This window comes from Manacus vitellinus, unplaced genomic scaffold (assembly GCF_001715985.3).
Source record: "Manacus vitellinus isolate BGI_N305 unplaced genomic scaffold, ASM171598v3 scaffold_13_pilon, whole genome shotgun sequence".
Lineage (NCBI taxonomy): Eukaryota > Metazoa > Chordata > Aves > Passeriformes > Pipridae > Manacus > Manacus vitellinus.
Genome location: NW_021938999.1, coordinates 9,018,718 through 9,075,381, shown reverse-complemented (window position 1 = coordinate 9,075,381; position 56,664 = coordinate 9,018,718). Strand labels below are relative to the sequence as shown.

At 41.4% G+C, this 56,664-nt stretch overlaps 1 protein-coding gene across 1 annotated transcript; it reads left to right on the top strand.

The window, feature by feature from the left end:
* The first annotated feature begins 13,383 nt into the window (after positions 1-13,383).
* LOC103755637 (maltase-glucoamylase, intestinal-like) lies at positions 13,384-50,233 on the top strand. The gene is given in 16 exon segments (XM_018068178.1): positions 13,384-13,388; positions 13,828-13,996; positions 14,591-14,687; positions 15,487-15,599; positions 24,296-24,421; positions 25,387-25,518; positions 31,240-31,353; positions 31,464-31,580; positions 31,663-31,747; positions 34,971-35,092; positions 38,290-38,457; positions 38,993-39,109; positions 41,683-41,831; positions 45,731-45,815; positions 48,335-48,391; positions 50,075-50,233. Coding segments are annotated over 16 exon segments (1,815 nt in total).
* The last annotated feature ends 6,431 nt before the right edge of the window (positions 50,234-56,664 follow it).

Sequence of the window (56,664 nt, the reverse complement as noted above, 5' to 3'; positions counted from 1 at the left end):
AGCAATACCAGTTAGTGTTTGTCTATCATGCTTTTTGGGCACTCAGAGGGTGTACACACAAATGATTTGGGTCTATATCACAACTTCGAGCAGAAGTCCCAGTGGAGAGTGGATTTACACACAAGACTCACGTGGCAGTCATTTTTGTGCCTGGTGGAGGGTCCCTGTTCCCCTTGGCCTAGTAGGTAAAACCCACCCATTGTGTTGTGCCAAGCTACACAAATGATGGCAACAGCGTGGTGATCCCTAGTTTTGGGTCTGTCATCTGGAAACTCTGAGTAGTTGTGGGCTTTTTTAGTGTGTGTTTAAGATTCATATGAATATTGTATTTTCCAACTAAACCAGGTCTTACCATAGAAAACAGCTTTACTCTGAAAGCTCTTGCCATCAAGTAATTGGAAGAAAAATGTCATTTTGTAAAGGTCACAGTATCAAGTGTCTTGTTTTAATGGAGAATTCTTCGACTGTTTTTCTCCAAACATAATTTTTGCTGTAAAACCACATAAAAGATAATATGAAATGAGAAAAAGGTAAGCACTGGACTCTCATTGTCTGAAGATGCTTGTTTCAAAAAAAAAAAAAGACGGTGGTCTCTGAAAAATTAATTATCTAAGAAGTCATGGGAAAATCATGTTCTCTCTCGAAGCTGGAATTCAAAAGTTGAGCAAAGTTTGTGGACAAATTACTGACTACATCTTATCTGCTTAGACACGTTCTTGAATACAGGCAAGGTCATATTCTTAAATACAGGCAAGGTCATGTGTTACAATTAATCTCATGAAAGTTATGAACATTGAGAAAATATTTGCAATGTTTCTGATTGTGTATGGGAAACAGTGCTTACTGTGCCCCTGCCTTGTATAAAAGGCTCCAGGCTGCCTGCACAAGTCCTCCTTCGACCATGGCAAGGATGAGGAGCCTGTGTTTCTTGGCCATTGTACTTGCAGGTAAATATATGGCACTTGTATTTTGTCATAGGCTTCAAAAGCAAAATATACATGGGGTAGCCACAAAAGAGCCATTAGAGGAGGTGATCATATTCCATGTAAAAGGAGATAACAGGCATGGCACTGACTCCACGTGAGGTGACTGTGGGAGGACAATAGAGCTGGCTTGTTTAGAAACATACCCCAGTCCTACAGTGTATTCAGCTCTTGGGCACCAGCACAGGCACACGGGACTCAGTGGGATCATTCAGCTCCTGAAAGTGACCCATTGCTTTCCTAGTGTGTTTTCTCTGATTTTACCCCAGCATACCAGAGGTTAATTTGGTCCAGAGTCTAATAAAGGGAGAATACATATTACTGTGTTGCTAGAGGAGGGAACCTGAAGCAAATGCCTTTGAAACACATGGATGAACCCAAAATATAAAGACTAATGCTGTTAAATTAAAAACCATGTGGTAATACTTTAATTCCTTCCTTATACCTTAATTTTAATCTTAATTTTGCAAAATTGAAGTCAAGGTTTTTAAAAATCAATGAGGATAGTTTTTCATGTATATCTTTTCAACTACTTTGCTTTAGCTTCTGTTCCCATGAAAATTATTGTGGAAAAGCAGCAAGTCACCATAGCTGTTTCTATATATTCAACTGCTTGTTTGGATTTCATCTCTTGTGTATGTTTACAGACATGGGCCATAAATACAGTGAAAATGATGCAGAGATTTTTTAAATTATTTTAAAAAGTAGGGAAGGAAAATTACATCTTCCCAGTTGCTACTACCACATTTGTACTACAATAGAAGTAAATCCAGGAACAAGAGATGAATGAGATTGCAGCCTTGTTCAGCTGCTTATACCTGCAAGTGTTTGTTTTTAAAATTTCCTGGAAAATGTAAACTTTGCATTAATAGGGGGGGGAAAAAACATAAAGAAACTTTCTGGCTTCTGCTGGGGCAATATTTTTTCCCTTGAATTAGTTTTGCATTCACAATATCCTTCATAAGAAGTATTTTGAAAGTATTTTACTATACAAGTGAGTTCATAAAAGTCTCCCACAAACCTATGCTATGTAAAATGAATGCCACATTAATAATCTGCTGTACTATGTTCACTCATACTCTTTGATTTCAGCAATGAAAACGCCGATGCTGCATTTGACTCCCATTAAAAAACACACCCCAAAGTAAAATGAAATGTCATGGGTTTAGTTTATTTTGTGCTCCAAGAAGAAATAATTTAGGGATTGCAGAAGGATGCTCATAGTCCTATTATGCTTTAGGTGAAAAAGAGGATCAGAATTTAGAGCTTTCCTATGTGATAGATCATGAGGGGTGAATACTGGACAGAGAGCAGTCAGCCTGTGGGACATCACTCTCTGCCCCAGAAAACAGAAGTGGAAGCCAGTCCTGCCTGCCAAGCAGCTGGCAAAGGTTTTCAGCCAGATAATTCCTGTTAATTCCTGCCTTTAGAGGAGGATATGAGGTGCTGTGGCAGCGAGTAGCGAGCTCTGCTGAGCATCCTGGGAGCATCAGACCTGCGTGTCACATGTTCCCATATAGAAGGGAGGATGAGAGTTTTCTCAAAAGAAAAATGTAGATGGCACTCAGCTCCTGCTTTTCAGCATTCTCATCCCCCACTTGGAAATCAGCTCTGGCATTGCAGCATGATGGCATTCTCTAGTGAATCTACTAGATTTATTCTGTAAATTTTTCCAGTATGTATAATTATTGCTTGTGCACATCTGCTTGTAAAGTTCATTCTATGGAGAAGCCCAGACTGCATCAGCAATCACGTTTTAGGCTTTCAAGCACACAACAGTCCACATGAAAGAAAAATTAAAGCAAAGGTGTTAGTCATTTTATATCAAAGAGCAATTATTATTCAAGTAGATTTAATCTTTAAATATTGCCGTAATGACTAAAATGACATAAATTAGCATCAAAATAAGTATGCTGCCTGAAGTATGCCTGCTCGCTCTCAGAATATTTGCTAACAATGGTTTGTCAGCATGGCAGAGAGCTGGTCTTGTGGTCCCTCTGCTCTTGAGAGGCTCACAATGTGCAGAGGAACTACAGGACTTGACCTTCATCTGTAAAAAAGAAAATATTTAGCACCTTACTAAGGTTTTTTTTCAGGATGATTCTGCAAATGACTAATATATGCCTTTTCTTTTACTGCTGGCATCTCCCCTTTACTTGTAACCCTACTGTATCAACGCAAACTACTAATACTACGTGTATATCATAGTCGTATGATATAGAAAAGAAACCCAATACAAACGTATATATAATCAGTATTTTCTATTTATATCATACAAGTACATGTTGATATCACATATTTCTATCTCTAAAGATAGATACCCTCTGTGTATAACACAAGAATAAATAAACAGAAAATATAACATTTTAATATCAATAGCAGTCCTTGCCAAAGCATCCCTCCTGTTCAGCCAGCCTGCAGAGTTGCTCTCACGCCTCACCAGGAGCTTCCTTACCCTGCTATTTAACTTTCCATGCGTATTTCAAGCAAGTCGTGCTTTAGCTGAGCACAAGCAGCTTTGAGAGCTGAATAATACAGACCCACTGCCTCAGCTTGTAAAAGAAAGTGGCTGTTGCTCTTGCTCTGTCACGAGCAGGCTGCTCTGCTGCCATCTTAGTCCAAGGGACCATGGGTGTTGGCCCTAAAACAGGGGAAAAAAGCACATAAAAAACAAACAAACTGAAGAAGTTTGTATTGTTGCGGGTTTTTTTTTAACGTGGTTCTCTGCTGCTCTGACTGTTTTTCCCTGAGCCCAGCCCTAGGCGGGTGCCTTGGCTCCAGCCAGGATGCCCTGGGGCCATTGCAGTGAAGAAGCGCATCGACTGCCACCCCCAGCCGGGCGCGTCCCAGGAGGCCTGCGAGGCGCGGGGCTGCACCTGGTGCAGCACCGATGTGCCCAACGCTCCCTGGTGCTTCTTCCCTGAGGACAGTCCCTACGGCTACTCCCGGGCTGGGAACATTGAGAAGACAGACAAAGGCTGGAGGTGAGTGTGTGTGGCTCCTCAGGTGCTGCCGGCTGGCACTGCCCCACCGCTGCCGCCCTGGGGGCTCTCGCTGAAGACCTTCCCCAGGCTGCTCCGATACTCACGCTCAGCTTGTGACAAGGAGGGTAATGGGCACGTTTCCCTGTGCATATGCCATGGAACTGGGGCTCTGTGCTCTCACCACACCACTGGTGAGGAAGTCAGGCAGGGGCACAGGCTGGTCCCTCCCACCCTGGTAGCTGTGCCCCAGGAGACTCTGCGGTCTCCTTGCTTTGGTGGCACCTATTTTATCCATTAACATCAAGGACAGCGTAGGCTGACCTCAGGGATAATTTCTCTTGACAATGAAATAATGATTTATTTTGAAAGAGCTGACAGAATAGCTGGGTTGTTCCCCCAGCTCTCCCCAGGGTGGTCTCAGCCAGTGATGAATGTTTCCACTCCAGGGTCACACTGAACAAACGCCAGTCCTTGTCCCTGTTCGGAAATGACATTTCCCCGATCGTCTTGGAAGAGGAGTTCCAGACATAGGACAGACTCCGGTTCAGGGTGAGCATTTGAGGGGTTGGAATAATTTAACCAAAGCAATGCACACTGAGTAGTGAGTTAACCTGCTCCCTCCTCACCTTGCTTTAGCTCTATGACCCCAACAAGCAGAGGTTTGAAGTCCCGCTCAAGATCGATGGTCCCGGGGTTAATGCCGAGGAAGCCAACTATGAGGTGGAATTCTCGGAGGACTCCACGCACTTCACAGTCAAGAGGAAAAGCACTGGCACTGTGCTGTGAGTACTAGAGGTGATTCATGTTGCTTTTTGTAGAATTTAGGTGTCATGGGGCAAGCACTGTTTCCTCACACTCTAGTGCTTGGGTCTGTGAGACAAAGGGGTCAAAAGCAAACTGGATGTGTTATAAATGCAGATTTACACCTTGTCCCTGAAGGACATTCATTATTAATAGGAGTATGTGCCTGTATAACAATCATCTACATATATGTATAAAAGGATATTCAACAAGTCAAATAACTTTTAAGGCTACAATATCATGGCTTGGCAAGCTGGTAGACTCAACTCATCAAAGCACTGAACTATGATTTCTGAAATTTGAGGTGTCAGGAGTTGAGCTTTAAATCTCCTGATTCTCTCCAATAGGCAAGTCTAGGTAACTAAACCTCAAAGCCACAGAGGCCATAAGCCTCTAACTTCCACTGATGTCAGTGAATGGCATTGTCCCTCTGCAAAAATATCATTTGTATTCTCAACTTGGTACTGTAAGTTTAACTTCAGCAAAAGCTCCCCTCACTGACAAATGTCAACAGGTGTCATAATATCCCCTTCCATCAACATATCTATAGTGTGTAATGCTACTTAGGAAGAGAGTCCCAGTCAAGGTGCACTCCTGCCAGCTGCTTTTGGGAATGGTACAACGAGCAGTGTAAGGATGGCTTAACATGAGTGATGTAAATAAGACAATACAGCCTCTAGAATGATCTGCATATGGAACTGCCATGCTGGGTTTTTAATGAGCTGACCATCCTTTTAAGTTACAGTCTCATGGCATCTCCTTATACATGACATAGTCAATTCTGTAAAGTTTTCCTTTTGCAAGCTATTGTAAATGAATGTATTATGCATTACTCCAATAACAAAAATAATTTAATTTCTCATTAGACTTAACAGTTCTGTGTAAACAGTGGACTAATGTTAAAGGCCCAGTTTTCTTCTCCTCATAATAAGAGGTTTCTGTAAAGGCTTATTAATTGGAATGCTGATGAAAGAGGTGAATGCAAGAGGCAGAGGAGCACAAGTTGGTCCCCACTGAGCAGGTTTCCAGGGGGGCACATTCACTGGCCTGCCATGGGCCCAGGGAAGCCTCTTCCATAGCCCTGGCAGTGGGGCACCCCTTGTCCCCCAAAGCCAGGGCTCAGCAGTGGCACAGGTGTGGGGTGCAGCAGTGCTGTGCTGCAGAGCCTGGGGAGACAGAGGGCAGCCTTGGTTAGCAGCATCTGTGCAGCACTTGGCAGCAATGCTCCGCTCTCAAACATCCCCATGGAAAATCATACACTGCCTTCAGGCAGCTAAAAGAGTGCTCCTGAAAGCCAGATGACCCCCAAAAGAGGAAATTGCGGATGAATATAATGCACAGTTAATAGGCTTTATCCTGCAAACAATAGCAGGGCTGCTACCAAAAGATTCTCTTCAGGAGAGACACAGGATTTTGCATATATATGTTGCTGGGAATTTTTATTTCATGTGAAATGGCACAGCAAATACTATAGACTGAAGGATCCTGTCAGGGAACCATTCCCCTCGCAGCTGAATCATATTTAGAGTTATATTCCCTGTCTGAGTAGCAAAAATGCTTTCCTTTCATTTGCTTGCCTGTCCATCCTGTCAGAGTGAGGGAATGCAAGTGCTCAGGGATAGCTCCACAGCCTATCTTAGAGGGATTTGGAACCTCCTTAGCCACTAGAAGTGCTGTGCAGATGGAAACCTTTCAAAACAGGAAAGCAGGTTATATATTCTGGCCTAAAAGCTGTGGCTGGCTGCATTTGCTTCACTGTGGAGGATGAACCCTCAGCAAGCAGCGTTATAGGAGCATCGCCATCAGTGGCTGCACTTGGCTGGCTGGGTCCAGAGGAGCACTGGTGGCATATGGCATGTTAAGTACATTTTCATGTTAGTTCAACCTGCCCAAAGGCAGGTTTGTATGCTAAAACCCAAATCTTTTCCTCTGGGCTCCCTCCAGAGTTGGTGCTGCAGGGCACCCAGCCTGCCTGGGCCAGGCACCAAGATGCACAGCTGGTGGTCTCTGTGGCCACACCAGGTTAGGGCAAGTGCCCCTGAGAAACAGGCAATTGCCTAACACCTGGAAAGACTTCAGCCTGCTATTTTAAGATGTGAATAGCCATGGCCTTGCTGTCTCAATGAACAGCTGAATCAATCATATGCACACAAATACCGCTTAGAACAGTTGATTTGATGTGGGCAAATAAAGCCTCTTCAACAGGTGCTGCAGTTGCACTCCCCAGGTGTGAGTGGATAATAATTTGTGTCTGCACCAAGTCAGGTAGGAGTGCTCTGCTGGACCTTTTAACATCCCTGAGGAACTCTTTCTCATCCTAAAGCAATCCCAAATCCTCAGATATCTGTTTTACGTGATGCTGCTTATCCCTTGCTAGCAGCTCCACACTGCTGGATGATGAACCCCCAGAAAAGCCTAAATTCCCTCATGATCCCCAGTGTGCTCTGGCCCAGATGACAGTCCACCTGGGGACAGAGCAGTCTGTCCCAAGTAGAAACATGGGTTTGGGCTGTGCTTTCAAAGTCCATGTCTGTATTTCCCTACTCCCCTTTCCATGGTACAGTCTGTCCTGACATCCCTGTCTTTGTGCCGAAGGATTTGAAGCACTGGGGTAGCTGAGGCAGGCTCCTGTCTGTCAGCTTGATAGAAAACCCCATCTCTGCTCTACCACTCATGTACACAAAGCCTCCTCCTCGTGAGGAATGATTTAATTCCACATTGGAAATGCTAAAGGGAAGAGGCAGAGAAGGCTTTTTAGTATTCCTGAATGTGCTTTACTTGCTGCACATGAGGAGACTTTGCCATAGCTGAGCTACCCAAGGAGGGCAGGACAAACTTAGAGCTCCTTGTAATCACAATAACAGGAGAGAGGAATAAATTATGTGAGGGGAGAGACATTAACAGCTGATTGCAAACCTCATGCAGAGCCAGGAGCAAGAATAAAAGGCCAAGTCCTGCTATATTTTCAGCTTGCTCCAAGATAATCAAGTGACAGCCACTGCTTCACCTGCATGGGGTGAGAATTAGACAGAGTCAGGTAGGGAGATGATCCAGGTGCTGCTGGGGGCTTCCAGAACCAGGACCTCTTGGGCTGTCTCCCTTTCTGCTCCCAGTAATGCCTCCTTCTCACCTTTTTCCTTCTCTCCCACTGCTGTTCTCTGTCCCATCCCACCCCCCCTGCTCCTACTCCTCTTCTTTACCCTCTCCAATGCTCCTGCTGTTTCACTGGTAGCCAGGGAACATCCTTTTCTGTGCCAGTAGCTCTCCAAAGCCATGGGGATGAAGAGGTGCTAAGAGGCTCAGATGAGACTCAGGGGCAGACAAAGCTCCCACTCCCATCCAATGTCAGGTATTTCTGTTTTTTTCTGGGGAAAACCAGAAACCTGAATCTGATTTAAGGTTGCAAGTAACAGTTCTGAACCATGAGAGACAGGGACTGGGGACTCAGTCTCCTGTCCCAGAGGTGAGGCTCCCAAACTAACATCTTTGTGGGACAGCAGAGGCTGCAGGGAGCCCCTCCCCACTCCCATCATACTTGGAAAATAACTGTTTTGGTAAATTGGTGTGATCAATGGCAAAACGCTTTGTCAAGAGATTGCTTTAGTTTAGCAAATCCTTGCTCACAATATCCTAGTTGATCTCGCAGCTCTAACAGGAAACTCTCCTATTGTCAGCCAGGTTTATTGTTTACAGTAGTAAAAACAGGAGAGAAAATACTGTGTTGTAGTAAGGCAGAGAGAGAACTAAACAACCTCTGTGTTGTTTTGTAGCACATGCACTCAGGTTAAGTGCTATTGTCCTTCCTGCTCCTGCCACACTAACAACAGCAACTGCTGGAGGAGGTAGTATCAAGAGTGAGCATGAAGGCTTCGAGAAAGCATACACTTCCTCAAGAACAGAGAGTGAAAGACTGGGAACTGTTTGCCCTAAGACAGTGATAAATAACAAATCGTTTTGCAGTGTGTGATTACTCTGTGGGACTCGTTGCCCCAGGGCAGCACTGACATGGGAGGCTTAGCAGGATACACATTCACGCACAATAAAACATCATCTGTAGGAAAAAAAAGCAAAACAACCCAAACTATTTTTGACTCCATGTTTCACAACATCATTTAATCCTATGAAAACAGCCAGAAACTTCCTCCATAAGCAGATTATTGCAAGACTGGCTCTGAGTGACATCTTATGCCTTCCTTTGTGATATCAGGCCTGGGCCATTGTTGGAGACAGGCTGCAGAGGGACGAACTACTGATTTGATTCTCCACTTTAATATCCTGACTTTTCCTTCATGATGTCATACAAATAATGGAAGGCAGACCATTTTTTTCCAAACCAGATATGGGCTACTTTCTCTCTATTAAGAGTTTGGAATACCTTGTTTGCTATCATTTGGGAATATATGGCACAAATAACCAAAATCTAATCAAGATTTTCCCTAATTTCCAAAAAGGCTGCTGCAGAGTTCAGCTGCCTTTTTTATTGATTGTGATAGTAAGCACAGACACCACTTACCATGAAGACATTTTTACATAGGCAAGGCTATTAGAATGATTTATAAAGCTATTGTCTTAAACTGCAGTTTTGCTGAAGGCCACAGGAGCAAATTGTATGCATCATGGGTAGCTTGGGTTTGTTCCTAGTTTGTAAGAGCTATTATTTTAGTCATCTAATCATTAAGATTTATGTTACATAGGCAAGAAGTATTGTAGGGCTATCACTTATCCAAGTGTTTTTCAGAAGAGAAATAAAGCATTATATATCCAGCCACTTATAGGACATCCTGATATCACAACAATGAATACAGTAGAAGTAGAGCAGAACTGTGTCAATAGCTGTAAATATACCCTGCCGTTCTTTTTTAAAAAAATGTCATGTTTATGGAAAATCTGTTGGTTACTCATGCTGACTTTCTCCACCTATTTGATAAATCACCTTCAAAGTAAGATATGCAAGTAAAAATTCATTCTTGGTGTGCCTTCTGCAGTCCAGTGGTGTCCCAAGAATCACAGCTAATAAGGAATACAGCTGTTGTGAAACAGTGTGTTATGGTTTAACCCCAGCTGGCAACTAAGCACCACGCAGCTGCTGGCTCACTGCCCCTCCAAAAGATGGAGAGAATTGGAAGAGTATAAGTGAGAAAACTCATGGGTTGAGATAAGAACAGTTTAATAATGGAAAGAAAATATAATAATGATAATAATTATAATGATAATAATTATAATGATAATTATGATTATAATAATAGCAAATGCAACAACAATAATAATAATAATGAATTAAAAGGAAAATAACAGAGAGAAAAATAAAAACCAAGAAAGAAAAGTGATGCAAATGAAAACAATTGCTTACCACCAGCAGATTGATGCCCAGTCAGTCCCTGAGCAGCAGTCTGCCAGCCAACCTAGTTTTATTGCTCAGCATGAAGCCATATGGTGTGGAGTATCCCTGGAGTCAGCTGAGGTCAGCTGTCCCAGCTGTGTTCCCTCCCAGCTACTTGCACTCCCCCAGCCTACTCACTGGGCAGCGTGAGGGGCAGCAAAGGCCTTGACTCTGTTAAGCACTGCTCAGGAATATCTAAAACATCCCTGAATTATCAACAGTTTCCAGCACAAATCCAAAACACAGCCCCACACCAGCTACTATGAAGAAAATTAACTCCAGTCAAAACCAGAATTCAGTGTCTCAAGTCTCCTAATTCTGGAGGTTTTGTAAGACCACTTTTAGAAATGCCACCAGCTGCTTGCTCACAGCAGGTGAGTCAGTGCTTTGAGCCATTGTACACATTGCTTTTATTGGTCTCAACAAACCTCAACAGAGCAAGGTTGTTCAACCAGGTAAATCCTCATGTCCGGTTCATATTACAAAGGATTGATGATTGCACTCCTGAAAACCATTTTGTACTGCCTGACTAAAAGTCATGCCCCTCTAACATTGTGACAATGTCAGTCATAAACTACAACATGAACAGGATGTTTCATCTATCTGCCTACCCACCTTCCTTTAATACTATTTCCTTGGTCTGCTGCAGTTATGTTTCATCCTGGTGGCCAGTGGGTTGACTGCTGGATATGAGACTAGTTCCCTTGCTGGCCAAAAATGTTAATTTTTACACAATCTTTTCAATACGAATCATTCTTTTTTTCCTGATAAGAGGTTAAAAATGAGAGAGATTTCCTCTTGAGTGTAGTGCACAGTGTTTGGAAGAAAATGTTAACTTTTATCAGTCACACTCCCTGGACAGGCCTCAGCTGACTGTTTGCAGGCAACAGACCAGACAGATGTTAAAGAGGCCGGTTTGTATTTTCATGGGCAGGAGTGTCCTCACTAACAGACACACTAACAGGTTAAGACTTTCAGCAGTGAACATGTGTGCAGCTATTACTTCTTGTGCAAAGAGAAGGATTCTTGTCCTCTCAGGCTTTGCCATGTCTAACTGCTGGTAGGGGTTGAATTTTTGACAGTGAATGACTGTTCAGTTGTATTTTTAGACTTTTTTTAGATCCCTTCTGTTGTCCATTAGAGCAGTGTTATGGTTCATAGGGCTCTTGGAGGAGAACCACGCAAATTCCTGCACACAGGATGTCATTTCATGCTCTCTCCTGTTTTGTTCCTTCTGTCTGGTTTAAACCAGCAGGAGGGGAGGTGGGAGAAACAGAATATTTTTGTTTATTGTATCCAAATGTTTAAGGAATGACAGACATAGTTTTTTCATTTAAATGATCACTCTTTGCCAACACCACACCAGCAAACACATAAAGTAACACAACAGCCTACCACAGTGCACTGCAGAGCAAAAGGACTCTGGAAGCTGCTTGGGAGCGGAGGCAGAGAGAGGTGCCAGGGGAAAACCTGACCATGCTGTCCTCTGGATGGAGATAACATAATGATGCCCAGAAAAAAAGAGAGAGTCATTACCGGCCTTTTAATGTCCTGGTTAATGCTATATTTAGTGCATAGCCGTGCTGGTGCATGGAGGTCTAAGGAAAGAGGAGGTTGCTGGGGAGCAATGGCTGGTGACACCACATGGGGAGCTGCACTGGTGGGGGTGGCAGCCCTCAGAGAGCTGAGTGATGGAGGGGTGCAGAGCAGGGCACTGTTTTGGCAATGTCATGCAGAAGTTGGGTACGTGACAGTTGCCTGAAGCAACGCATGAGTCATAAAAGAGTGTCTCCATGACATATAAAGATATGGTGGGGCAGAGAGTTTGTTCTTAGGATTGTGGTTTGCACCACCCCAGTGATTCTACTGGTTAGGGAGGGGAGCTGCTGAGCTGAAGGAGTACTTTAATGCCATGGTAACACTAATTGCTCTCATGATGAGAAATGTCAGTGCTGTAATGTGGATACTACAAATGTACAAAGCCTCATGTCCTCTGAACAGACATCATGGAGAGTGCTCAATGAGTTAGGACAGATATTTAAGCTCTTCCCAAAGCATTTCCCCTCTGGCAACCTTTGCTTTTTGCATAACCCTGTGGTCTGCTCAGAGCAGTGACCATTCCTGCCTTGGCACAGGGCAGAGCTGTGTGACAGCTCTCCTTTGGACAGGAATATAGCTCCAGAGCCCACCCCTGTTCCAACACAGCAGCAGCCTCTTGCAGAAAGGCCTCTGTTTGCCAAGGGCTGGATCTAATTTTCAGGGATATTTTGTGTCCATAGCCCTCCTAAAAGAAAACAATCTTATTTGGTGCTGCGAGTAGGTGGAGAAGCTGATGGAAGGAAGGGAAGGAGGGAGCGGTTCCTGCTGAAAAAAAAAAAAAATCAAGAGCTAAATAAAATTCTTATTTTTCCTGCTTGTATGAAAGGCCAAATAGACTTTTAAAAACATACGTGGACCCTTCAGTATGTGTACTTGACTTTGGATTTGTGTGCTTGACTTCAGATTTGTCTGGGACAATCTAGGGATAGATTGTGCCTGCTTTTTGCTTGGAGAGGCAAAAGAGTGTCTTTAGCGTCCCAGTGAGTGGCTGTCCTTGCTTCCTCACTGGGGGAGTAGGCCAGTGTAGTGGGAGCTGTTGTGCCCTCCCAGTCCTCCCAGCAGCAGGGACTTGTCCCCAAGCAAGGGTACTGGTGGCATGGGTGGCAAACCACTCATCAGGGAGTGCTCCCCTCATGGGGGTAGCCCTGCTCCCCACTGACACAGCCCACCTTCCTCTTCTCTGATTTACCAGTCAGTTTGATCAACCATTTAATTTTGTCAAAATCATTGACAGAAGACCATTAAAAGGAGAGTTATGCCACTTCTATGCTCCATGGTTTGGGCTCATTTATTTTAATTAGCTGTTAGAAATTCGTGGTTAAACAAGGCTTGAGAGGGTACTACTTAAATGTGGTACTCGTGGCATACACAGGACCATTAATAAAACACTTCTCCACAGCTTGACTATTTTGTCCCCCATCTAGCTCGCAGCTTATCATATCACTAGAGATAGGAAACAGAATGTAACACCTAATTAAAATGTGAGCCTGTGTCCACAGATGAGTCAATAGAAATAAAGGCATTAAGCTAGTGAGAGAAGCAGGAGAGAGTCATCACAATAAAAACATCTTGTTCAAGCAGACCCTGGAGGAAGCTATGCTCCTACCTTAGGCACCTGCATGAAGTTAGGGATAACATGAGGTATTCAGGTCCTGATACAGAAAAACATTAAAAACTAAAAGCTGATAAAAAGTAAATGTCTGTTTTTCTCATTAAGAATTCTGAACTCCACTGTGTAACAACAATTTTTAGCCGTTACCGTTGGTTGTCATAGAAATATCACAAGCAACCACTTATTTTGGTAATAGATTTATAGATAGTGTCTTCTGTTATTTTAGTTGTTCTTTTCCAAAATTATATTGATGCATTTTTTGAATAAGTAGATGAGATATCTGAGCCATCACAAGATGAATTTAATGTATATTAGGTTAAGCATTTCAGAGGCATGCATAGAATTTAATGTTTTTTTAATATTGTTATTCTCCAAAAGACATAAAAAGTAAAACTAGCCAGGCATGAATTTAAAATTATACCTACCAAAGATAAGCAAACTAATCATGTCTCCCTCTGTTTGTCACAGGTGGGATAGTCCCCTGGTTGACCTGTTTTTCTCCAACCAGTTCCTTCAGATCACCACTACTGTGCCATCCACTTCTGTGTATGGATTTGGTGAACATGAGCACCCGACCTTCAAACACAACATGGACTTCAGTACCTATGGCATGTATGCCAGGGATCAGGCACCAACGGTAATTCAGTTTACGCAGCACTTTGTCCGAGCTTGTATCACCAAAAGGAGGTGGCAAGCAAGGAACCTCACAAGTTTTGCAGATATCATCAGTTTTAATTAAATTACAGAGCCATGAGTCATTTTGAGGGTACTTTGAAACCTTTCATCAGAAACTTTCTCACAGTGCAGTTTTCAGAAAAACTATTTTGTGTGCCAAGATTCTGGTTCAGAAAAGCATTGAATTTCATGCCCTATTCATCCAAACAAGCTGGACTTCAGCAGGACTCATTAGATATTTGGCTAAACTGGAATCAGTGGTTGATGAGTATGTTTTAACTAGCAAGTGATTCTTACCCATGCCATTTTGGAGGATTTGGCAGAATATAAAAGGTTTAACTCAGAAAAACTAAAAAGTGCCATTGTGACAAAGCATTAAAAATAACTCTTTTCTATTAATTTAACTTCACACCAGTTTAGATGAAAAAATCCGCCACCTTTCAAAACAAGTCTTAACTATGAATGAATTTCCTTGTCTATGGATATGTAGCTACCTGACAAAAACTATGAAAAATAGCAAAGTCAAGCCATACGTCATCTGCCGTTTACGTTTCAGTCATTTGCCAACCTCTATGGAGTTCACCCTTTCTACATGTGTGTAGAACCTGACTCCAATGCCCACGGTGTTCTCCTTCTGAACTCCAATGCACAAGGTAAAAAGATATATGGATTTCCTATATGGACTGCATATAGAAAGATCAATAAGTATATAAAACTGCTTTAGTGATTGCTTTTTCAATGTGATGCAAATATGAGTGACTGTTCCCTAACTAAGCTTCCAGGAATTACTCTAGAGTTTTCAAAAGGGTTTCTTTAGAATGACTGTTTAACAAGGTAAGGTATTTTCAGAGAAAATATATGCTAAACTTTTTTTTGAATATAGATATACATAGAGGGAAAGAAGAAGGTGTAGGAAATTTCCTCTGAGATTAGCATAACTAAAATCAAATAACATAAATCAAATCAATTTAAGTTAGTCCTATATTCTATATGTGCAGAATAGTTTTGTAAGTTGCCATGGTCACCTTACTTTATTAATCTAGTGGTATAATTTCAGAAAAGGGGAATCTTCACGCAGTCTATAAAATCAGTTTCCCCTGGCAAGCAGTGGCTTCCAATAAGAACATTAAAATAGCATAGAGGAACCCTAAACACAAGTTTGTTGATCCTTTTTATATAAATGAAATTTAGACAAATGGATCTATGCAATCTCCTCTCTGTGGGATTCTGTGATTTATTGCTGCATAATGCCAGTTTGAATGCCTCTTAAACACTGACAGTGTTGGAGCATCAACCACATCTGTAGGAAGCCTGGTCCAGTGTTTGACCACCCTCTTGGTAAAGAAATGCTTCCTTATGTCAAGTCTCAACCTCCCCTGATCCGTTCTTGACCCATTCCCATGTATAGTGCAGAGCTGGTTTGTACTGAGAACCTATTTTTTTCTCTTTTAGATGTTACTCTGTCTCCAAACCCATCTTTGACTGTCCGCACTATTGGGGGGATCTTCGACTTCTATCTCTTCCTGGGACCCACCCCCGAAAATGTCATTCAGCAATACACTGAGGTTAGTAGAAAAGTGCATAGGGCACATGGGGCAGTGCCTTGTAACAAAGTCCCATCAGGATCTGGTAGTATTAGGTAGTGCAGCCAGAGCATTGTCATGATCTGTTTGTACAAAGCTGTAACTTCAGATCCATGAGAAAACTGGCATATGCTCAAGCATCTGTGAGCAGTCTGAGTGTTGCAGGCTTGGCTGGGTGTTCAGTGCACATCTGTAGCCTTTCCTGCAGTATGTCAGAGTGGGGTTCAGGAGTGCATTAAAGGGATGCAATGATTCGAAAAGAATCTGTTTAAGCTTACTCTTCTCTTGGCTGTCATAATTTCAGTCTTTGCTGTATGACCATGACTGTATATTGACACTGTAGATGGAGAAAAACTAGGCAGAACACAGATGGGAATGTTTGGGAACTTTACATCTGCTGGATTTCAGAGGTGTTGGATGGACTTTAAAGGCTTTAAGCCTTTATTTGCCAGTGGAATTGCCTGTTGATTTTGGAGCCATCAGCGTATTTTAGTAATGAAAACCCATGTAATTGCATTGGAGAGTATAGATGTGGAACAGTACATTTACTGCTGTCTCACAGAGTGTAAGTACTTTCTTTCCAATTGCCCAATGTTTTCCAGAGAACCGAGACTACACATGCAGATGGCTGTTTTGGAAATGTACATGTAATTCTTACCTAGTGAGGACTGCGCAGAAAAAAAAGTAGCAGATAACGTTTTCTCTCATCACCAAATGCCAGGTGCTGCGTTAACTGGGCCTTTGCACAGAAAATTGCCACCTCAGACCCAGGCTCTGTACATAAAGAAATCAGTGTCAAATTTAAAGCATGTGGAGCAAAGCTGAGAAGGGGCATGCTACTGTGAGAAGGAGGGGTCATGTGTGCAGACCTTAAGGATTAGGCTGCAACTGAAGTGCTAAGCAGCTTATGGTAGAGCATCCCAGAGCTGGGCACTCAGAGCACACAGTGAGATGTGCATGTGCTTTGCCCTCCCCTGCAACACTCCTCAAAGGGGCCTGAGCTCTGATTTTTAGCAAATCTTTTGTCTTTCCTGGCTTTTTAAAGCCTCCATATGCTCTGATTGCCTTCTTTTAAAGTGCCTGAAATGGGAACAGAAATACTGTGGTTCAGACTAAGGGAAAAAGAGTATTCAGCAGAGAAGGAAAGTATTGCTGGTTTCTGTTTTGGTGATGTAAGGGATAAGACTTGTTCATGCTGCTGTTTTGGGAAGGCTAGAACCTCCCTAGGGTGGTGGGTTCTGTAAGACCTTCCTTTTCCAGGCAGAGGTTCAGGTTGTGCCTCCCAGAGAGGTGGGAGGCTGATGGTGCCCCTCCATGTCCCAGAGCAGGAGCAACTGTTCTGTTGCTTGTAAGTTTTCAGCTCCCTCTGCACATTGTCCCCACCAGTCACCTGTCATGGTTTAACCCTGGCCAGCAACTCAGCTGTTCGCTCCCACCCCCTCAGTGGGATGGGGGAGAGAATTGGAAGGGTAAAAGTGAGAAAATTCGTGGGTTGAGATGAAGGCAGTTTAATGGGTAAAGCAAAAGCCATGCACGCAAGCAAGGCAAAGCAAGGAATTCATTCACCACTTCCCATGGGCAGGCAAGTGTTCAGCCATCCCCAGGAAATGGGGCTGAATACGTAACTGTTACTGGGAAAGACAAAAACCATCACTCCAAGTGTTCTCACTCTCTCTTCTTCTTCCCCCAACTTTATACGCTGAATATGATGCCGTATGGTCTGGAATATCCCTTGGATCAGTTGGGGTCAGCTGTTCCCACTGTGTCCCCTCCCAACAACTTGTGCACCCCCAGCCTCCTCACCTGGTGAGGTGGGAAAAAATAATCCTTGAATTGTCATCACTGTTTTCAGCACAAATCCAAAACACAGCCCCATACCAGCTACTATGAAGAAAATTAACTTTATCCCAAGCAAAACCAGCACACACCACCTCTGATCCCATTGCCACAGACCACCAAGTAAACAGGTTTTTAACTTACACATGGGTAATAAAACCAGAAAAAAAAAAAAAAGGAAAAATAAGTAAAGCAACTCTCCCCCGGGCTGCAGCTTTGATCCCTATTTCAGGGGAGTTAGTGCAGCAGTGCAATGGAGATTAGAGCCATCCCTGTTTCTTTTCAAAGTCTTTTGCTGGTGTTTGAAAGCAGCATTTCTGTGGCTTAGCAGGTGGTCAGCAGCTGAAAATAAAATGAGAGAGTTCTCACTCCCCAACTGATGGGTAGTGGCAGCTCACTTTCCACCCCTGTGTCTGGAAATGGAGCTGGAGAAAGAAAACAAGGTAAAGGAGAGCAGTGGGCGTCTCCTAATGAGACATGTCACATGCAGGACCAAAAAATCTCCTGTTCTGTATTCTTTGAGCTTGTGCTGAGCTCTCTAGGGAATCTTAAGGAATGCATGTTAGTAATTTCACAGTGAAATAATAAGTTCTTCAGTAAACATCCTGACATTCCAAGGTCGCAAATGTTACAATTACCATAGTATTAGTCTCTAGGGTAATGATTTGGCTTTTATGTACAAGATCTGTGGGAAGGTGAAGGAGAGAGAAAAGACTTTATTTTTCAATTGTATTTTCTATCACATTGAGAGGACTTTCCTGTGCAGTCGTTGTCATGCTGCAGGGAAGGAGAAGGGGTGGAAAGGAGGAGTGTGACTGATGTCTGCAAGGCACAGCTCAGCTCTCCGGTCTCTCAGCTGTCTGCATGGGTCTCCTCTGGGAATTGTTGTTTTGGGAACTCCTGGCTGCCAGGGACCCTGGTGGGACCAGGCTGCACTGCTGCAATGAGCTTCCTGGGGGAATGACACCCACTTCCCACTTGTGCAAGCATCTGCCCCAAATCACTACTTTTTGCAGGGACCACCCATTGTATCTCTCCAGGATGTCCCCAGGATGGCAGGGTGGCCAGGTGCCAGGTGGTGCATGGCTGTTGAGAGCAAGGGAGTTGTGTCCAGAGCAAAGTGCTCCACATCTTTCTCGAAAGTTTTGGGCTGTTGCTTTCAGTGACACTTCAAGATCTGAGCAACCCTTCTGGCCTCCACCCTGCTTGTTTCTGTGAGAGATTTAGGAGCTTAGCTCTGCTCTGTGCTTTCATGTGGCTGTCTCCAAACCAGTGAGTTAGGACAGCTTTGTAACAAAGCTCTTTATTGGGTCTCTGGAGTACGCAAGGTGTCCCTGTGCACCTCTCCAGGTTGCCCCCAGCACCCAGAGGTGGACCATGGACTCTTGCCCAGAGCCACTGGGCCCAGAGCTCCCTGTGTGCCGATCATGGTTGATTGCAGCTGCCCTGTTAGGGCCACCAGTGTCTCTGTGCATCCTTGGAGTGAGGACAGGTGGCAGCCTGGCCCAGGATAATGTGCTTTAAATGGACTCCAAGAGTGAGGCAAGGTGTAGGAAGGGAGCAGAGGGCTAAATGCTGGTGGCTCTGTCCCTCTGCTATGTCTTGTGTGGAGCAGAGGTAAGCTGTAGGATGCATCCTGCCAGTGGCACCACAGTGATAGAGCAGTGACAGCAGCTGTAGGGTGAGTGCTGGGCATAGTGCCATGGGAAGGAGAAGTCTCCAGCCTGATTCTTCTGCTCCCTCTTGTCCCTGAGCCTGGCTGTGAGGAGCATTGGTTCTGGCACATCCAAGATGGTCCTGCACATATATATATATATATATATATATGACAGTGATCACATTTTTCTCCCTCTGCAGAAGAGGTCCGGTATACAGGATAGGTATATAACACAAATCTCACTTTTAATGACAAACATCTCAGTTTACAGGAGGGAGGGGAAAGCAGGAACAAGTTAAAGAGCTCAGTCATTGAGCTGAACCTGGCTAAGGCTCTCTAGTCACACCTGATACCAGACTGCCACTGCCAAGACCACTGGTGGCCTTTCAGAACAGACCAACAGTGCATAGCAGTAGTGTATGAGCTCCATAACAAGACACTTAGGAAAGTTAGGGTTCAACAAATGGCCATCTAATAGCTCTTGGTGGAGTGAAGGCTTTAAATTTGTTATTTTATCACAAATTATCTGATAACAAGCTTTAAGTGAGCATACTGCATGTCTCCTAATGCTGTTTTCAGAGATAATTCCTGGTTTGCTCCCTCCTAACAGAAGTGTAGGGTAGTTACGGGTGTAAGGGACCTCGGAAGGTCCCTAGTCCAGTCTCCTCTTGGAGAGGTAACATGAGAAATCTGCTTGTACCTAGAGTTTATCACAGATGATTCAGTGGGAGTCTCACAGCTGAATTCATGGGTCTCCCGAGAAAGAATAAGCAACTGATAAGTGTTTTGTGCAGCAAAGAACAAGGTTTGAAGGCCGTGGCATTGAAAGTCCTTAAAATTTTTAGATTCCTGAGGTTGTGACCATCTTCTGAATTGTTCAGCAGCTGCAGGGCCTTTCTTCTTGCTCTCCTAAAAGAAAGCTCAGCTTTTGTACATAGACTTTGAGTGAAGGTTGCCTTCTGCCTGACTGGTGACCACAGCACTCACCCACTTGCCTTAGCCAGAGGGGATGAGGTGGATACAGAAACCTGGGCCATAGGAGCACTTGTGAAATTTAGCCATTGTGTGACTATCCAAACACACTATTTCTGTGTCTAAATGCAGAGCATTAGTCCACTTGGGGTTTTATAGTTTCCTCCTACAACTCCTCTGTGAAGAAAGGGAGTTTAAGCAAATATTAAGCTTCGAGAGACATTTTGTTTGGCTAGCTAGGGGGCAAGATTAGCAGTCCTTTCATGTTAAGTCCCTGTACCTGGATTGCTGGGCATCTCAGCTCTTTTGTTAGCATGGGAAAGAATCTCTCTCTCTCTCCAGCCTCTGATATATAGGGCATAACTCTGCAGCCTTGTCTCTCTCATCAAAGTCTTTGATGACAATGTTAACAGAATAGGATCCTGATTTACTCTATATGATTTATAACCTAGTTTATATCATTGATGCTCATATTAATAATTTGATTTGTCCAATAAACCAACACAGGGAAAGTGAATACATGTCACCTGCTCCATAGACACAGATTTTAGCTGTTAGATATACATGTTTCCACTGAAATTTGTTCTTACTGTAAAACACTTCCAGGATACCTCCTAGATACATCAATTCTCAGGTGCATCTGAAAAAAGTGAAAAAATACACATAATGCCAAGTTATGTAAACATGGAAAGACTAACAGTGAATTTATTAAACAAAATCAGGAGTTATTTAAGAAACAAGTGCAGAAGGAATTCTGGAACAGAAAATAGAATCTTTTTTTACTGCTTCTGCACTACCCTATCTTTGCTGGTTTTTTCTCAGTTTGGATAACCCATATGTTTGCTGTTTCTGCATTTTCCTCCCTCAGTTCCCTTGCCATACCCCGTATACCTTTTCTGATTCTATGGGAGTCAATTTTGCCAAGCAGGCTTTCTCTGCCTTCTGCACTTTATGATCATTTGTATGCAGAATGCAATCTATATGAATTAACTAGATCCTAAATATATATCAAATCCAAACTTGAGTTTTCAGGTTTGCAAAATTGCATTCCTGCCTCTGCTGATCCATCTGTGAGTAGGTACCATATGTCAGTTACTTTATCAGGAAGCTTCAGGGGGATCCATTAGAGAGAGTCCGCAGCATAATTAGAAAAAAGAACATTTGTTTTCCCAGCTGCCCTGTTTTCATCCTTCCTCTTCAAATGTTCTGCTGGTTTCAATTAAGCTCACCATGGATGCACCAACCTGGTGAACCCATAATGAATTGCTTTAAAAGCTTAGTATTTTACTTGCAAGGTGGATACTTTTCTGTTGGTTCAGCTGTAACCCCAAACTCCTAAAGCAGTGCTATCACAAAATACCATCTCACTCTGTGGTCCCCAGTGACACAGCACCATCCCACAAGGGTGAGCAGCTGAACCTCAGCAAACCCCTGTGCTGGGGCTGTGCCCTTTGGGAAGGGCTCTGTCACACGGCAGTGGCCACAGCTCCACCTCTGGCCCTGCTGGAGTCCACCTGGGTGCTTGATAGGACATGGGGGAAGAAGCAAATCACCATCCAACTCTTGAACTACATTGTATTGTTGATGTCTCTGACTCCCTAACCAGGAGTGATCCAGAGTGTCACAGGACTCAGAGCAGGGCTGCCCAGCAATTCCCACTTCCTCTGCCTGGGCTGGTTACCCCTTTCCCATTTCCCAGCCGGCATGGGGAGAGGCAGCAGAATCCATGCAGACATCCTGCCAGGGCACAGGGCTCTACATTTAGCCACAGGATTAATATTTATCATCTGCTTTTCCCTCTTCCTCTTGTCCAAGGAGAGAAGCCTGCACACAAAGCATTTTATTTCATTAAGGAGTTCTTTTGTTTTGATCTCTCTTTTTAACCTTGTTTGTAGAGGTCACTCTCTGGTTACAGAAGAGAAAGCAAGGGCAAAATATGCATATGCTTTAGGATCACAAAGTGATCACAAAGGAGTGGGGTTCACAGAGCTCATCTTGCAACCTTTGCTGGTCTAAAACAAACTGCTGCCTCCCCAGGTGAATTTATCCTTAACATGGTGAGTGTGGATGTGAGAGAGAAGCAGAGTTCTTGCCCTGAGGCTTGCCATGATGGGTTAGACACCTTGGTGCTGGCTCACAGGGCGTCTGGGAGATTATCCTGAACCATCATGGCCCATTCAGCTCTCCACAGAAGACCCCAGCAGAGCTTGAAAGATGGTCTGGGTGATCACAAAACTAACCGAAAAATGGAGCTAATGGAAAAAACTAATGACACGTGCAACCAGATGAGAGAGCACCAGAGTAAGAATGGTGTGTGTCTGCCCATCAGCCTCCCCCTGCATGGTAGGGACCATCTTTCTCTGTCTGAGGCCTCTCCTGCAAGGGCACAGCAGTGTTCAGCAAAGGCTGGGTACCACTGCAGCAGGAACATGCTGCTGATGGCTGCTCTTGCTTCCTCTGCAGAACCCAGCCTCCAGCTGAATTGAAGGAGAAGCAGGTGTTCAGGAAGGTGAAGAGAGTTAAGTCTGTTGGAATGGGACAAGTAGGGGGCAGTTGTGCTGATCATCCCTCCTGGAGAGACTCAAAGCATTAACCTCACCAGTTGTTCTGGCCTCCTGCTGTTTTTTCTTAGGTTAGATAGCAGCATTCCAACTAGCCAAAGCACACTGTAGCCAAAGCTGTAATGTTTAGTGCTCAAGTTTGACTGTGCATTCACAAGCCTTTCTTGTTTGGAAGCATTTTGCCCTGTGCGTTCCCCAGCTCAAGTGCATTAAAACATCCTTGACTATTCTCTGCCTCTCTCCCACAGCTGTTTTTGTGTCTGGTGCACTTTGTACATCCCACCAGCTCTAGCATCCGTGATGTATTTTAGAGCAATTTCAAGTTCAGCTTTGCTTTCCCAGGTCAGGCTTCCTGGAGAAAACCCATAGGAAGGTGTGACTTCATGCGATATATCCCTGGAGAGCTTAGCAATGCAATAGACACAGAGTGCCAGAAGTGCCTTGTTTTATTTATTTAAAGTAGATGAGGCTTAGCTGCCAATACACAAGTTTTTTTGTTTTTCAATTCTTAGTATAATTGCTTAACTGTGGAGATCTACGAGGAAATAAGGGAGGAATGGTTATTTAGCCAAAGGGGGACAATATCTGCAACTGATTGATGAGTCATGGGTGCTTACTAGCCACTTATTTTTCACTTGTTGCCTGCAAAGGTGTTAGAAATACAAAACAAAGGTTAGTTTCATGGGATTTAACTGAAGTAAGGATTTCAAGAGATGTCTCCCAGAAAACACTAGTGTGTACTAATGATGCAATGCCAGATTTCAGTTTATTTGTAGAACAGACACATCATGGTTGCCCGCTGCTCGTCCCAGGTTACCACAGCAGCTCTCACCGGGGGAAGCAGAGCAGGATGCCTTGCTTCTCTGTGCTCTCAATTGAGTTTCCTCATGCCATTTACAGATGGATTACATTCAGACCGTGGAAATCAAATATTTATAAAATCATATTTAACTCATTACCTTGTGTTTCAGTTGAGAATTTCAGGACCAAACAGTAACTCTCACCTTGAAGAGTGTTTTCAATGCCTGGCAACGCAAGGCTGTGGTCCAGCAGTAAGAGCAGTCAGCCATAAGTAACCGAATTTCATCAGGTTGGTGTGTAAATATAATTAAAACTTCAGAGAACTCAAATAAACATCAGACTCTTGATGAGTTAGTTCAGCTGTATGTGGCAAGAGAACTTTGCAAAGCTGATGTTTCTGTATATTGTTGGAGATTTGTCTGCTGTTGACCAAGGGGTTTGTGAACTTGGCGGGGGTCAGGTGGCATGAGGATCCGCGCTGGATTTCTGCTGGCATGTGCCCTGTAAGTGAAGGTACCTGCTACTGTGCAGAGGCTGAGACCTCAGCAAAACTCATTTAACATTAGCCTGGGTTTTACAGACTGTGTCTTCCACTGTTCTTAGAAGTGATGCTCAGTGTGGGTATTGCTTGGAGCCTCTGTGAAGGGCAAGGATCCACCAGGAGAAGCACTGTTTTGGAGCCAAGCATACTGTACTGAGAGTTACTCGAAGACAGGAAAGGGTATTTAATGGGTGTATAATGCCTGTGCCATGATCTCTGTGGCTTAAATGATCTGGAAGCCTCTCCTGGTGTTTCAGAATAACTTCTCATCTCACCTCTTGCATTTTTGTATTCCTCATTCCTGCTGTAGGCCATTGGACGCCCTCACATGCCAGCCTACTGGTCTCTGGGATTTCAGCTCTCCCGCTGGGGCTATGGCAGCCTTGATGTTTTAAAGCAAACTGTCGATCGCATGCACCGCTATGATATCCCGTATGTGAGTATGAATTTTTCACTGCATATGCTAATTTTACAATCTGAAGTGAGTGAATAAAATTATAATAGAGGAAAAATAATTATCCTACAAGAAGAATTGTAGAATAAAAAGATGTTCATAATCATACGTAGCTCTTTTCCCTGTAATGCTTAAAAGAACATTTAAAGTGGGCTTTTAACATGAGGTTTAAGTGCTGCTCTTGGCTGCATAGCAGGTGATTCTGCTGTGGATTTGCTATTATGCAGTTTGAGATGCTAGCATTTTAAAAATACGTAATGGAACTTCTGATGCAGATCACTGCAAAATAGTTGCTAAACTAGGACTTCTACATTTTCATTTTGTCCATTTCTACCATGTAAGTTTGTATAATTGTTACAGCCAATCTCTAAGGTTTCATTTCATACGTTAGTTGCCTTTTAGAAATAGAGTTGCATATGCTCCAATTTCTGTATCAAATACTTCCATTGAAGGCCATCTAGTCCAGCTGCCCTGCAATGAGCAGGAACATCTTGAACTAAACCAGGTTGCCCATCCAATTTAACCTTGAATGTTTCCAGGATCGAGACATCTACCATCTCTCTGGGCAACCTGATCCAGTGTTTTACCACACTCATTGTAAAGAATTCCTTCCTTATATGTAGTCTGAATCTACTCTCTTTTGGTTTAAAACCATCACCCCTTCTCCTATCAGGAGAACAGGCCCTACATAAAAATCTGACCCTGTCTTTCTTGTAAGCCCCCTTTAAGTATTGAAAGGCTACCGTAAGGTCTCCTTGGAGCCTTCTCTTCTCCAGGATGAACAACCCCAGCTCTCTCAGCCTGTCCTCATAAGAAAGGTGCTCCAGCTGTCTGATCATTTTTGTGGTCCTCCTCTGGATTGCTCCAACAGATCCATGTCTTCCATGTGCTGAGAACTCCAGAGATGGATGAAGTATTCATGTAATATTTCCTCTAAAATTGTTTAGGATGTCCAACATCTTGATATTGACTACATGGAACGTCGCCTGGACTTTACCTATGATAAAGTGAATTTTGCTGGTCTGCCAGAGTACATCCAGGAGCTGAAGAAGAAAGGAATGCACAATATTGTGATTCTGGTAAATTAACAATTTTACTGATTTTTTCTCCATTTGTAATAACTAATCATAGCATAGTCTTCACAGCAGTACCTAGGTGCTAACACACATATACTATTGTAACAGATTTTCCATTTTTGTCATTTGTTGACAAATTTGTTGCTCAAGAACAATTTCTCACAGATTTCATCTTTCAAAAGGTTGCATTTATTGGATATCTGTGTAGCAGCACCATCTCTATACCAAAACATTAATTCTCTGTCACTTTTTCCCACTCAGTTATGAGAAATTTTGCCTCTGTTCAGGGCTGAGTTGACATAGGATTGCTTTCATACAATTCTTTCCCTGAAAATGAATAAATGAATTTAAGACACATACAAAAACAGCTGAATAGGGGAAAAAGTCTACTCCTAATCACTCTGGAAGTTAGTAACTACAATTCATGTTGTCTTGTACTTACATTTTATCTAAATTAATGTAAGAGATGTTTATTTGCATGAAGAATTGTGGAAAATGTATGTTGAACGTCTAACCAAAATTGACATATGGCCAAATGAATTAACTTGGACAGAAGTTAAAATTGGAGCTTTCCATCTTCCCCAGTTAATTTATCCAACAAAATTTGCTATTGGCTCCATCACATCCCCATACATGTCCTTGTGCCAAAATGTCACAATAGCTAAGTGAGCGCCAATGGTGGCAAGGGAACTGGAGACCAATTAAACTGAAATTTATACACAGATTTAAATGAAATAGGAAATGAAGTAAAATCCCTTGATAGATTCACAATATCTTGCTCTCCAGGGTCCCCCAGCAGTGCAGCACCGGGAGGGCTGCACTCCCCAGCGCAGGATGCAATTTGTTCTCCGGAACCACTGGGGACAGGATAAGAAGAAAAACACTTTAAACTGCAGCAGGACAGATTTAAGGTAGACATTAGGGTAAGGCTGCCTGTCCGCAAAGGGAGCTGAGCAGGAAGCCAGCTGCCATGGCCAGGGTCCCTCCCCAGGCATGTGCTTTGAACAGGTCTGACAGATGCATCAGGGATGGCTCAGGCTGAGCTGACCCACAGCCACAGTGTGAGGAGAAGGAGGCAATCCCACAGAGTCCCTCTCAGGACCTTTTGCTGTAATTGTAGTCATCTGTTTTCTGCCTGAATGGTCAGTTCACACCTTTCATTTGGGTACTATTTATCTCAAACCACTAGTCTCTCACCCTTCTATTTTCTTTCTTGATACACTGATTTGAACTAGTATATTCTGCCTCAGCCTTTTTTTTCCTAGGCTAAACAAACGGAAGTATCTTATGCTCTTTCTATTGGGTGAGGTCTTCAGATCTTCTTATAGTAGCTCTCTCTCACATGTTCCCAGTTTGAATGCATTTGCTTGAATAGCAGATAACTCAATTTCCCCAGTGTTCCTGATGATGCCCCACAGTGTTAGGAGAACACTATGGAAACAGAACACTATTTCCTTCTTTCTCCTAAAAGTTGTCTCCTATACCAAAGCCCTGCATCACATTTACCTACATTGTATTGGTGGCTCATGCTTGTAAGGAGCCCAGTTAATCCAACTGAATCATAACCTACAGGCCACTAATGTTTGGCCCTAAGTTGCTCCAGTCCTTTTAAAATAAGGGTCACATTCCTCATCTTGTCCAGGGTGTCCTGTCAAAGGCTTGTGGGTAGAGAGACTGAACAGCAGAGTCCTAAATTGTAGTACAGTTCCTTTTTCATTTGTGCTGGTGTACTGGAGTCAAGATAAGCAAGAGCCACTGCAGTTTCCTCATCTAAAAATCACATTATCTTGTCAAGTAGATAGATTCAGGCAGAAATGCCTCCTTGTCCTTATATTTCCCTCCACAATTTGTTGTAAAGTTTAGCATATGACTGGGGATGGACTAGTCAGCACCACAGATGAGTGTTTTCTTTTTAACTGGGAGTTTTTTGATAGTTTATTTAAAAGTACCTTCTCTGTATTTATTATTTGCTAATCTTCACTTTGTTGTACTATAATTCCATTTGCTGCTATGAATCTCAAACAAAACCATGCAGCCCAACTGATCAATTACATGTTGATAAAGGAAATAGTAGCCTGAAGGTTCCATTTCTTCTGCAACTGCAAATCATGAGAAGCTCCAGGATGCAGCAGTGAAATCAGTTTCCATCAGTGGAGAGCCAAGGCACAGAGTTTATACAGTAAGAGATTAGTAAGTCACTCTGATGGAGAGCAACTTTAAGACAAAAATAGTCCCACATTAACTGGATACATCATTGGAAATAACCAAGTAGTAAGTGAGCACATGTGCTGTCAGGATTAAGTACTCTTTCTGTTAGGCAGTTTAGGCTCCTTGTATCCTCAACACTGCTCTAAAAATTATCTCATCTCTTAGAGATGTGACATTAATTACCACCTGCCTGTTTATTGGTTTATCTCAAAAAAGTTTGCAAAACATTAATGTATGAGCAAAATACCAGGAGTTTGGGGTAGCTCTTCCCATGCAGTCTTGCCCTTCAATAAATACATGGCAGTCACCTCTTTTTCATCAATGTCAGGATGTTTCCAGTTGTTTTGCACTTGCTACTGGGTAAGAAGCTACAGGCAAGCAGTTGTGATTTAGTGGGTGAGCTACATTATCTTCTTACTTGTGAATTTAACGTCAATAACATTTCTAAAGCCCTTTCAGTTTCTCAGGTGGCGCATTCTACATCAGTGCGGGAAGTATTACTATATAAATTCAGCTGTTAGACAGATGCAAGGAATATAACAACTACTCTTAAGTCATGCAATGAGCTAATGGGAATCCAGATAGGAAACCCTTCTTTCCTCCTTCCACTAAGCTATAACTAAGGACTGTCTTTTGTTCTAGTTCTTTAGCTAAGCTTGTGAAGAAAGAACAAAAGCTGAGCCAGTTTATTCTTACCATTATTTAAAAGCTAATGTGAAGTATAGGTTACACCAGTACTGAAGTTTTCTATTTTCACTTTACTACAGTTGCTGACATCCCATCAAACTCTGTTAGCATTCTTTAGTGATTCCCTAAGTTGAGTCAGGAGCTGGAACAGTATGAAGGGTTTCATTTCCAAGTGTTAGCAAAGCCAAGCTAGTTGCAATCAAGGTAAGCGTAATCCAGTTTGATACCGAAAGAACAATTTACTTTTAGATTCCCTTTAGGTAATGACAGTAATGGGTGAGTTTCCAAAGTATAGCAGATTGTTGCCTTCCTCAAGATGATTTCAGGAAATGAGCTCTGACTGCAGCCACTTAGTGTCATGTAAAACCTTTGCTAAATGGACTTGGGAGTGCAGATCCTGACAGCCAGCAGTATTAACACAGGTGACTGGTCTGAGGATGGGACCCTGAACTCAGTTGTGCCACCATCACTGGGGTGGCTGGTGCCTCACAATCAGGAGGTCCAGTCCCCAGTGCTGGGAGCCCTCAGTGATTGTGGTCACCTTGATAGTAGCATGGCTCCATCACTGCAGCCTCTAAGTGCAGCCCGTCAGCACTTCTCTCTCCTGACCTCCTTCAGAGGCCATCTCAATTTAAGGGAAATTTTGACTTAGAGTGTCAGTGCTTGGCCATCATTATTGTGCTAAATAATGTTCATGCTTTGCTGTGTCAGAGCAAATATATTCTTTAGAAACAACAAAAAAAAGTTCTAAAAGTAACAATGACTACAGTGAAAAATTATAAACATTATTACTGAAGAGGAGCCTTAATGAAAGACCTTGTATACCTTCTATTAAATCACACTAAAAATAGAAAGAGCTAGGAATGACATGAGTGACAAAATACAAGTCAGTAGCAACATGCTTATGATTCAAAATAATGCTTGATAGCTTTAATGTTTTAGAGTCAAGCTCTGTGAGCTGTAGAGGCTAAGATTTCCAGAGATGAGTATTTATGAATGTGCATCAAAGTCTATGACTGGGGCCATAGGTGGAAGTGCATCGGACTGGATAAGCGCTGTGTGCTCCCAGGTCTTTAAGCAGTCAGTTGGAGTTAAGGATGCTCAGCACCTCCTTCCCAAGAGCTGCTAAAAAGATGAATTATGGAAGATTTAACAGGCATGAACCTCTTCCCTCACAAACAACCCTTGAATGCATGGAGGGGTTTTTGTCTCTTTAGGACAATACTAAACCTGCATAATATATTAGATTTGTGCTCTGGAATAACCTTTCAGTTGAAGGAAACCAGAAGTTTGGATTAGGAGTAACTAATTCAGCTCACTTCTTCTAGCTTTCAAGTCCCTTGAGAGGCATCTTTTCTACATTTATAACATAAGTATTGCAGATGGACAGTTTTCTCTTTTCCAAAGTTGAACTATTAAATAAGTTAAAATGTAATGGACACCTATACTCCTTATGAAGGTGACACTGGAGCTAGATAGTTAAACAGAACTTTACACTTTAAGTAGGGATTTAGCTGTAGCTTTTGTTTTTGAGGCATGGAAGAATATAATTCCCTCACCAGGGCTATAGTTATCAGAGGACTTATAAGTAAATCAGGCAATTAATTCAGGTATTTAAGTGAGCTTTAAAACATACCTTTAGAGATACTTAGCATTTGGGATCTGATATTTTTTGTTTTCTAAGAAGTTCATTAGTTAGACTTTTATCATATCTTAATTAAAATTCACTTAAATTATTGCACAAGCTATAAGTGAATGGAAGAATTGTTTCAGTGGTGTGTTTCTCTATGGTGTTTCCTAACTGAAAGGTTTTGCCTAAAGCAGAACCTGAGGGAATAACATTTTCTAAGAAAAAAGTAAAGAATTCCTTTCTAAAATGGCTGCAATCTTCATCTGTTCTAAATTACAAAAAGGAAATAGCTGCTCACAATTAGTGACATATTGCAAAGTGCACTTATCTCCTTTTAGTTGCAGCTGACTGCTGAGCAGAGTTGAATAGTATCTCTTCATTCACTGGCATCTCAAAGCATTGATAACTTTATTACTTACCGGCATGGTGGGCCTCCCTCATCCCCAGAAGCCAATCAGTCTCCCTTTCGATGAGCTTTGTGGCTACTGGTGGCCATCCTGAGGCAGAGAAGCTGTTGGTGTCAATGCCACAGACAGCAATAGGAGGTGGTGATCCCCCCAAGCAGTGAGAGGGGCAGCAAGGACGAGCTATGGAGTCTAAAATGCTATGGTTGTGATGCCTGGGGAGAACAGAGGCGTAATGCCCCACATGTGAGTTGGGTTACTCTGCATCAGACCGGCATAAAACACCCTTGTCCAACATTGGTTCTGAATGGAGAGCTAAAGGGGTCCTTCTGAGGTTTCAAGCCCCTTGAAAAGTTTTAGTTATTCCAGCATTGAGCTGTTGATGCTGAGGCAGCTGGTATAGGGATTGCCCTGGAGGAACCCCAGAGGTGTCCAGGTGTGGGAATGCCCAGCATAGGATCCACCCATAGCAGAGACCTTGGTGTGGGGGCTGTAAAATCTAGTGCCTCTCTAAACTAATTTGAACATCGAATGCCTCATAAAAAATAAACATGAGAGTATTTAATAATTTTACATTGCTTTTGCCTTATACAAGAAATACTCATGACATATCTTTAACGACTTTTTCTAAATTAGTATGTGCTCTCAACTCTTACTAAATTTTAATCCTATTTTCTTCCAATATTTTCACAATCTGCACTAAGAACATAATCCAAATTTTTCTAAAATATACATATAGAAGAGTAATTGTTACCTCTGGGATTTCAATAATGGAAGTGTAATTGCTGTTTTCAGGACCCTTTCATAACCAAGGATGAGGAACCAGGCACTTACAAACCTTATGATCTTGGCCAGGAAATGGGAGTCTGGGTGAACAACTCTGATGGTGTAACTCCTGCTGTTGGGCAGGTGAGCTTTTTAATTTTCTGATGCATTTGGTCTAGTGCTGCTTCAAAATCATACAGCAGCTCTGCAACAGAAATGGGAAAATAACCAGGATTTACACCTGTGACCCCTAGGCCTGGCCTCCTGGAGATTCCGTGTTTCCTGACTACACCAACCCCAGGACAGTGGAGTGGTGGACCCAGCTGTGTCTGGAGTTTAAGGATGTCCTTGACTACGATGGGATCTGGATTGTATGTCTCATTATATCTGCCCTCCCTTCTTTAAAAAAAGAAAATGAGGCTTTTAGCATGTGTCTCGCTCTCGTTATTAAAGGATATGAATGAACCATCCAATTTCTTAAGAGGCCAATATCCTGGATGTGCTGATAATGAAATCAATAACCCTCCTTACATTCCTAGTAAGTAAAATTTCCTTGTTGTTTTTCTTTTTTTTTTGGGAAAAAAAAATCCATCCTCTCATTTTACATCTTTCCTTGTCTGTTCCATGTGTTCAGTTACACATCTGTTCAAGACTCCAGTGGCTCAGCTTTGATGGAGTATCAAAAATCAACCACTTTTGTCTGTCCCTGGGTCTGCCTTGTAACAGGACTAGAAAAATGACCTTTCCTGCCATTCTCTGAGCAACTGGTCAGCATCAAAAAAAAAAAAAGGGCAAGATACCTATATACTATAGCTCAGCCACAGATTTATGGGAGGAGTAACCCTTCTGCTTTACCATCACCACTGCTAATCTCAGAGATGGGCAGTCTTTGCCTTCTTCACAAACCATGACAAGGAAGAGGGGATCTCCTTGGTTCCTTAATTCAATACATTGCCTTTCTCTTAGGAAAGAAATTTTCGCTGTGTTACTAGAAATGGGCTAAAAATAAGTTTAAAACTGTCCAAGCCTACAGGAGAGTTACAGGAATGGGAAAACCTGTTCCAAGAGCTGAGTTAATGATATACTCATTCTTCCCCAGGAAGCCATGAGTACTTACAATTAGTACCAGTGGTCCTGGCAGTTAATCCAGCCAACATTTCCCCAGGAAAGCCCAGCTGCCTAAGCAATGTTAATATGCAGCAGGAAGTTGATACATAAATGAGTTATTGACAGTGAAATATTGGAAATATTCCCTTTTTCCCTTCGGGCTTTTGTACCGTCATGGTCGAGTAGTGGAACAGGCTCCCCAGGGAAGTGGTCACAGCACCAAGCCTGACAGAGTTCAAGTGTTTGGATGATACTCTCAGGCACATGGTGTGACTCTTGGGGATGGTCCTGTGCAGGGCTAAAAGCTGGACTTGATGATCCTTGTGGGTCCCTTCCAACTCATCATATTCTGTGATTCTTAACTTTCTTTATTAAATCTCAATTCTTTTCACTCTGAATATAAGAGAAGCATAAACATAACAAAATCATGACAAAATACTATAAAGAGATTGTAAATTTTTGAAAGCAGAAGCAGAGCTTTTAATTATGGTTTTGGTGTTTGCTCTCTCTGTATGGAAACCACTGCATACTGGCCCTGTGGGTCTTGACCAAAGCTGAGGAACTGATGAGACATTTCCATCTTTGCCTTAAGTTACCTTCATTTTTTGCCAACCTTCAGAGCTGTGAAAAAAGATGTGAGACTTTGGAGAAGATGGCCAAAATATCAGAGATCCCTTTATCCTTTGTTTTTATCCCTTTTTATCCCTTTGTTTTGAACCAGTGTTTAAGGGCTTTCTTTTATATTTCACTTAATGCCAACTCTGTCCATGCTCTTATCTATCCAAGCCCTCAACTGGTGTAGATATGAGATGGGACCCAAGTGGCTTAGTCCAACAAGACATTAGGACCTTCCTGGGGCTAGCAGAGTTTTGGGGGCTCACCATTTTCTAGGTGATTTCATCTATGCAAGTCCCTATCTCAGTGCCTCTGGCCTTTTGTCAGTGTAGCCTGCAAGCTCCTTATCTAAATTTTATAACCATGATTACACATAACCATGGTTTGAACTTCTGAAAACAGATGTCCTTCAAATCAATTTTCTATAAAACACTTTATGCTGAAGATTAATATGCAATTGTAAAATAATCAGTATTACTGAGGCAGAATACAAAATATTCCAAATAGGAATGAAGGATGAAGAATGAAACTGTGATCCATGTGGCAGCATTTTCTTTTCTATCCCACCTTAATTTTATGAGGCTAATAATCAAGTGCCACTGGGACATTGTGTGACTTTCCTCAGAACCTTAGTGTCCTCTTCAAATACGTATCAGTCAAAGTTACTTGAAAATTGCCTATAAATTAAGTTGTGTCTGATGTAGATCAGCCACACTGGAGTCTTTTGTCTAAAGATCCAAACACAAGGATTCTAGCTGTGGTGGCACAGCAGAGCAGAGAGGCTAAGGTGGTATCATGTACAGAGAAATGCACAGTAGTAATGAACTGCAAACATATAGGAAGTGCAATTAAGCAGGGAAATTGCTTGTTCATGGAGAAATATTTACAATAGTGCATGCACCTAATTAGCGTGCAAAAGAAGAATATTTTAGAATCTACCTTTTTTTTGAGAGAGAGAATTTTATAACAGATTCAACTCCATCTTTGAAAATAAATACATTGTATAAACTAAACATCTGACCTGCCCGATTCCTGCTGAGCTTCATGTGGCATTTTCATGGCAGTTACCTGCAGAGGATAAAAAATTTTTTGCACCAAATAGGCTTTGCCACCATCTCCTTAATATGGGATCAAAGACCAGGCAGCATCTGTGCAGCCAATTTATGCCTCATTTTGCTTACCTTTGAGTCAGCTGCAGCTGTGCCAGTGACATCAGGCCTATCCCTGACTATTACTGAAGGCAAAATTTTCTACAACCTCTGTCTCCTGCTGATAGACAGAGTTACTGGATAGTCCATTCACATGTGAATATACCTGCTATAATCTGTCCTGGTTCTCTTCTGTGCAGCCTATCAGGCCGTAGCCACCAACAGCCTGCAGACTGCTGCACCTCGTGCTTTTTCCTCCCCTGCCCGCCTCCGACCCTCCCTGCTCTTGAGGCAGTGCCATTAGTCCTGCTGCCTTCCAGTCCTAAGTGCCTCAGGGCAAGGGGTGAGCCAGAGCTGAGTTTAGGTGTGAATTTTGCTGTGATAGGGCAGAACTGTGGTACCTAACCTGCATCTGCAGCTGAGTGATACAAACACTGAGGTTTTAGGATTTCACACAACCATACAGGTTCCCTGGACATCTGAATTTCTGTTTGGTTTTCAGTGATTTTATTTTTTTTCCCTAGCAACGTTTTTACTATTAAGTAAAATTTCTCACTGTGTAAATAATGTGTAGGTGTATTCTTAATTAGGCAATGCAAAATTTTTCTTTCTGACTATTGCTTACTAAACACATGATACCTGTCCAGATGTTTTGAATTATTTAACATAGAATTTGAAAGGAATTATCAGTCCTCTCCCCCCCTCTGAGGACACGTGTCTGTCTGCATCAGGTATTCATAGTTACATGCTAACCTCATGTCAGTGCAGGTCAAGCAACTGAGCTTTTCCTCTTCCCAAATCCTTTCATGTTTTCACCCCAAAATGTGTAGAAATGTGAAGAGATTTGAATTTTGATATATGTGATTTTACAGTGTTTTGTATCATTCTCAGGCATTTCAGATCGTTCTCTGTCTCAAAAGACATTGTGTCCTGACTCCAAGACTTACCTCGGAGAGCATTATAACACACACTCTCTCTTTGGCTGGTCACAGACAGAACCAACTTTCAAGTGAGTTTTCTAAGTATTTCTAGTCAGATTCATGTGATTGAAACACATTTGAAAAACTGCTGATGTTACCCGGGAAATCTGTAATAGTATCTAATAAGAAACATTGTTTCATTTTACTGTTCATCATTTTGTATGAGGTTTCAAAAAAAGAGAATCTTGGAAGAAGGAACAGAATATATTCTAATTTTACTTTTCTTAGCTAAATCAGGGCCTAACTTTTCAGCTGCTGCTTTAGTGTATCTACAGCAAGATGTTCTTATCCTCTGTTAGAGCATCTCATGAGCAGCTGCAGAGGCAGCTTTGTGTGATCCCAGGGCAATTTTTCTGTCCCTTCGTTGTTGTGGCAGAGGAGTTTCTATCACTGTCAATGAAGAATCTGAACTGTTCAGCTCTCCCAGCTGTTTCTGGGGCTGCCTCTGGTTCCTGGCAGGCAGTGTTTTGCAGTTTGGCTTGGGACTCAGTTCAGGAGGGCAGAGCTGCATTGCAGCACAGTTGCTGTCAGCTACTGTAAAACTCATTTTGCAGCTGGGAAGCATTCAAAACCAGCTTACACAGACAGACTGTTGCTGTGAAGCTGGAATGACAGTGGAAAGCTACTTGTTGGATTAAATCAAATGGGCAAATCATGCCTTTTCCAGCAGGCATTGAGCTAAAACACGGAGCAACTTAATACCACAATGGAAGTGCAAAGCAGGGGTCCATATGCTGGCCAGTTTCAGCATTTAGCACTCATTTTCAGCAGTTGGATTGTGATAGCATCCAGAGGACACGGCTAAGTGAGCCTAATTACGGTGTTGATGCATTTGTATTTTATATGCCAAGCCCAGGGGAAAGGAAGCAGCGGGTAAAAGCCAGAAGTGGTTTGCCAGCTCTTGTGGGCTCGGCTGAAGCACAGTCCAGCTTTTGAGAGAAGGAGCAGAAAGCCCTCAAACCCTGGACCTCTTAGCATCGTTTTTGGCCCCCTATGCCCCAGTGTCAGAAGAGGTCCTCCCAGCACTGGTCTCTCCACCAGGATTTGCTCTCTGCACACTGGAGTTCACATAACCATACACTGTCTTGGAAGTACTGTGAATAGGGCCTTCAGATTTCCTATCTTCTTGAGCTGTTTTTTTAGCTTTATTCAGTCTCTGTGCCAGCAAAGGCAATTGCCTGAGACAAACCCTGTGAATTCAGCAAGAAAAGCTCCATGTGCAGGCACACTTGCCCCAGTCCCTTCAGTGCACACACTGTCCCAGCTGCGCTATTCCAGACTAATGCCATTGGGACAGTTACTGCTGCACAGCTCCTCACAGCCTCCCCTGTGGCTGTGAACCTTCCCCTTTCCTGCAGCACTTGCTTCCAGGGCTCTTTACAAAAGAAACATATTTTGCTCAAATGTAGAGAGTCCTTCAATACTGGAGAATACCACCAAAAGCATATGCAGAGGTTGGATTTGCTGCAAAGCTGGGAAACTTTGGTGAAGTATTTTTCATACATATTAATTTGATTTTCTCAAACACATTTCTTTTCAAGGCTGGTTTTATACTCTTTCTGCATTTGCTCTTCACAAATAATATGCTAAATTAAATTACTGACAGGAATATTTAGCAACCAGCATCAATTGCAGGATATTCTCTGAAAATGAATGACAACTTCATAATCGTATAAAAAACCAATTCTAAGAATTATTCTAAGGCAGACAGAGAATAGGAAATGTGTCATCTGCCCCATGTCAAATGATTTGAATTTGAATACATAAACTAGCAGCAATCAGTTTGTGCATAGCTTAATGCCAAGAGTTATTTGCACACGATATTCTGTAAATAATTTAAATCAACAAATACATTTGACAACATTAGGACATGTTCATCAATGGTTTGCGAAAGACTGAAATTATTCAATAAATTACTTGTTGCAAATTGTTTATGGAGCTCTGAATCATAGTTGAGTTGATCTAGTATTGTCCTCATTAGCACCTGTATTTGCAAATGGAGCTAAAAACAGCCAGAGGAAGAGCACTCTTACTCAAGACATCCATGAAATGGCTCTAAAATGCCATTTGTACAAAGCACTTGGAGCCTTGTGCAGTTGTTGGGCCCAGCAGTGCACCTGCAAACCAGAACCAGCAGGTCCAGTGAGGTTCAAGAATTGTACCTCTTGCTGCATGTGGTCCCTAAGGTTAATATGTTTAGTCCTCCATGAGAGCTGTTTGGTTTTTTGCTTCAGAAACAAGTGTTGAAGCACTTTGAAGTCTCCCTGCCATTACAGACCCAATAGCAAATACTGGGCCATTACAATTACGGATGAAAGAGCTCTTGAACAAATCTCATTAAGAAAAGGGAGAAGGAAGTGGATGGTGAACAACATGATTAACATTTCATGCTAGGATTTCCCAGGGAATCTAAATTTTGTTATCCAAATTGTATTTAAGCAGAGTTGAATTTGAGTTCCTGCAATATATAATATTGCAATATGTAATTACGTACAGAGATGACCCTATGTTGAGGAATTTTTTAATAGATCTGTTAATAAGACTTATTGCACTTCATTGATTTTCTGGTGATGCAGTAAAATTATTTTCAAAAAGCAAGGAAAAATTCATTGTACCACTAATTCTGTAATGAAACCTCATATATCAAACCACGACAGGAAAGCAGAGGATGGGGGTGACATTTTGAATGATTACATGTTTGTTTTCTATATTGATTATTTCTTTTTAATAAGATGTTTGGATATAATTTTGATATTTTTTGTGGGTTTTTTTGCTTTTAATTCCAGAATATTAAAACTTTATTTGCCTATAAAAATCTCTAAATAAATCCTACATTGAGAAAAATACATATTGTACTGTTTTTTGGGAACCCACAGGACACTAAATTAAATGTACTAATACAGAAAGGAAATTATGTTTCAATTTTTCAGTTTGAGACACTGCTGAGAATAAATTAAACACACATTATTATTTAGGAAGACTAAAAATACCTGAGACAAATTGTTTTGTGAATCAGATAGACAATAGTTTTTTTTACTTTGACCACTGAGCAAAACTTTCCTTTATTTGCAGTTTTGCAGCCACATTTTCATGTGACTTGGGATCACAGTAATAATTGTTTCTTGAATAACATCCCGTGTGATAAAATTGTGCCTGCATGCTCGGGTTGATCATACGATTTTTTTGGTTGCCAGTCTTATTTTTAATGACCTTGTTGCATTTCTTTGCAGTGTTGTCCAGGAGCCACTGGAAAGCGAGCATTTGTCTTGAGTCGGTCTACGTTTGTTGGCAGTGGGAAGCATGGGGCTCACTGGCTGGGTGACAACTTCTCTCAGTGGAAGGACCTGCGCCGGTCAATCATTGGAATCCTGGAATTCAACCTCTTTGGCATTCCCTATGTAAGTCTGGCGTCCTTCAGGCAGTTGCTGGCTCATACACGATATCACTTCAAATTAACTCAAACGTTTTCTGAAATAAGCCGCTTGAGGTGGCCAGCGGTAACGGCCTCCACTGCGTCAGGAGCTGCAGATTAGAAAAGGCTAAATGTCATCAGTCTTGGCTGCTGAAGGGAAACAGAAATAGCTCTGCAAGATTCAGACTGAGTCACTACATGCCATCCAAAAGCGATCCCTTTTTATTATGTTGTTATCATATTCTGTGTTTGAGGTCCCTTCATACATTTCTGGTTTTGCAAGCTGGGATGGAGAATCTGTAGAGTTATTGAAATATGGTCAGATCTTCCACAGTGATCTTAGTGCTCTAGGAGCGAGTACAATCTCAGCCACAGAAATATTGTTATCATTATGTAGCACTTTTATCAAGTACTTAGAAATAGGTTTTACTTTCCATAAATTATCTTTTTCAGCAAATTTCTGTAGTTCCGCATTTTTGGGCCTCAGTCACAATAATAATCACGATTTTATTTTTCTTTAGATTGGTGCTGATATCTGTGGGTTTAACTGTAACACTACCTATGAACTCTGCCTGCGCTGGATGCAGCTTGGCTCTTTCTACCCATTTTCCAGAAATCACAATGCAGAGGGAAACAGCATAAGTAAGCAAAGTTACATAAAGCTATAGTCTTATGATTACAGTTATGTCGGCAGTGATTCGTGTTACTTTCTCAGAAATTAACCTGCCATTCTTGGGTAAACTGGAGCAGTGGGTGAAAAGGAGTGCTGCACTGAGAGGGGGAATTACACAGGGAAGTGTAAATTTTTCCCATTCATAATGTAAAGATAATATAGAAATGCTACTCTTCTCATGCTGTTGGTAAAATTCATCTGCTCTATTTTCTACCTACTGAAGCCCAAGTTTTATTTAAAAGCCAGTGAGAGCCAGCATATATTCCTACTCCCTCGATTGCTTCAATTTTTGTTTCTGTACTTCTGTAATTATAACAAGTATTACAGGAAGGGGAGAGAGATCATTATACGCTATCCTTGCTCTTTAAAAGAAGGTTACAAACATGTGAAAACTCCAAAGAGAGGCACCAATAGTGACAGCATTATCAGCCAAGAGGCAACCAAGACCAAAAAGGCCAAAGAGCCTATGAGATGGATGAAAAAGTGCAGTCTCAGTCCAGACCCGTGCCCTGGCTTCAACATCATAAAGTCCTTTAAAGACTTGTTGCAGACAGAAAGAAGTATCGGGTTGTTTCTAGCTATGAACTTTGAAGGTCTTGCAGCCTTTGTAGATATGCTGTGTTTACCTGCAACCGTGATGAAATGGTTCTGCTGGTTCAATAAATGTTTGGGGCTTTTTTCCTTCTGTAAACTGGTCTGTGCAGTGCTGGAACTCAGTTTATTTGCTAACCTTCAGTTTCTTTGAAGTTGCATCATCAAAATTTTGCAACATTTACAACCCCAGACAGGCTTTTGTCTCTGCATGATGGATATTCAGCAATTGGGCAAATGCAGGAATAATAAGCTATAGTACTATCAGTAAGAGAGTCAGGAATTAGCCTGTGGATCTCTGAGATATGCTGAGGTATTTCTTTGTAGAACAAATGTCTGGGGGGTGTTAGCTGTTGATAAATATTTTCTATTTACCTCTTCACTAAAGTTAGAGGTACCTATATATTATTTATATGGTTGCTTGGCTCTTTGAGCGTCCAAAGGGGGTCTGACCTGGGCGAGTGGGTATATGTACAATTTAATAAACAGTAAGAGAGCAATGGCTCTATATGATGGGAGCTGCAATTCAGAGATACATTTGGTTTTACTGGATTACTTAAATCCATTTAAAGCATTGTGTTCACTGAAAGAGACAAACAGGTATTTTGGTTCACTGAGCATCACCTAGGAAGTCCGACTGTTTTTGTGAAATTAGGCAATATTCATACAGCGTCAGAACACTGGTAAAAATATAGTGCAATTTTTGAAATAACAGATAGATGCTCTGGAGCTCAGAGCCAGCAGGGAGTATTATTAGTGACTAATTCTGATGCAAACATAATAATGGTGAAATTTTACTAAAATATTGAGTTTAATTAACATAAAATTATTGTTAAAATAAAATCTTAAATATCCCCTTTGCCTAATTCACTGGGGATTTCAAACAGTTTAATTAATACTTTTCTTGTCTGAAAAGCACTAGATAATATAAAAAGCTTTGTTACTTCTGTTCCTTTTATGTTTCATTATCCTTGGAATTTGTCATATAGTCTTCAATTTTAATGAGAAAACTGAGTACTATGGGAAAAATTTTGTGAAGGAGGAAGGTAGCCATGTGACTCATTAGCTGGCTGTTTAGCACTGGAGAAGGTCGGAAGGGGGAGTTAAAGGAGATGTAACTACTTCCTGTATCAGCACTGCCCTGGGCTGCACACTCTGCATCCCATTCCGGGGGGAGAGTCAAGGTTGCCTTGGAGTAAGATCAAAACCAGCCAATGAATACAGACAATGTTTGAACCTGCCCTCTTGAGGGTGGGACCCAGTGCATGCCCTTTCTCATAGGAGAGCATCGCTGGCAGGGAGGAGACGAGGGCCACAGCTGATGTGTCCTGTCATCCTAAAATGGTGGGCACAGGAGGAGAAATCAAGTTTCTTTGAATGGATGAAATGTTTTCCCCACTGCACACAGTGTGATCACTCTTGTTGGCTTCAGCAGGGCCATGAGTTTGCTTTTTTAAATAGATTTACCTTTATGTATCTGGCCAACATAATTAGGCTTTTGACTTTGATTTGCAGATTATCGGTCTTCCCTTTTTCCTGTGTTTCACCTTCATTGTCCCAGAGGGCTTGCATCTTCAGGATAAACTAATTTCTAGAGACAGGGTGTCTGTTCCCGAGCACAGACATGAAACCCCAGCTCCCCTCCCACCACAAGGTTCACTGGTTGCAGAGGGCTCACATACATACACTGTGGTGGGGCCTGATCTCTTTGAACTCACTGGAGTTTTTCAAGTTGAAAAATTTATACAAGCATAATGGATATATGGTAGTAATGGATGTTGTCCTTAATACATCTTCCAGTTTGCAAATCAGTGCTTTTTCTTATTTAAACACTCGCTTTCGTAGCATCATGTCAGCCACAGCTCTCCTCATGTTCCACGAGTTCTCTTTTGAATTTGCAGACCATACTTTCAATGCTCAGTACCAATCAAAGCTTGTACTTAACAGGAACAAGACCCAGCGGTGTTCGGAGACGAGTTTGCCGGGATATCTCGTGCTGCCCTTCAGATCAGATACTCACTGCTGCCATACTTGTACACCTTGTTCTACGAGTCTCACGTGCACGGAAACACAGTGGTGGGGTCACTGATGCACGAGTGAGTTTGGAGTCTCTCTTTTTTATCATAATTTTTTCACAAAATTATTTGAGCTATTACATATATGTATGTATAAAACAGTTGACATCTGTACGAGAATCATCACAGTATTGTTATTGCATGCTCTCTCTTGAAAGAGCAGTCGAGCAATTAATCAAATTATATGTACAAAGGTAACTCTTAATATATGCAATGAATTTCCATTAAAATATAACCTATATTTGTTTCTAGTGGGGGGAAAACAGAAAATCTAAGAAAGAAGAATTCTGAAAATTTCTAGTCTTAGGCAAATATGTAGTTCTTTTTTATTTCAAAAATAGGAATCACATACCTGTATTTTCTGTGTTTGAATGAAATAGATGAAATCTGTATTCTCGTCCAGAATGCCAAAAGGCCTCATACAGAGAGTCCAATCATCCACAGCATTTGTTTTTTTCTAATTTAGCACTTGCATCTGCAAGCTATCTATGAAACCCACATCTGTGTCCACAAATTGCAGGGAGAAAACAGAGATGTTTGAGTGTAGAAGCAGGTGCAAAACTGAGATTAATAAATACAGACTGAAAACCCTCTCAGAAAATTAGACTCAGATTTTTGGAACAACTCATTTTTTCTATTTGGAAGAAGCAGGAATCCAACTGAGGTTTAGTTTCCCTTTCCTCATCTTTTAATTAGTTTTTTACCTGCTTTTGGTAAATTTTCTACTTCAGAATGCTTTATGCAAAGACTTGAGCAAAAGGAGTGCAAATAACACATATGAAAGGCTACTGCCCGAAGCTCTGCACCATTTAGTTTCATTGGTGTAGGCTACGCTGTGGACTGTTTAATGTTTTTTTTCCCTTTAGGTTAAAAACATTCTGGTTAAAGGGTAAGGCATTTTTTGCAAATTAAACTGAGATTACACTAAAGTGCAGACCATTCAACCATGGAAAAGATATGCTTACTCAGCATACTGGTTAACTGATAAATTTTAAAAGCAGTATCCTTTCCCTTTCTACTCTGCAGTGTTGTTTTACTAGGTAACATTAAGGAGAATTCTATAGGTACTCATATCTTACAAAGGGCTATATGTTATTTATTTTAGCTCTATTTTTTGCATAATGAGATTTGTGTTAATATTGGAAATGCCCAAGTTAATTTTGGCATTAATATTAGCTAATCTCTGCTAATTATTTTGGTGTCATTAAAACTGCCTTTCTGACCATTACCAGCATACCTATACTCTATTTGGGCCACATCTACATTAGCAAATTTCCAAATTTGCTTTGATTTGAACTGTAGAGCAGTCTCAGATGCCCTAGTAGAGGCTTATGTTGAATGAAACTGAGCCAAGGGGTGCACTCCAGCCACTGATGGTAGTTTAGTCAGTGGGACCAGAACGGGATTACTAGGAAATAAAACCTCTAAAATACATGTAAGTGTAGGCATCAGGAGACCAACACAAACTGTTTCACTCCCCAGGTCCCATCCCAGTGACATCTTAGTAGCCCCATCACTTGCTAATGTTGCCATAGCTAGATCCCAAAATGGCTTAAAAGTGTTTCTTACTATTATTGAAGTCTATTTACTATTATTACTTAATGAGTATTTCTTATTATTTCTAATTAATATTAATTCTTTTAGTAGTGGGTCTACTTAAATAGAGAAAGTGACCCAGATGCTAACAGGAGGAGAAATGTGGGGCATTGAGAAAGAGAGAGCTGAAATAGAATTTTCAGTGTATGGAGGATGGAAGTTTACAACAAACCTTTCTCTTACTTGTAAAAAATACAAAGGAGCGCTAAAAAAACTCCTGTTTTTTGGGTGGAGCTCTTATGAGTTCACAGCTCTCACCATGAAAACAATTGTGCCTGGGCAGACTGACTCCAAACAATAGGTGTTTCATGTGGTCATTTCAGATTTTTCATTCCATTTCAAACATTGAGGGGCTTGTTTCAAATAATAAACAAGAACAACATCCCAGTAGATTCTTACAAGCATATTAGGTGCCTCTGAGGCTTTCAGTCTGTGAAACAGAGGCGTCAGCATCTCAGCTGTCCAAGAAGACCATAAGGTGGTAATCCATTAGTGGAAGGGAAAGTTCTGTTTAATGGCTAAGCAGGGGAAAAATACAACAGGAGAGAGGCCAGCATCTAACCAGAGGAAGCATGTAGAGGGAATTAAGGACCTTTCATAGATCAGAGACATGGTTTAATGGCTTATCTTTTCAAAATAGGAAAGTTCATTTGTTTGTGAATTTCTGCTTGTGGTTGCTATAATTGCAAGAGAAACTAGTTCTGTTAGATCAACTTCTCTTTTGTCATAATTACTTGATCAGCTTTTTTACCTGAAATCTCCCACAACAAAGCATATTGAATTAGTATTACAAGTTTATTACAGTGGAAGCTATAATTACAGAGAAGCTATTAAGATGACAACAAAAACTAATGTTTCATATTTCAAAATCTTTACAACAAGGTAATTAATCAAAAGCCATAACCTGCTTTAAATATTTACAAAGTATTATGTGAAAATGCAATAGCAAGCGGGATGGAAGTGTCCAAAAGAGCTACTGTTCTGGACAGAAAAAGAACCTCTGAATAAGTTGAGGTTTCTTTCAGACAGAGCCCAAGGCTTGCCTTCAAGAACAACTTTTCCTAAGTTCCACATACTCTCCTAATCTTGAAACATTTTAGAAATCTGAACACTCAGTAGGTGTCTTTTTATTGCCAAGTTATCTTTGCTCGTTTTGGGGAAATTTCTGTAAGTCTGGGCTGGGTGCAGTGTGTGCCTATGCCCTGAGCAGGCAGGGTGTCAGAGCAGGGCACCGACACTGAGTGACTCTGCTCTGGCCAGCTTACAACAGAAATCTGGCTTTAAACAGGGGCAGCTGCAAAGTCAGTTAAACAGATGCAGTAAATACATTTTTAAACAAAGAATTTATATGTCCTTAGAGAATAATATGTAAATATGCAATAGCCAGTGTGAATTTGTCAAAAATGAATGAAAACCAAACCAATTTCCATCTCTGACAAGGCAGCAGGGCTGTTGGATGGGAAAGGGGGCAGAGGAGAGGCAGAAGTCAGGAGGTACAAGGTAACTTGATTTTAGGAGGATTGCAGACACACTTCATGCGATATTCTTATAAGATAACTAGAATCTATTAGTAATTTCCTCAGGTATGGATTTACAAATTCTTGGAAGCCATTTTAAATTCTCAAGGATTTTATGCCAGATGAGTGGAGGTTCCTGAGATGGGGAAGATCTCTCCTCTTTGCCAGATGCTGTTCAATATTTTCATTAGCTGATATATGGTGGAATAGTGATTTCTTCCCAAGAGAAGGCAGATGTTGCCAGGTGAACGGGACTCTGAGCACTATGGAGGACACGATCAGGATCCAAAACAATCTTAGTGCATTGAATAAAATGGACTGAATTCCATAGGTTTCTAATCCATTCTAGAGAGGCAGCTAAAAAGAAGACTATGTATAAATGTTGCTTTGTGTTTGTCTTGTGAAAGATTTCAAATGTAAATCTGTGAAAGGTGTGGGAAGCCAGATCCAAGGATTTTCACAAATGCTTTAGATCATAGAGTGGAGTGTTTTTCATCTGTGTTCCATCTCCTGGTCCTGGCCCCTATCCTGCTCATAGGCTCCTGCAATGAAGACTCGGCTCACTGGACAGAAATTAAGTTTGTTTACTCGCTGTTGCTGCTCTGAAAAGAAGTCAGCTAGATAGGTGCTACTGTAATTTCTGAATCTCTGCCCAGCTTTTGGCATTCCCTCAATCAGCAAAAATATTTGGTGGTGTTGAAGGATATCTTGAGGAAGCAGAATTCTTGTCACAGTGAGTAATATCAAAATATTCGACAAGTTCTATCAAAATGTGAATTAATATTGTGTATTTCACTTTCAACATAGATTTACCTCTGATCAGCAGACTCGTGGAATAGATACTGCCTTCCTTTGGGGACCTGCCTTTATGATTGCTCCTGTTCTTGATGAGGCAAGTACTTTAATTAAAAAATGCCATCATACTGGAATAAAAGAAATGAACTGCGCTTAGGGCATTGGGTGACATTCAGAGCATGTTTGCTCATATCTATTCCTTTCTTCCCTCCACTGTCAAAGCTTACAGAACACATTTCTGAGCAGCACAGACAGTAAATACAGAGCTTCCCAGTACTTGAAGTGGGAGGATGAAAGTGAGGGCACAGCCTTTCTGTGCTACTCCAAGCGACGAACGGATATAAAGAGCCTGGATTCTGCCCCTCACGTGCTCCTGTTATTGTGCTGGCAGCAGCCTCCAAGGACACACACAGAGCAGTAATTGTTGAGCTAGGAAGAAACACACAGATATTCAAGCAAACCAGTTTCCATATTACTGCTCACCCACAGTGTTTTGGAACTGAAGGGCTGTGGTAGGAGTTTCCCAGCATCACAGGCAAATGCAGTCATTACAGAAATGGTAATGATAATGTTAGCTGCTAACAGGACAGGTTTTAAAAAGCAGCACTTAAAAAGCAGCTGGGCACAGCGCTGTGGTCAAGGCTCACGTTGCTTGGCAAGGGTGGGTTTCTCTCCTTGCTCACTGCTGATTGCTGACAGCACAAGAAAGGTATGTCTGAGCACATCTAAGTATTTGCAGGTGATGCATCCTGGCACTGTTAGCAATCAGCGTGCTGCCGGAATATCTGATGTATTTCTAGATGTTGCTGATGTTCAAACATATAAACCAGCCACTGTTAGTCACCTTTTTTAACCAACCCTTTTGCCTCTGTGAGTTTAAAATGAAATTCTTATTCCTGCATCTAAAACCATTCTGACTCCACTAAGGCACTTCATTTGTCAGTCTTTCATCTTCAGACTCCCACAGGTTTCTAATAGCTGATGAGTAATGAGATTTCACAGGGTCTCAGACCAGTAAGATGATGAAGACTGTGAGAGAAACCTTCCCATGAAGAGCAAGTGACAAACCAGGGGAGGCTTCCTGCAAAGAAGTGAATGAAAGGGAAAATTAAAAGGACATATAAAATGATAGGGGGCCTAGATAAGGAGATCCTAATGTTTTTTGGAGGACTGCAGCACAAAAGGAAGGCCAGGTGCCTGTGGCCTGATGAGGGAAGCAGAACTCTGAAGGCAACACATTGCTGGGTCTTGCAGTGTGAGAGGTGGCAGCCAGGGCTGTGCCACATAGCAGGGCAGAGTCAGAGGTGAGCTGTAAGCCCTTCACTGTGGCATTGCAGGCCAGTAGTGACTGCATCAAACTGCAGCATGGCATTTGCTTGTGTGGAGAAGATGGGTCGGAGACAGTTTGCCCTTTGTTCCTTGAGTCCTAGGGTGACAGCAAGTGAGACATCCATGAAAATTAAAATGAGGAACTGCCTTACACACTGTTTTGTTTTTTAGGGAGTCAAAAAGGCAAGGCTCATGAAATCATAGAGTCATAGAATGGTTTGGGTTGGAAGGGACCTTAAAGATGATTTAGTCCCAACCCCCCTACCACGGGTGGGGACACCTCCCCCTATATCAGGTTGCTCAATGCCCCATCCAACCTGGCCTTGAAATCATCATGATTGAGATGGTGGTTACACACTTTTCCGCAGATCAGAATACCCAGGGTTGTCATAATAATACAAAGAAAAGATGGAGAGGGAGGCATCTTGATTTTATGGGCATTTTCATACATATAAATACCCTGAAATATAAAATGATAACTATGCCTTGACTCTTCTCCACCTTTACTTTTCTTACTCCACTTGCTCCCTTGGGTAATCCTTGGGGCTAAATCATAATCCTGCAAGGAGTCAGACATCTACACTGAGAATCAAAATTAATCTGTTTGTGAGAATAAGCAATTTGTGACAAAAATGGAAGTATGTTTTGATTCCAACTGTTCCTGGAATTATTGATTCAAAGTGCCTTTAGCGTGATTTCATCCCTGCAGCGATATGATACAACGCATGCTGTAAAACAAAGTACAGCAATTGTGCAATTAGCAGCACATTTATTATTTATTATTACTTATCTGCAACTTTAAATGGTTTACAAGGGAAATATCCGTGTATCCTCCTTGCTAGACCTTACTCTGCCTGTTTCTGCAATAAGAGGGGTGCAAGAGGCACTGACCAGTGGTGTCCTCCCACTTCACATGTGAAGTCCTGTCTTGCAAAGGCTGCCATAGACCTCACTGGGGTTGCCCAGATGTTAGAGTGCATCTAGGCCAGTTACATTTGCAAGACACAGAGCTATGTACTAGAATGAAATAATCATGTAACATTGACTCATCCCATGGAATGGCAGTAAAACCCCCCAAATAGCATAAGCTTGTCTCTTTGGTGTTATAGATTAGCCAGCACTAGTCCACTGCTATGACAATAACTCAGCCCTAATATCCAAGATTTGATGTTATTAGAATATTCAGCATACATCTCTCCATGCACAAATGCAATAAAGCTAATGTAATATCAGAAATGCAAAAAGAGAAAAGACTTTAATCTTTTAATCTCTTTATAACAATTACAGGGAGCAAGATCTGTGGATGTATACTTCCCTGATGCAGAATGGTTTGACTACTGTACCGTATGTATTTTTAAGATTAATTTTCTTACATTTTAAAAAATAATTTAAAATGGTACAATTCCAGCAAAATAACTTTTATCAATGTTCACCAGTGTTTTTACCTCAGCATCTGTGTTAAAGAAAACTAGGGAACAAAAAGTCTACACCAGGCTAGCTGGGAGAGTAAATTACACAGCTTTCAGTAACATTTTATTTTCTATTTTTGGTCTGTAAAGGTCTAAGACACATAGAACTAAATTTTCAAGAGCAGCCTAGAAATGCATGAAAGTGCCAAGACTTCTTTCTTCCCCCTCCCCCAGTTTTAATTCTTGTACTGATACACTTTCCTGCATAGAAACAGGCAGAAACCTGAGCTACACTCCTGAGAACTCACCACAAACCCTTCTGTGCACACACTTTTGCACATGCATCACTTTTGACAGAAGGCATATTTTGAGAGCAAGGTGAGGTTTCCCTCCAGAAGATGCTTCCAAGAGATGCAGAACAATCTGCTCTGTGGAAAATTCCAGTATCTTCTACTTTCAGGGACTACGAGCCTTGACCTTTTGAACACCATCCCCAGGATTGCACTTCCAAAAGTGTTCAGTTCAACCTAACTACTCTGCTGTAATCTGCAGGATAAGACCAGCATTGGCTTCAACAGGAGCAGTTAGGCTGATGCTAAGAGCTTTCAGAAATGTGAGCCCAGGATCATCAGTCTGTTGTTAACTACCCTGAGAGATCCTGGCAGAGGAGCAGGCAGTACAGAAATGCTCTCAGAGGAAATGCAGACTTATTTTTAAAGGTGTTTGGTCATTTTCAGCATTTGTCTGATGTCCTCAGATGGATGTTCATCCAACCCTTTCCCTTTTTCTCTTTTCATAAGACTGTGACGCTGCAAAGTTGAGCATTTAATTCAACTCTCCTTGTTGTGCTTCCCTCTGAAGCCTCTTGCTGGGCTGGGCACAGGGACAGCAGCCCCAGTGTCCCTTGCCCTGTCTATCAGCATTAGCATTGCTCATCTCCCAGCAATTTGTACTTGCCATACACATGGTGCTTATCCAAAACCAAGGTTGGGTACTTGCCATAAATTATAATTATCATTTACAGAGGGCAAGAGCAAAGCCTTCCTGTTATTTACTCCGTACATTAGTCTTGCCTGCACCTGCTTTTGAGGCATTAAACCAGAAAGGGTTGATGCAGGTTGTCGACACACACAAGTTTCACGCACTGAATGCTGTAATTACTTTTTGAAAGGGGAAGAATTGTAAGAATTGTCCTTACAAGAGAAGAAAATCCACAGTTTACATTCCCAAATGATTATGAATCACTTACCTTAAATTGAAGTGTGACAGACTCCACATGTATAAAAAGAGGAAGCAAAAGTTTCTTTTTCTTTTTGCTCAGTCTCTTGATGAGAGGTTTTTATTCTACAGCATATGGAATAATGATACCATTTTTAAAGACCATTTGCTGTCTTTCATTCATGATGCTTCTATCTCATGCATATGCATAATTGCAAAGACTAGATCCTCTTTCATGTTAAAAAAGAAACTGGAATAATACTCCTGAAATCCACATTTTAGTATGTTTTTTCACTGATGTGATCGAGATGAAAATGTACACCTTGTTCTCTTTTTTTAGTGGTATATATGTATAGAGCCTGGATTGCCTTCTTTTTAACTGCATTAATTTTTGTGGTAGGGTCTTAAAGTGCCAAGTGCCTGGAAGAAGAACTATTCTACTGTGTCTGCCCCACTGAGCAAGATCCCTCTGTTCATCCGTGGAGGGTACATTCTACCAGAACAGGCACCAGCCACAACCACCACAACCTGTCCTCAGGCTGCCTTTTCAGCAGTATAATGGCACTGGCTCCTGCTAGAAAAAGCTGGAGAACTGACTCCAAGTTGAACATTACAAAGGTGAAAAGCAGATTGGTCTTGAAGTTAGCATTTTGATATGAGAAAGGCGTGACACTGGGAACAACTGGTCTGCTAGAGAGGGCAATCTCTCGTTTTGTTCCTCTGAGATCAACCTAAGACTAGAGAAAGAGATTAAATAGCCCACAAATCATCTTAGTGTGACTTTATCCACTTGCTATGATTATTGTGAACTGCTTATGGATTTTGCTACATGTTTTGATACCTATCCTCCTTGCTTTGTGTTTTAACAGATACCATTGAAAACGAGAACTACTTCTTGGCTAAATATACATTCAGCAAAGTAAGTAGCTGTATTTTAGTGTAGCCATTGTAAGCTGCTGATGTCTAACTTTTCTCTTGAAAGCTTTTTTCCTCTAGCTCAGCCTTTAAACCTGGTAAACTACCTAATGCTTTCATTTACAGCTAGATACAAAATAGTCCAACTAGGATGCTGCAGTATTGTGTTTGCTTCACTGAGTATCACAGTGAGACACATCATTAATGTCCCTCCTGTGACGCAAATCTGAAAATCCACTTTTTCAGCTTTCTTTTTTTCCTTAGTTGCAGCTTCTGGGTATGAGGGACCTTTTCCTTGCCTTCCTCCTGCTGAATACTTTCAGTGGGATGGGTGGGAGAGGGCTACATTCCTCTATTCAGGATATCCCAGCAACTTTTTATCTTTGATCACTTGAAATTTTTGTTTTGTGGTGCAGAGAATTATGTAGTCTCAATTCTTTAGCTTTCATTTGCTTGTCTGACAGCACAGAGACAGCTCCCATGGTTGGTCTCCTGTGGAGTGACTCAGTATGTTACTGGCAACCCAGTGTGCTGATCAGATGCTCCATGCAGTGCAGCATGGGAATAGATTAGCTCAGGGTCAGTGCACTGATGCCTTTCACACAGCTCTCACTTCTGCATAGACATGTCCTGAGAAAGCCTGATAGAAAAACCCAACAGATTTCAATGCAGAAAAATACTATAAAATAAATCTACCATAAGCTCATTAGGTATATGATAGTAAGTTGTTGGAGTTATTGTAAAAAATCCTGAACCTACTTCAATAATCTATACAGATCATATTTCATCTGCAGTTCTAGCATTTGGTAAGAAATAGAATATTGTATGTAGACTATGGCATGGTTTGGTCCCCAGCTGTCTAAACATGAGCCAGTAATTTGCCCAAGTGGCCATGAAGGTCAATGGCATCCTGATTTGTATCAGAAACAGGACCAGGGCAGTGATAGTTCCCCTCTACTCAGCACTGGTGAGGCCACACCTCAAATCCTGTGTCCAGAGAAGGGCAATGGAGCTGGTGAAGGATCTGGAGCACAGGTCTTACGAGGGAGCTGAGGATGCTTGGCCTGGATAAAAGATGGCTCAGGGGAGACCTTATTACTTTCTACAATTACCTGAAAGGAGGTTGTAGAGAGATGGGTGTTGGTTTCTTCTCCCAAGTAACAAATGATAGGACCAGAGGCCTCAAGTTGCATCAGGGGAGGTTTAGATTGGATATTAGGAAAAATTTCTTCATTGAAAGGGTTATCAAGCCCTAGAACAGGCTACCCAGGGATGTGGTGGAGTCACCATTCCTGGAGGTGGATTTTAAGAGATGTGTAGATTTACCCTTAAGGATATGATTTAGTGGTGAATTTGGCAGGGCTGGGTTAATAGTTGGACTTGACAACCTTAAAAGCATTTTCCACCTAAATGAATCTATGATTTCCATGCCATGTATTCCTAAAAGCCCCAAAGTAGTCTACAGAAAACTATTCAAAAGAATAAAATCTTGTTAACCCTGTTGTGATATTGGTCTTAGAAGGTTTGTCTTCCAGAAGCAAGAGCAAGCCAGGGCAAACCAATGGGTTTTATTATGTAGCCTGGTATATTTGTGAGATATTTTCCTGGAACCAATACCACACGTGTAGACTTTATTTTAATTTTTAACTTATTTCCTTCTTGATTTACTGAGGAAAAAAATCCTTCTTCTTAGAAAAAAAGGATATTTCAACAGCAAAAGGAAGAAAAATCACTTTGGTTTTCTGTAGTTGTGTGTAGTAATTTATTGCAGAAAGGCTACAGAAAAACAATATCCAGTTTTATATTAAATTCTGAACTGTGCAAATTAGATTGTTGATTCTCTGGCACTTCCATTTCTCATTGTTCATATTTGACTTCTGCCTGTAAATCCATGACTGAATTCCCTATCTGCATTCCAATAATCTTTAATGTCGATTTTTTATTATGTGTTTATAAAGAAAACAGTCCATCTCAAATAGCAAATTGTAGAAGTATGAAAAATGTATGAAAGTCTTGGTATTTTTTGCACATTTCTATATTCTTAAAAAAAATGTGGATGAATAATTTAATCACACGTAGCTTTAAGAGAACACAAAAGTTTTGTTCCTTGAGAGATTTGCTAATAAGGTCTGACATTGCAACATTTATTCTGAACCCAGCACAGAGTGTTGTACAAGTAATGGCTACAGGATTAGACCCTCTAATTTATATTTTCATTTAGACAACCCAGAAGCATAAAGAATTAAAGGCTTGCGCAAAGCACTTAAGTCTCGGGGAATGATTCGAGCTTCTGCTCTCTGGTGCTGTCTCTCTGCTGTTGTCATTTTAATTCGCTTTACAACTCCCTTTTGACATGCATAGTGACTAAGTGACCTAAGCCAAAGTGCCCCTTTATATGAAGCCCACCAGAACTAGACAGTAAGAAAGAAAAATCATGACCCTGCTGCTCAGAGTACAGAAGTCCTGGCTTCTGGCCTCAGTTCCAGGACTTCATTTTGCTTTCCATTTATGGGGCTTTGAGTGATATCCATATGTTTCCTCCCTCAGCAAAGAACTCAGGAACTTTCTGGGAAATTGCTTTAACCACTCGATGCTTGGGGAGGAGAGGATCACTCATTCCCCTGGACCATCACCTCCCTGTCCCTCCAAGACCTCCAGTTCTCCAGTCAGAGAAGAGTGTCTGTTGAAGAGTTGTATCTCAGGGCCTCAGAGTTTGAGGGTAGCCTTGTTAATACAGTTGTGATCGCTGAGTTCAACATCACGCTGTGCGTACTGGCTCTGTGCTAGCTCTCCTGCTTAGCCACACCTGAGACAGCAATAAACCACTGTAGGGAGGTGGTCTCTCTACACTGAACCTCCCTCTGTGCTGGAGCTCTGCCAGTAGGGAGAAGACAGCACATATAGGTATTCTAACAGATTCTCCAGAGGCTTTTAGAGGCCTCTCCCCATTTGCTGAAAAATAGCCAATGTTCCTTGTTTAGGCAGTTTAAATCAGTGTGCTGGGGATTTGCACTTATTTTTAGTGTGGATGCCTGAAATAAGCAATCTAAGCACAGACCTAACTTACAAATACCATGATCTAGCTTCTGCTCCCCTCCTACCACGCACCACCGAAATAACATAGGGTAATTTATGCAAAAGGTTCCATCATGGGTTTCTCCTTGGCATATTTTTAAAAAGTCATGATTGCATAGCAATCCATCATTTCCTGAGCAGTGTAATTCATCTTTATTTCCTTAACAACTTTGATCACATAACAAATGTGATGATTCCTCTTCATTGCATGTATGGGAAATTACTGTCACTGGTGATCCAAATGAATTAGTTTAATGACGTTGTATGTCCTCTTGGTACACCCCTAAATATGGAATGTGTAGTAAATAAGAAGTACAACAAACAAAACTCTGTGGACATACAGTCTTCCTTCAGTCTCTTTAAAGCTGGGACATATATAACATGCTCCCTTAAAATAGGGGCAAAATATCTAGCAACTGATGTTTGTGGAAGATGCTAATGTTTTAAAGCAGTTAGTTTTGGATGTTAATTAAATCTGCCTTAAGGTCACTAATTGAATCTCTGTATCTGGATTTTGGCTTTGCATATGCGACTGTACTCTGTAATGGGTACAAGAACAAAATTTACATTGATTACAAGTAGAAAAACATGTCCAAGAAGATTCCAAATGAATGCTGTAAACACTATTTTTTTTCTTATTTTCTTAATTTATAATCATATATGAAACCTTTCTTATGTGCAAATTAATACAACTGTTGTTTCTTCCTTTACAATCTTGGACTTCAATGTGTACATTGGAAGACATTCTGTATGTTCACTGACAAGGATGAGATCTTGTAATAGTGTGCAGTAAGTCACATCTAAAGAGTTGTCGTGGTCCCAAAGTGTTCTCTGTGTCTTTTTCCAGGGAAACCTGAAGACAGAAATACTGAAAAATGGCTACCGAGGAGCTGACACTCTGAAGTACAACAAAATTACAATTCTTGGCCTGAAATTGAGACCTCAAGCTGTTACTCTGAATGGAAGATCTATCCATGGAGATGCTTTCTCTTTTGAGATGAGGGGGGTAAGTGCTGAACTGAGTAGTTAAGAAAAAACTTAAGGAAAGGAGGGTGAAGAACATTGAAGGGGATGAAGGCAGTGAAGAAGAGGAACAATTTCTCATCCACACCCCTCCATATTTCCAATATAATCAGACATAATTCTTGATACAACAGTCCGAGATTTAGAGGAGGAAAAAAAAGCAAAAGCAAGAGCTTTTTTAGGAAACTTTAATCTTTGCTATTACACATATGCTCTCTTTTACTTAATATCTACTACTTATACAAATTTTTAAACTAATGAAATACTGAAAAGAAGATACAGCTCCATAAACTGGGAGCAATGTTAGCAGTTTTATGGGCATTCTTATAATTCTGATAAAATGAGAACACTTGTAAAAGTTTTTTGTCCACTGCTGAAGTGGTGTAGATCTTTTTCACAATTACTTAGGGTCCAAAAATTATTCCTGTGTAATTGGCTCTAAGGAGTATCTCCCTATCTTCCAAGGACATATAGTTTCAGCATCTTAAAGTGCCCAACCTCAGTGTTCCAGACCAAAATGCATGACTTACTTGTGCAATGCCCCTTTGGCACCAACAAGGAGACATTCCAGAGGGGATGGACGGAACATCCTTAATAAACCCCTAAGTTGCAACAGTTTCTGTGGTCCCAGTTTTCTTTTTCACAGGAGTATGGACAAAAGGAGCAACACTGAGTAAACTTCCTTTCCTCTGGTCACTTGTCCCATATCTGTCACCAGCTGAAGAGGGTTGTGCACACTTTGTAGGAGATGTGGTCCTCACATCTCAGCACTGGTCTGCATCTAGGGAGCTCCTGGTATTAACACTGTAAGGTGCCACTAACTCATTGTTAATGAAAGATAATTGAAGCAACAAGTAGTGGATGTCACATCTTAGGTCACCCTACCCACTTGGCTCAATGATTTAAATTTAATTTGTAACCAGAGTGATCCCTATTATACACACCTGGTACTAACATTTATTTTATTGAAGGAATCTGTAAAGGAAGAAAATTGCTGAGAATAAATTTCTGCCTTGGAGAATTGTAAAAATCTCACTTTCAGAGACGATGTCATAAATAAGTGTAATCAGTATTGCCTCAAGGGAAGAAATTGTTTAACAGCCAAACTGCCTCTAAGAAAGCTGAAAGCAACATAAATGTGGCAGGGGAAAGAAAACATTCCATTGAGATGTGCTTGAAGGCACCAATCATGGAAATCCAGAAGATAACTGCACACTAACAGCATCACATAGAAAGCTGATTTAAAAAAAACTAAAAAGCTTGTCACAAAAGTATGATTTAAAATTTGACTTAAGAGAAAAATATGATCTTAGTGACTTAAGATGTACTTCAAATACCAGAAGAAAATAAACTCTACTCAGCCGCTGTAGTGGGGGTCTAAAACTGCACAAAAATTACAATTTTTATACCTGCTAAATATATTTTTCTCCCAATTCTACAAGATGCAGTCAAACCTCTCCCACCACCCCTATACAGATGTTGTAATGCCACTACCTATAATCCTCTCATGTTTGACCCTCTAATAAAAAATAGAAAAGCACTAGCAGCTTGAGTTTAGATCTTGAAAACTTACAACTCATGTAATTAATAAAAGAAAATGTAAAGGGCAAATCTGCTACTTTCTTACAGGCTTAATGAGATTACATACTGTATAATAACTTAACAAGCAGAGACCACACTGTTTGAAGGGATATAGTAGAAAGTAACTTCTACCATATTGTTTTTGCTTTACAGAAAGCAAATTTACCTAATAGCAGTGCATAAGTGCTTATCAAGCCATATTTATTTGTATATAAATAGAAACAGGTTGCTTAGTAATATTCCACTTCTTTCTCTCAGATTCATGCAGCGCTACCCTGATCTGACATTTGCAATATCACAAAATCATCCTATTATTAGGAGTCTGTTATCTTTTCTTCCCCCTGGAGAATCATGCCCTAAGGAACTGTACAGTAACCGCAGCAGGGATGTTGGAAG